General features: G+C 53.1%; 2 protein-coding genes across 2 annotated transcripts in view; one reads left to right on the forward strand and one right to left on the reverse strand.

Annotated features, from left to right (window-relative positions):
* Positions 1–7,394, forward strand: part of Lrsam1 (leucine rich repeat and sterile alpha motif containing 1) — a 36,050-nt gene extending 28,656 nt beyond the window's left edge. Inside the window, exons 19-24 of the mRNA XM_051166259.1 lie at positions 174–269; positions 1,774–1,872; positions 3,484–3,615; positions 4,890–4,971; positions 5,471–5,616; positions 6,766–7,394. Coding sequence (XP_051022216.1) covers positions 174–269; positions 1,774–1,872; positions 3,484–3,615; positions 4,890–4,971; positions 5,471–5,616; positions 6,766–6,891 — 681 coding nt within the window. The 3' untranslated portion in view covers positions 6,892–7,394. The remainder of the gene's footprint in view (positions 1–173; positions 270–1,773; positions 1,873–3,483; positions 3,616–4,889; positions 4,972–5,470; positions 5,617–6,765) is intronic.
* Positions 7,395–9,434: 2,040 nt separating this feature from the next.
* Niban2 (niban apoptosis regulator 2) lies at positions 9,435–59,108 on the reverse strand. The gene is made up of 14 exons (XM_051166260.1): positions 58,868–59,108; positions 28,177–28,307; positions 23,988–24,116; positions 22,234–22,339; positions 20,845–21,012; positions 15,186–15,301; positions 14,133–14,237; positions 13,876–14,038; positions 12,437–12,624; positions 11,501–11,656; positions 11,060–11,176; positions 10,796–10,903; positions 10,601–10,712; positions 9,435–10,317 (listed from the first exon to the last, which is right to left on the reverse strand). The coding sequence occupies exons 1-14, from the start codon at positions 58,920–58,922 to the stop codon at positions 9,725–9,727; spliced, it is 2,247 nt and encodes a 748-aa protein (XP_051022217.1). The 5' UTR covers positions 58,923–59,108; the 3' UTR covers positions 9,435–9,724.
* Positions 59,109–64,630: the final 5,522 nt, after the last annotated feature.

Genomic DNA, 64,630 nt, shown 5'->3' on the forward strand with positions numbered 1-64,630 from the left:
TGGGTAGGTTACCAGAGTAGGGGTACCTCTGGGTTCTGTCCCTCAACTCGGCCTAGAGGCACTAGTCAGAGCCCTGAATTCAGTTAGTGGGGCTCCCAGGCGTGCATTGTAGGGGCGCTGTAGGGATCACTGTGAGCGTTCACTGTGGCCTCGGGTCTGCTCCTGTGTTGCAGGAGATGATTTCAGAGCAGCGCTGGGCACTCAGCAACCTGCTCCAACAGCTACTCAAAGAGAAGCAGCAGCGGGAGCAAGAACTCCGTGGCATCCTGGTATGCTCCTGGGCTCCCGCTCCACATCCCCAGGGCACGCGTGCACCATGCTCGTGTGTCCCCCGGGCATGCCCACTGTTATTCTATAGAAGGTGCTCATCGAAGGGGAACTTAAGGGCCAAGGAAGGTGTCCTCGGCGACTGTTTGAGCTCCCTGTACACACTCACAGTCCATCCCTGTGGGGAAATAACAGTGGCGAGCTTGAGGCAGCTGGTCATAGCACCCCAGAGTCAAGAGTGGAGCGTAGTGGACGCACAGGCCATGTTTTAGCTCTGTATACAGGGCGGCTCTGAGCATTCTCTCTGAGACAGGATGTGCCTCATTGCAAGCAGACCGCTACTTTTATCAGGTGGCCCAGCCCTTCCCTGTGACTAGTTGCCTTTTACTCTGCTGTGTATCAGGTAGACTGAGCCCCACTTACAGACATCCCTGCAGACTGAAGACCAAGGCTAGGCCCATCAGCCAGGGCTGAAAAGATGGGATCACTCATCTCAACATCCCCCCAGCTCCCCTAGGCCAGGGTGGGGACATAGCGAGACCCTATTTCAAAAGAATAGAGTAGAGGGCAGTGAGATGGCTCGGTGGGTTAAGAGCACTGGTTGCCAAGCCTGCTGTCCTGCGTTCTAACTGGGGACACACGTGTCAAAGGAGAGAACAGGCTCCCACAGGTTGTCCTCTGAGCTCCACCTGTGCGTGAACAATGACTTAATGTAGTGCACTTGTATTTAAGTGCTTAATTTAAGTACTTAAATTTAAGGCAGAAAAGTGGAGTTCTTGGCCCTCTCAGGAGGAACCAACAAAGGCAGTGAGACGCAGAACAGCTCGAGATGCATCTGTCCTGAGCATAAGGGCTAGAGCAAGGCAGGCCTGCCCAGCTCCTGCCGTGACCCTGGGCCGGATGCTCCTCCTCAGAGCCCTAACCCCTCACTTTTTCAGAGTTGGGAGAAGAGAGGGCATCTTTTCCATGAACAGTGCAGCATGGACCACATTGCTGTGGTTGCAATAGTGATCACCAATCAGAACCACTAGCTCCCTGCCTCATCCTGGCACCTAGGATAGCACCCACCCAGAAGGACCCTTTTATGAACAGAGTGAAGATCTCACTCCAGCAAAACAGCCCTTCTCAGAAGTCCTGAAGGTCCTACAGCCACCTGTCTGGCATCCAGAAGTAGGCCTGCCCTTGTTGGGGACAGGTATAGCTGTACAAGACTTTGCTGTCCCATAAACAGACCAAAGGGACCCCTCTCAGATGCAGCAGCAGACCTAGTGCAAGATGCCAGGAGAGGCTCCCCTCGCTGCGTGTGTGGCCTTAGGCAGCTGCCCTCCCCATATTTGTTCCCTGCAGCTGTTGAACACAGCTGTGCTTCTGTTTTTGCCCTGTGGCTTAGAGCAAGGACCTGGGGTGGGTGGGAAAGTCTAGTAGGTAACAACATGGTCTGATAGTCATTGTTTCCTGACCAGACGCTAAACTGCAGCTAATGGTGCTGGCTTGTGTTCTCGGCAGGCAGAATTAGAAGCCAAGAGTGAAACGAAGCAGGAAAACTACTGGCTCATCCAGTACCAGCGGCTTTTGAACCAGAAGCCGTTGTCCTTGAAGCTGCAGGTGAGGACCTTGGAACTCATCTGGCCGAGGAGCCAGAGGGGCTAAAGGCACCTCAGCCCAGGCCCACGGGGATCGCTGTACCAGGCACTGCAGTGTGCCAGCTCCCTGCAGGAAGGTGAGCAAGTGTTCACTCTGATGAGAGACGAAGCAAGACATTGGTCATACATTATGCAAGAAGAAACCAGTGAAGCTGTGCAGGTGGGCGGGCCAGATGTGGCTACACTCCCTGTGCGTGAATGCACGAGCGCGCACGCGCACACACACCCACACACCCACATTTTGTTTTTGAGACAAGATCTCCCTATGTAGCTTTGGCTGGCCTGGAACTCACAGACATACCCCTGCCTCTGCCTGCTAAGTGCTGTCTTAGGCCATCACATCTGGCCTAAAACATGCCTACCCCTGCAACTGGCTGTCCTAGAACTTGCCTTGTAGATCAGGATGGACCAGAACTCACAGAGAGCCACATGCCTCTGACTCCCAAGTGCTAGGACTGACGTGTGCACCATGGACAGCCTGGTGTGGGGCTTTATGAGATGGTCTTGCTTATGTAGCCCAGGCTGCCCTTGAACTTACCTCTTGCCTCAGTCTTCGGAGCGTTCAAATTAGATGAGTGTGCCACATGCCTAGCTTACCTTTTCTGTGTTTTCTGTGTGTCCATGGTATGTGCGTGTACGCCTGCTGTGATGGGTGTGTGCATGTGTGCAGGGGTGATGCAGTGACTGGAAGTTGGCATCAAGTGTCTTTCCACAGTCGCCCTCCTTTATTTTACTTTATCATTTTATGTGCATGAGTGTTCTGTCTGCATGTGTGTGTGTGCACAGGTAGTGTGCCTGGTACCCATGGAGATGAGAGGACAGATCAGATCTCTGGGACTAAAGTTAGAGACAGTTAGGAGCCACCATGTGGTCCTCTGGAAGCCAGTGTTCTTAACCCCTGAGCCATCCATTCAGCTCTTCTATGTTTGTTTGTTGTGTGTGTATCTGTTTGTTTGTTTTGAGGCAGGGTCTCTCAGTGAGCCTGAGGCTCATCAATTCAGCTAGACTAGCTGGTCAGTGAACTTCAGGGAGAAGCATTTCCTTGAAGTACAGTCCTGAGGTACAGACACAGACTATTATGTCTGGCTTTGTGGCTTAAATTTATGTACACCATGTGCATGCAGATGCCCCTGGAGGCCAGAGGAGGCCAGAGGGCATCAGGCCCCCTGGACCTGGAGTTACAGAGGGTAGTGAGCTGCCTTGTGGGTGCTGGGAATCGAACCTGGGTCTTCTGCAAGAGGAGTGAGCTCTGTCAACCACTGAGCCTCAGTCATACTGTTCTGGTGACTTGCTTTTCTCTCATAAATATTGACAGACAGCTTCCAGATGGTGCTCATCCCACTTGCCATTGTTCTCAGGGGCCTGACTGTGCCCGGCTCCCTCTGATGGAGGGTTAGGTGGCTTCTACTCATGTAGAACAGCAGTGAACTCCCTCGTGGGTCCACTGTGCACCTGCACACCGCTTCCTCTGGGGACTGTGACACATTGAGTGTCGTGTACTCAGACTGTTTGTCCTGTCTTCTGTTCCTTACCTTCTGACACCCTTGGCCTTGCCCACGGGGCCACCCCACAGGAGGAAGGCATGGAGCAGCCGCTGGTGGCCCTGCTGGTGGAGCTGTCTGCCGAGCACTACCTGCCCATCTTCGCCCACCACCGCATCTCCCTGGACATGCTGAGCCGAATGAGCCCTGAAGACCTGGCCAAGGTAGGCAGGAAGCCATTGTCTTGAGGGAAGTCAGGAAGGCCAACCAGCCTGGACCCGATGTGACGAGGGATTGGTGCCTGTTTGTTCAATTTTTGGTACATCAAGGTCTGTCCAGATCAGATGACTCTGGGCCTCCTCGCATCTCATGGCTAGAACTGCTGCCCCTTTGCTCCACTCACCTGCGTGCTCAGCCTGTCATCCAGCTGCTTGCAGGGTTCTGGCCAACCTCAGCTTGTGCCATGGTGTGGCCTGAGCTCCAGTTACATCTTGACCGTGGTATGAGCTCCCTCCATGGGATTAATCCACTTCTCCTCAAAATAAAACACTGCTGACGGCCACCCACACGTCCCTGGGGCCTGCACATGCCTGGCATCATTCTAAGTGTCTCACACACAAACTCATGGACCCAGAACCGTGACTGAGTGGTCTGGTCCCCAAGCCCCTGCTCTCATCCACTCTGCTGTCCTGCCTCACCCAGGACAGATGCAGGGCCCAGGACAGAAGGACTTGATGGCACTGCAGGGTTCTGGGCCCTGCACCGGCTCTGGGGTATGGGGCTGTAAGACTCAGACATGGCTGCTTCTCAGCAGTGTTAGCTTCAGTGGCTCTCGCTGTCATCCGTTCACCATGTACAGTGACAGTGGCGGTCAAGATCCAGAGGAGTGTCAGTAGAAGTGACACTGTCTAGGCAGTCCCTGTACTCTAAAGCATTTAATAAGTCACATATGTTAAGACTTTCTGCTGGGTGGCTGTGGCACATACCTATAATCCCAGCATTCAGGAGGCAGAGGCATGTGGATCTCTGAGTTCAAGGCCAGCCTGGTCTACAGAGCCCTGTACTCTAAAGCATTTAATAAGTCACATATGTTAAGACTTTCTGCTGGGTGGCTGTGGCACATACCTATAATCCCAGCATTCAGGAGGCAGAGGCATGTGGATCTCTGAGTTCAAGGCCAGCCTGGTCTACAGAGCAAGTACCAGGACTACACAGAGAAATGCTGTCTCAAACAAACAAACAAAAACTTCCTTTGGGGGCTCAACTTTTCCCTCTGCAACAATGATTGTTGCACCCAGGCCCTGTCAGCCACCTTTACACAGCTGTGGTTCTGCCCAGCCTCATGCTGATGCCAAGGCCTAGACTTCCTGTTTCCCCTGAAGGTGCCAGAGGTGGAGGCTGAGGCAGTGCTATGGCCTGGGGCACTGTATGGCAGCTTAGTGCAGGAGAGCTGGCTCCCACCCAGACCTGCCCTCAGCTCTTCCCTGTCCTGCCACAGGTGGGCGTCTCAGAAGCAGGCCTGCAGCATGAGATCCTAAGGAGAGCCCAAGACCTGCTACACGGGGGCAGGGTCCAAGCAGGTACAAAGTCCAGGCTCTTTCTAGAGCTGTTCAGAGGCCCAGGTGTGTGGGGGCTGGGATTGACAGCCTAGGGGCCACTGGCTCCAGGGCAGAGCTCTGGGCACAGAGGGGCCGTTGTGTAGGGGAGGGACTTGGGATGTTCCCATTCCGCCATCCCCTCGTGGTCCCTGTGTCCTTGGGAGCATGGTAGAACCACTGGCCACTAGCCAAGGGCACCTGTCCTACAGCGCCACCACTGGATGGCGCTGTGGCCCCAGGCAAGTGGTGTCCTCTCTCTGAGCTCTGAAGGATCCACAAGCAGTGTGTAGTTGGCTGGGCAAAGCATTCACTCCAGATAGAGACTCGAAGAGAAAGAGCCTGTCCCCCGCTCTTGCACTGGAGGCACCTCCCCCCAACCAGATCACTCACTTTGGGGTGCACACAAGCCAGGAGATCTCCTAGGGATTGGGGTCATGTGGGGATGACTCTCTGGTTTAGCCTGTCTCTCTGATTTCCTCAGAGTTGAAACCAGCCAAGAATGAAGTCCTTGGTGTCCTGGAACCTTCCACAGCCCCTCAGGAGCCTGCTGCATCAGTGAGACCCTCTGCGCCCCCAGCAGAACTGGACACGCCGACCTCAGAGTGCGTTGTGTGCCTAGAACGTGAGGTGAGTCTGGGGAGATGCTACAGACCCCAAAACACAGGACACTGAAGTGACCCGTGACCCATGACCCAGATGCACGCCGTGCTAACATTGTCTAGAGTCTCTTTTTCCCCAAGAGGAAGGATTTTTCCCTCAGCTCATCAGCTGTATTAGGGAAGAGTTCTCCCATCAGTATTCACCAAGAGCAGGGTTCTCCCTCAGGCCTTTTTAAATGGTTGCAGAATTAACACTTACTGCACAAAGTCAACATACCAGTGCACAAAATACAGATCCTCCCTCACATCTACCCAGGAATCAGACTTGGAAAAGTAGTCAAGGGGCCTGGGCATGGTGGTGCATGCCTGTAATGCCAGCCTGTGAGAGGTGAAGAGAGCAGGAGCCCTGAGCCTGAGGGCTATGTAGCAAGACCCTGGCTCAAGAAACCCAAAAAGGGCTGGAGAGATGGCTTAAGCCCCCAAGTTTTGCTCCCTGCACCCATCTTAGGTGCCTCACAACTTGAGGGGATCCACACCCTGAGTAGACACACAGGTCTCACACACACATAAGTGACTAAATGAGGCAGCCACGGTGGCAGCTCAATAGCTCTCGGACATCAGAAGACTCTGGATGCTGCGTGGCAGAGGGCACAGCAGTTAGAACTCTAACCAAGGCCCTGTCCGCAGGCTCAGAAAGTGACTCCCAGTTTCTTGATCTGATAAATGACTCTGAAACAGTTGGAGACTTCTCAGGACATGTTTCTGCCAAGTGGCTGTGTGCTAAGGCAGAGTCGGGGTACATATATGTGTGTGTGTGTGTGTGTGTGTATACACACACACACACACAAGGCTGCTGACCTATAAGGTTGAAGTCATTTTTGGACAAGGCATCACAATTTGGCAAGTGCATACCCACAAAATAACTACAAATAGGTACACACTTGGCATCCCAGCATTTGGGCAGTGGAGGCAGCTCAGCGCAGGGCATTTGGCCTAGCATACACTGCAGGAAAGGGCTGTTGGATTGCAGTGTCTGAATGTTATTGCAATCTATAGAGAAATAGGCACAAAACTGCCGACAGGCCTGACTAGGTTTTCACACTTGCTGGGCCTGGGATGTGGTCACGCTCTCCAGGAGAACAGAGCAGTCAGGCCATTGATGCTGCTTCCTCCACAGGCCCAGATGGTCTTCCTCACCTGTGGCCATGTCTGCTGCTGCCAGCAGTGCTGCCAGCCGCTGCGCACCTGCCCACTGTGCCGCCAGGAGATCTCCCAGCGCCTCCGGATCTACCATAGCAGCTGAGCGCACAGACAGCTACCAGCCCTGGCCCTCGCTTGCCACCATCTCTACCACTGCTGGACTCCACCTCCCCATATTCCCCGGACTAAGGCAAGAGTGCCGTAGGCCACCCCATCCTCACTGCGGTGAACTCTAGGGAGGCAGATGGGGTGTTCCTGGCCTGTGACGTGGCTAGTCTGAACAGTAAGAAAGAGACGGGGCATAGGGACAAGGCCCAGGAGATGGAGGTGGCCCTGCCACCAGCAGGACTCAGGAATCCATGTTACTAGCCAAGCCGCAGCGCTGCCCCGCACTCTGCTGCTTCTGGAGCTGTCCGTATCTGTGGATTGCACCAGCCGTCCTGGCCTGAGGTAGGGCAGTATCCCTGGGAAGGGGTGGGTTGCTCAGGACCACTCCCCAGCCATCTTCTGCTTTCTGAACACCACCCTCCCATACCTGCACCCTCAGCCCACACAGGCAGGTTGATTCAAAACAGGAACACAAACACGGATAAATCCGAGTCACCCCTCGGGGCTTTGGGGGGTGGGCATGGCCCAGATCCAAGGAGAGGGCAGCTCTTGTAGGGGAATGGGCCAGACCTAGGCCAAAGGGAAGGCAGCAGACACACTACCCAGTAGAGAGTTGGGCAGCATCCTTTTCAACAGAGGGCAAGGGGAGCAGAGCCAGGAGCAGGGCCTCGGCATCCATAAGCAGCTGTGCTCAGTGACTATCCTAGGTTAGGGACTGCCGAGGCAACTGAAAGGCATGTTAACTCTGAGGTGGGCAGTCTACCCCCACCAGTTGTAGTGATGGGGGGGTCCATATGACTTGATAGCCTTCTGCCCTCCCCAGGATACTGTATACGGCCTGTAGCATGTACTCAACAAATACCGCCCGATGGGTCTCAGGGAACTAGCTGCTGGCACAGGCCTGGAGCCTACCCTCATAGCAGGCACTTGGATTGGTCAGCCGTTGGGCCAGTCACCTCAAAGCTCCATGGCCTCTCCCTTGTCTCAGAGTACCAGTTCCCCACTCTGAAATAGGGCGTTGCCAGAGTGGGCTAGAGAAAGAGCTCAGGAAAGCGGTTAGCATTTGAAGTCTGGATCCCCAGAACGCACAGAAAGGGTCAGGCAAGTGCATGTAATCACAGTACTGGGCAGATCCCTGGGGCTTAACAGCCCACCAGGCTATCCTAGCTGATGAGTTCCAGGCCAGTGAGAGACTTCATCTCAAAACACAAGGTTGACCGACATCTGAGAGCCTTTGGCTTCCACACACACACACACACACACACACACACACACACACACACACACACACGAACACACACACACACGAACACACACGAACACACACACACACGAACACACACACACACGAACACACACACACACGAACACACACACACACGAACACACACACACACGAACACACACACACACGAACACACACACACACACACACACACGAACACACACACACACGAACACACACACACACACACACACAGGAACACACTCAGATCAGGGACATAGCAGCTCATATGATGAGCCCAAGAAAGCTGAATTGAATAGTGTCCCAAGACACCCAGGTCTCCCGGACCCCAGCAGCACAAGGAAATGAGCTTTAAATAAAGCGTTTATTGATGGGCAGAAGCTTACAGTTTGCATAGATTCTTCATGCCATATCTGGAAGGCTGGTGGGAACCCCCAAGGCACTAGAGAGCGTGGAAGAAGTCGGGCCGCATCCTGTGGGTCTGAGGCCTGTATCTGGAGAGCAGGTCCACTTAACAAAAGACACAGGGCTGGGAGGGGACCACATCCTAGGGGCCTTGAAGAGGCAGTGGTAGTTTCTACTTTACTCCCATAACCCCAGCAGCTGGGGAGGCCCACGGTGACAGTCACCCCGCTGAGTCCTCCTTGGTTTGACCCTCATGACTAAGAGGAGACAAGCCCAAATGGCTTCAAGGGACACTGGAAGAGGGGTCTGGAGTTGTCAGGGTTAGGTGATGTGGGGTGCAGAGGCCAAGGATGTTTAATAGTATCTCAGAGCCATGGCCCTCGGGAGCCCCTACAGGGCTGGGAAATGACAGCCCACATTCAAGCCCTGCCAGGGAGCAACTGTCAGCCCACAGTGGGCTTGGGGAGCCAGGCAGATGGACAGGGGCAGTAGCACCCAAGACACTCCAGCTTCCAGCCACCTTCACTTTGCCATCCTGACCTCAGTCAGACACTACCAACCTTCCTCCCCTCAGGACACGTCCCCTGCACAGACTTAACACATTCTAGGCCTTTCTCATTCCATCACAGGCCCTTTGTACCACTCCCCTGTAAGACTCCCAAGCCCCACCCTCCCACAGCAGTAGCCAGCAAAGTAAGGCCAATGTCTAACCAAAACCTTTCTAGCCTTGGGGCCTCCTGCAGGGAGGGGACAGGACAGACTGGACCTCCATCTCATCCTTGTCATATTGGTGCCAAGGAGCCTTAGAGTGAGATGGCAGCTTATCAGCCTCCTAGACTTGAGTCACAGCACCAATGCCTTCACCCCACCCCACCCCACCCCACCCCGCCATCAAGAACCACCATGAGGGAAACAGGTGACAGTACGAGGGCAGGATGGAGGGGGACCCCCAGCCCCTTGCACAAAGAGGAAACCCTCAAAACCAGACCCAGCACGGGAGACTAGCCCACAGAAAACGGGGCAGTAACAGATACACTGAACCCCATAAAGTGACTTGGCTAGGCCAGACCCCTGGAGGTGCCACAGCACCCCAGCTGCCTCCCCCATAAGGCACAGGCTGGAGCACCCCTCCCCAGAGATGAGGCTGCAGAGTCCAACAGAAGCCTGGAGGCCATGCCTAGAACTCCGTCTGCACTCCAGCGCTGTCCTCAGTGGTGGTGTGGATGGGGGGACGGCCACCAGGGCTGGAGACCTGCTCCCCCGTCTCTTGATCGCTGGGCTTAGGGGGCTCAAGGTCCACAGCTTTTCCAGGTGGGAGATGCCGGAGCGGCGAGGCTGGCGGTGAGGAGGCCTCTGGGAGTGCCGTGGGCTGGGGGCTCTCCTGCACAGGGGCCCCATTGAGAAGAGGGCTGGCTGGTGGGGGGCTCTCAGCCTGCACATCCTGGGCCAACAGGCCTCGGAGCTCCGTGACACTGTCCAGGGATGCAGGTGATGGCGGTTCAGAGCTAGCCTCGAAGGGCAGCTCCGACTCCTCATCCTGGACCACAGACACCACCTGCTTGGCACGCCTGCGCTTTTCTGTGAGGGTGGCTGCTTCAGAAGGGCTGGGGCTGCCACCGCTGTCGCTGCCATCACCGCTGTCACCATACTGTTCACCCCAGTCAATGGGCGCACCCTCAGCCAGCAGGTGTAAGTTGGGGTCACTGTTATGCAGAACCATGCTATCCCGGTAGAGGTTGTGTTTGCGCTGCACTGCGGCCTCCTTCACAGCTGCAAGACCAAAGGAGAGGCAGTGCGCTCAGCACGGACCACCACAGCCAGCCTGCTGTCCTCCCGGGCCCTCTTCTCATCCCTCGCTCCAGGCCTCCCTGCTGCAGAACTAACTCAAGCAGAGGTTACAAGCTGGCAGTCCCTCCCTCTTCACCTCCAGTAAAGCCAGGGACCAGAGAGGAAGCTTAAAGCACAGAGAAGCCAGTGGGCTGGGCGCAGCCCTCTGGAGGCCCAGCCTCTCTGCACCTTAGCTACTGCTGCCTAGGCCGCCCGCCTCACTCACCCTGCAGGATGTCTTTCATGACCGTCTGCAACACCACCTCCTCGTATGTATTCTCCACCAGGATGAACCTGGCGAAGTCCTCAAAGATGAGCTCCTGGAAGCGCGGCAGCTCCTACCAGGGAAGCAGGTAGAAAAGGGAGTCAGAGGTGTCACCCCCAGCCAGTCCCCGAGGGGCTAGGGCAGGTAGGGACTCACCGACTTGCAGGTGGGGGCCAGCTTTTTGAGCAGGAAGGGAATGGTGATCTGCAGCAGTGCCTCCCGGAAGAACCTCTTGCGCACGGAACTGCTGTCGTAGTCGTATTTCTGCATGGAGGGGCGCAGGAGGGACCCTGGGTCAGGAGCTCCCTACCTGGTGGGAGCGTGGGACCCAAGCCCAGAGCGCCCGTGCACCTAAGCACCAGTGCGTCCTGGGGATGGTGTCTGGGCAGTCGGTTCTGGGCTCGGCTGGTCACGCCTCACCTTCAGCACCCGCTCCAGAATCCGCTGGATGGACTTGCACAGCTCCTCCTTGGTGGGTCCCTTCCCCAGCTCTTGGTGCAGGAGGGTTTCAAAGGTGTACACAGCATTGTCCATTTGCTGCAAGGCGCACAGAAGGGCTCCTGAGACCCTGCATCCTCAGCCAGTCCCCCAACCTCCACCCCAGGCCTGTCACAGAGGAATTGGGGGAGGTCTATGGCTTGTATGCTCGCTGCATGCCTAGATGCAGGCATCTGCCTGAGAGCGCAGAAGGGATTGCAAGGTGGTAAGAGGACAACTTCCCGTGGGTAGGATAAGGAGACCTGATAGGCAGCAAGAAGCACCGGTGTTCTGAAAGGTACAGGAAGGGCACAAGGGTTTCCCTCTCTTGGCGATAGATGCCCTGGGAGGCGGCCAGCAGGGTATGGGCTGGTGGGGACACACCTCTCGCATGTGGATCTGGGCTCGCTGCTTGAACACAGAAGTGCTAGACACGTCAAAGCGCTGCTGTAGTCCATCAAGCCGCAGTGGTTCCATCTTCTCGTAGCAGCTCTGCATCTTCAGGGGGTGGTACGCCAGTTGGGACAGCTTCTCCATATACTGCAGGGGGCGAGGCCACATGGGTGACTACACAGCCTCCACATACTCACACCTTACCTGGGCCTGCCACCAGCTACCCAGGGATGGCCTCCTGGAACTATGCCCACTAGGACAAGCCTAGGAGGGCCCAGGAGAGAAGGGAAGGGGACCCTGAAGGCAGAACATCCGTGTTGAGGAGAGAGGCCAGCCCACACATTGGAGGACAGTTCTCATCACCTCTGGGTGCTGGTGACCTTGGGCAAATGGCCACTCTCTCTGAGCATCATTGTCTTCAGGCCCCAAATCAGCAGACATCTTGTTGGGATTTCTAAGGTCCTCCTGGGTTCTCAAATTACGATGATTACTACCTGGGAGTCCCAGACTTGAAGTCTGAAGGAAGAGGCTAAAATTCAGGACAGACTCTAGACAAAGGGTGCCAACTAGGGACCATAGAAAGATACTGTTAACCCTGAGAGCGAGGTCACCAGGACAGGTAGGACTGATTTGCTGCTTGTACTTGAGGGGTGTGACGTGTAAGTGCCTCAGATCACACCTGAAGCGAGCCTACCCTGCCTCCTTCCTTCACTCCCTCACTTTAGCAACCATCTTGCTTCATAATAAAGGCTGATGGTACACAGCAAAACTATCCACTCTTTCCTCTAGCCACCAGGCCCCTATTGGACAGGACAGCTTTGCCCTGTGGCTTTGCCTCTGGTCTCTGTAGATGCTGAAAGAGGGCAGCCCACCCTGAGACACATAGCAGATGCTCTGGGGGCCACCAGACCCATGCCCAGGCCTCACCTCACCCAGCTTGTCAATGCCCCCCTCGTTGATCACATTCAGATTCATGTCGGTGACTTCTTTGAAGAAGACATCCCGCACCTCAGTGAAGCCCTGGCTAGTGGGCACCATCAGGGCCTCTAGGATAGAGGGGATGTAGGGCTGGACGTGGTTCCTCACGCACACCTCCGCCTTGGGGAGGATGAAGGCTGTACGGGGAGGGGGAGAATTTTGCTGGTGGGTGGTGCCTGCGACACAATTCACCCCAGCTCACCAGCCCGGCCCACGCGTGTTCCATCCTGGACGCCCAAGAAGCTGCTAGTGACATGAGCCAGCTCACTGACCTTGGACAGGAAATCAATAAAGACAACAAATTGAAGTGGAAGAAACCCGTCTACCAGCTAGCACTGCAGAGGTGGAGGCAGGAGAACTAGAAGTTTTAACCCCATCCTCTGTTACAAGTTTGAGGCTGGCCTGGGAAATGTCTCATAAGAAAGAAAAGGAGGCCGGGCGTGGTGGCGCACACCTTTAATCCCAGCACTCGGGAGGCAGAGGCAGGCGGATCGCTGTGAGTTCGAGGCCAGCCTGGTCTACAAAGTGAGTCCAGGATGGCCAAGGCTACACAGAGAAACCCTGCCTCGAAAAACCAAAAAAAAAAAAGAGAAAGAAAGAAAGAAAAGGAAGGAAGGGGAGGGAGGAAGGGAGGGAGGAAGGAAAAATGAAAGACGGAAAAAAATTTGCAACAAAGGGGCCTCAGTGGATCCAGTGAGCTCCATGGAAGCGGACCCCTACCCTGGCTCTTTCTGGCCAGCTCTTCAGAACATTCCAACCACAGCATCTTCACCCAGGGGGTGTTCTGTACCCCAACTCTACGAGATACTTATTACACACAATAAATGTCAGCTCTCGGTACCCCGCTAACCTCCCAGCAAATGCAGCTGATCGACAGTCGCCCGCAAGAAGCCACCGCCGGCAGTAGTGTGTGTCAAAGGGACACACAGCGGATGGTGAGAGAGGGATATACAACCTGGAGAGGCTAGGACAGTCCACCAGGGGACATGTCACCAGACCTGAGTTGGCCAAGGATGGACAGAGGTTTGTACCTCAAAGACAAAAATCTCCACTTCCAAAATCTGAGCCTAGTATCAAAATCTTGTCATCCTAGGCTGAGGCAGGAGGACTCCAAATTCAAGTCTAGCCTGGGTAAGATAATACTTTGTCTCAAACAGTAAAAAGAGACTAACGCTGAAGCTCAGTGACGGAGTGCTTGTCAAGTCTGGCTAAAGCCCCAGGTTCGATTCCCAGCACCGCCAGAATCGAATCTAGATTTGCAGGAATAAAACCTACAGAGTTTGCAGGCATCAGGGGGACCTGGATCAGGCAAGTGGAAGATTACGCTACAGAGAAGCTGACCTGGCCCTGTGCGTGATCACGTGCACAGTGGCTTCTGACCCACCTACCTCGGATCTTGCTGGCCAGGTGCTCCTTGGAGGTGATGATCTGGTCCATGTCAGTGCGGATGACAGCCTCCATGGCCGGCCGGGCCAGCTGCAGCTTAGACAGCACCTCCTCAAAGTGCACCTTGGCCTGCTCAAACACCAGGCGGTACACAGCATCCGAGATCTATGGGTACAGTAGAGGTGTCAACGCCAGGGCTGAGGGCAGAGTGCCAGCTGTTCCCCCTCAGCCCCACATCCCTTCCAGGGGGTCCACACACCAGGATCCACTGTCGCTGCCGCTCCTGCGGCTTTCCCTTCAGCCGTGGGCCAAGCTCTGCCTTCAGCGCTGGGACCAGCTCCTCCATCACCAGGTTGCTTAGGATCTAGGACCAAGCGGCAAGACATGGGGCAGGGGTCAGCCCCTCTCTACCTGACTTGTGTCTCTGCTTGTCTCCAGCCACTCAAGGCCTCTCCTCTGGGCCTCCTCCACACCTCAACAGAGCCAGCTCCCAAGCACACCCTATAGGTGTCAGACTTATCTGCCTGGGCACCAACAGCATCCCCGAATTCCAGTGTTAACAGCTCAAGGCCTCTGCAGGTCTCCCACACGCACACAAGTGTGTGTCTGTGGTATCTGTCTCCTTTGTACGGCAGGGCTCCTGAGGAAAGGGGCTGTAGCCGTTTTGTTCACGGCTGCCCTGACCGCGCCCTTCCCTCCCCCACAGCACCCACAGACATGCATGGACAGATTGACGGGTGTAGTCAAGAGTTTTGTAATTTTGGTCTCTTTTAAAAAACACAGACATGGCTGGGCGTGGTGGCGCAAGCCTTTAATCCCAGCACTTGGGAGGTAGAGGCAGGCAGATCGCTGTGAGTTCGAGGCCAGCCTGGTCTACAAAGTGAGTCTAGGACAGTCAAGGCTACACAGAGAAACCCTGTCTTGAAAAACAAAACAAAACAAAAACAAAAAACACAGACATATTATAAGAACATGTTTTTGTTTAGTCTCAGATGTGGAGACATGGGGCTGCTTAGCAGCAGCTGACTATGATCTGCCGCGTGCTCTGGAAGAGGCATGGTTTTGCCACCTGCAGATAGTTTCTGTGATTGTGTAAAGAAACAAAAGCGAAGAAATTGGGATTTTCCTATTTCCTCTCTCCCAAAGGCTGGGAAAAAGAAGAACCCACAAAATAGCAAAGACTAGCTATAAACAGGGGCTCTCACCCAATTCTGCTCTTCCATCTCTTCTCAAACCTGTTGCACCCCAGAACCTGACTCCTGCTGCAGCCTTACACGCTAGGGCTCCCCTCAAGCGGCCCTTCTGACCTCACCTGCACCTCGTTGCCACACAGCATTTCCCAGGTGCCGTACTGCTCCTTCGACTGGCGGTACATGCGGATGGCGTCTGTGAATGCAGGGCCCTCCACCTTTGAGTTCTCAGGGATCCCTGCCCAGGCCAGAAGGAGGAGAGGGAGGAAGGAGACAGGTGGTCAGCAAAGGACCCTCTGCCAAGACCACCCAGCCAGCGCATGCATTCAACCCATCTAAGTCACACACGGCAGGGAAGGCAGCTGTGACTCACGCTGCAGTACCCCAGCAATCCTGTGCTACCCCTCCAAATCACCTACAACCTCTGTACCACCACCAGCCCTGATTCCCCACATATGGCTCCATTAGTGTCCTGTGACGTGTCCGTGGCATGACAGACAGTAAATATTTCCAGCTGTACAGGCCAGACAACCTCTGTCCCAGTGCAGGACCTAGCATCCCAGCTTGCAAACAGCAGAGCTGGTCTTTCTCAATTAGACCTTGCTGCAAAAATAGGCCAGGGGCTGACCTTGATCCATGAGCTGCTTGCTGGGCCTTGCTTTATATCACCAAGAGAGCCTCAGTTTCCTCTTAAGGAAACAATGTCCCTCGCCTGGCCTCTTACATGTACTAGGGGCTACCATGTACCTACAGTGAGCCACAGGAAGTCCAGGTGAGTGGCACCAGGACCTCTTGAATGACACTTTGGGTGGTTTTTGCTTTTTTGAGGTTCTGAAGATGGGGCCCAGGGTCCTAAGTATGTCAGGCAAGCACTCTACCACAGAGCCACATGCCCAGCCACTGAAGGACGCTTTCTATCAGAAGCTAAAAAGAGCCTTTCCTGCCGCACCCTGGGCCCTGGGTCTGTCTTGTCTGTGTGCTGCCTCGGTGCTAAGTACAGGTGCTAAAACTTGGCTGAGGTTGCAGCCCAGTGGTAGAGGCCCCAAGTTCAGTCCCTGGGGTGGGAAAGGAGGAGGAGGAGGGGACGGTCAAATGGGAGTATGACTGCTGCTAAGAAGTAGGAAAGAAATACTATTCTATATTGCTGGTGCTGTTGATGGTGACGGTGGTGATGGGGCCCTGTGCTGCAGGGCAGGTGAGCTTATATGCTGAGGAAACAAGAGGCAGGAAGTGGCCAAATCTGAGTAGGGAGAGAGCATGGCTAACTTACCAAACCTAGCCACATGCCTCTGACCACAGTGTCCCTGGAACCCAAGAAGGGGAAACAGCAGTTTTTGCATCACAAACCCCAGCGCCCACTGCAGTGACAACGGGCTGAGTCACCCCACAGACAAAAGCCCCTCCCTTCGCCACAGCCAGCCTCCCACAGGGATCCACTGCCTGTCGGAGCCAGGGGATGTTCTACCATGGGGCCATGAAGCTCAAGCCAACAATGCCCATCTCTGCTTTCCCGGGACCCAGGGCCAGGCTGGGGGCAGAACAGGGTGTCGGGGGGTGTGGGAGGAGCCCCCAGCCAGGCTCTCAGGACACACTCTTCTAGAGCTCAGATTCTGTCTGGAAAATCCAGCAATATACCAATCACAGCCTCTCGCGGAGCTAGGAATTTCTTTTCTATGTGTGACGAGCAAGCGTACAGGGCAGTGCGAGTCACCCTTCCTGTGAGCCTGGCTGACAGTGACCGCTGTGTTCACCTGGCAAGGCACCTCAGAATAGGGCTGTATTTAGAACTTATTTCTCCTAACAGCAAAGCCTACCATAGTTTTTGGACCATAAGACGCACTAACCCCCCCCCCAAAGTGGGGGGGGTGGATTAGGGTGTGCCTTGTGGTCCAATTGCTGGTTTTACTGTTTTTCTTGTTTTACTGCTCTAAAAACTGGGTGCATCTTATGGTCCAAAAAATACGGTAACTGAAAAGTGAGGTGAGCTCACATCTAGTTGGACTAGCATCTTCATGAGAAGAGGAAATGTCTCTTTCTTTTTATTTAATTTTGGTTTCTTCAGACAGGGTTTCTCTGTGTAGCCTTGGCTGTCCTGAAACTCCCTCTGTAGACCAGGCTGGCCTCAAACTTACAGAGATCTGCCTGCCTCTGCCTCCTGAGTGCTAGGATTACAGGTGTGCGTGATCACTGCCTAGCTGAAAATTTATTTCTGTGTGTGTGTGTGTGTGTGTGTGTATGTGTGTGTGTGTGTATGTGTGTGTATGTATGTGTGTGTGTATGTATGTGTGTGTGTATGTATGTGTGTGTGTATGTGTGTATGTGTGTGTGTGTGTCTGTGTGTGTGTATGTGTGTCTGTGTGTGTGTGTGTGTGTGTGTGTGTGTGTGTGTGTGTTTTCAAGGTCAAAGATCAAGGTGAAGTGTCCTCTATTGCTTTCCATCTTTCTTAATTTTATTCTATTTTATGTGCATGGGCATTTTGCCTGCATGTATGTCTGTGTACCACGTGTCTAAGGAGTCTAAAAGGCAGCTTAGGATCCCCTGAAACTGGATGCGAGCCACTTGTGTGTACTGGGAATTGAACCCAGGTCCTCTGGAAGGCAGCCAGTGCTCTAACCACGGAGCTATCTCAGCACCGCCTTCTTTCTCTTTGAGATATGAGTCCCTCACTGAACTCAGAGTACACTTCAGCTGTACTGGCTGGCCAGCGAGCACCTGGCTTCCAGGTCCCCTCCAGCGCTCGGCAGAGACTTCTACTGCTACACAGACTTTGATGTGGGTCTTAGGGCCCCAAACTCAAGGCCTCAGGATAAGTACTTCATTCACTGAGCCACCTCCCTGTCATGGTTTGTCTGTCTGTCCAGCCCAGAATGGCCTGGAACTCACTCTTTTGCTCAAACCTGAGCCACCATACCTCACCCAGTAAGAAGGGGACTATGTTTGTTGGAAGTAGTCTCACTATGTACTCAGGCCTTAAACTTACAGAAATCTGTGGCAGAATGATCATGTTGAGCCTAGGAGTTTGGGGCCAGTCTGGGCAAGCCTCTGTCTCAAAAATATAATAATAATAATAATAATAATAATAATAATAATAATAATAATAATAATAATAATAATAATAATAATAATAATAAAAAATAAAAATTATTATTATTGTTATTATTATTATTTCAACCCTCAAAGGAGGTGGAGAGGGGGCTGGTCTTAGCTTCAAAGGAATGCAGGTTCCAGCTGTGTTTGGCGCATGTGTCATGTATGCATGGTGATGGACATCCATTACGGTCAAGGCAGGAGGAATACAGCAAGTTCAAGGCCAGCATGGACTATCAAGACTGTCTCAAAAGAAACCAGGGATGGGATGGGCAAAGCCACTGACTTGAGAACTAGGCTAGAGGATGGCTACATCGGGGCTGGAACCCAGGACCTCTTTAGTCTAGTCAAACCCAAGGACTGAGCAGGACACAGCCACCAGGCCTTCAGTGCCCTGACTGCCTTCTGACACCCCCCACTGCTCCAGGAATGCAGGCGGCATGTGAAGGGGGCCCTAGCCAGACTGGCAGCCACCCAGCTTGGCCTCCTTCCCCACCCTTCCACCCCCACTTCCTGGCAGGGCCAGGAGTGAGCAATTCCAGGCTCCACAAATTCCAGGCCCAGCCTCAACAAGGGAGGAAGCAGAGAGCTTTCTCACAGTCCTGGGGTGGAGGGAAGAGCCCTCTCTGGAACCAGCCTCCTCAGCTCCTGCGGGGGGGTGGGGGGGGCCTTCCTGTCGTCCCAGCACACACGACCTTCCAGCTGAATGCTTGCTGTGTGTCAGAGCGAGGCTCGCAGCTCTGTCTGAACCAGCTCATGCCTCCATTTCACAGTCCCTACTGTAATACACACAGGAACCTGACCTGTGACTTACTCCCACTTAGCCTAGGCCTCACTTCTCTCCTCCCTCCCAATCCCAGGGTCCCCTGCTCGGTCACAGCAGATAAGCCAGCAGCCTTCGGAACCTGCAGAGAGCTCACAGGCCAGCAATGAACAAGGAAGGAGGGTGTCTCAGGTTAAGCAGCCAGATCCTGAGCCAGAGCCACAGCCCCAGGGACCTGGGAACAGAAGGCCTTTGTGGGCAGCAGGGCAGGGCCCCGCCCAGGTGTCAGGGCTTGGCCTGCCTGAAGACCTAGTCCCCTCCCATCTCACAGATTCCAGGAGGGGTGGAGGCCTCTCTCAAGAGGTGGGGTGAGCTGGGTTCAGCTCAGGTGCCCTCCCTCACCACCAGGTGGGGCTGCGCCTGAGAAGGTGGGTGAGAGTTGCCTTGGGCCTCCCTCTGCCTCTGGGACCACATCACCAGGTCAGGGCAGAAAGGGGGCAATCCTTTGTAATTCTTCAGAACCCTATAAGGCCCTTGCAGATGTGGCCTGAGACCCCCCTCCAGCCTCACTTCAAGTCTTACTGTCGTGTTCCCCCCCCCGCCGCCACACACACACACACACACACACACACACACACACACACACACACAACTTGTCCCCATTCTGAGCCGCCCTTTATGGGAGCCACAGCCTCTTACAAGGAACACTTCCCCAGCCTGCAGGCCTATCCACAGTGGAGCCTGCCCATCACCTCCTCCCTAGCCACAGGGCAGCACCTCCCCCAACACATGCACAGGCTCCCAGCCAGCACCCAGCACGAAGAACACCACCCTGGTAGCTCATCTGTGCCACATCTGTCTCTCCATCACACAGCTAGCAGCGTGCGGGCTGGGTACACTCCTTGCTCCCCTTTTATAGACTCAGAATAGATGCCATAATGTTAGCGGGCTACATGAGTCAGCCAAAGACTAAGAGGATGAATTTACAAAGGAGGGAGGGAAGGAGGGAGGGAGGGAGGGAGAGAGGAAGGTCTCTTTCTAGATTACCATGTGTAAGGAAGGAAATTATGTCATAGGAAATATTTTGGTGTGTAGTGTGACAGGATCCCACTGTAGCCCAGGCTATCCTAGAATCACTATGTAGCCCAGGCTGGCCTGGAATTCAGAGAGATCCTCTGGAAACCATTATACCTAGCTATGAAAAAAAAAAAAGTCTTGTCTAAGCACAAAGTAGACTCCTGCTAGGAACCCCACAGTACCCCAAAATACACAAGGGATACTTATTGCCATTTTACATAGAACTGAAGGGGGAAGTCGGTCTCTATGAAAATTAATCCTGATTGTCAACCTGACAGGGCTTAGACTCATGGTGGAAACGAACCTCTGGGCATATATGTGAGGGTGATTCTAGATTGAGTTAACTCGGGTGGAAGAGTCACTCTAAACACGGATGGCACTAACCCTGGGCTGAGCTGCCAGACTGAATAAAAAGGAGAAAGGAGCTGGCGGCAGCCTCTTCGCCCTCCCTTGCTGACAGTGTGAGCCGCTGCCTCACAGTCCTGCCCCCACGCCCTCCCTGCCACAGTACCCTTGAAATGGGGGACAAAAATAAACCTCTTTTTACTGTAAGTTGCTTTTGTGACAGCAGCAACACTACTATAAATTTCTGAACATCAGTTCCTAGAAAGTGGCAAAATCAAGATGATTTTGGGACTTGGGGGCCATGGGCTTAACAACCACAGCCTTCTGAGAACAATTTTGTGATGTTTCCCTGGCAACACAGAAGTATTTTCATCAAGGAAGAAGAGTAAGAATGATAATCAAAGGGGGAAGGAGAGCAGATCGTAGAGCAGGGTAGCCATACCACATGCAACCACTGGGTGTCGCCATTGAGCACATGGGTAAGTACTGCCGCCTGCTGGCGTCTCACCGTTGTTGCAGTGCCGGACGCAATCCTGAAGCACCGCCTGCCACTTGTCCTGCTCAGCTTCCGTCATCATGCAGAAGTAATAGTGACGGGCATAAGGATGCCACAGGATGAGCGGGAACTGCGTAGGGCACTTAAGGATGGGGGCGGAGCCTGATTTCGAAGTGGTCCCTGTAGAGACATAGCTGTGAGGTTTAGGCTCAGGTCCAGAGAAGGCTGTCCTGAGCTGGGATGTCCTCGCATCAGCAAGAAAGCAGCTGGCCTTCATTTTGAACCCATGGCCCAGCTACAGTGACTGCAAAACCTGGCATCGGTGCGGACCCTCTTCCTAGGACTGGAAATAGGTCACATCCACCTTGCTCGTGTGTAAGGCACTGTGACAGGGTCAGGTCTCTAGTTCATTACAGTCTTGAGTTTCTCCTCAAATTTCAATGGTGGTTTAAATATCCGGGGAAGGAAAAGGGCATGTGGGCGAACAAAATAAATAAAAAGGTATTTTTCTCTATCTCTTTGGCTCTCGTGGATATTTTAGATCCAACACTGTGGTCAATAATATGACTATAACAGTTGTCTGCTGGCCAGCTCTGGGGGGCTGGGCTAGCACACCCCCAGGCCCATGGCCCCTCTCAGCGCCAGGGTTCAATTTATGCTGAGGACCATAATGTCATAGGGGGAGGGGCTTAAAAGGACTGAGACTCACTCCTGGAATCCGGGAAGATGGACTCCGCCCAACACCTACTGCCAAGCTGGCTTCAGTTGCATGTCCCAGGTGGGGACCATGTAAGACTCTGCAAGCCTCAGCGGGCTGAGTAGAACAGGGAGGGTGCTTTTTTGGTTTTTTTTTTTCGAGACAGGGCTTCTCTGTGTAGCCGTGGCTGTCCTGGACTCGCTTTGTAGACCAGGCTGGCCTCGAACTCACAGATATCCACCTGCCTCTGCCTCCCAAGTGCTGGGATTAAAGGCATGCGCCACCCCACAGCTCCAAATGGGGAGGTTTATAAGATAACGCCTCAGAAACCCTCGGCAGCCATACTGAGGGTCACCATCATCTTTCCCCAGAGACAACCATGGTCCGAGGGAGGTGGGAAGGGCGTCCACCACGTAACACTGCTGCATCTGGCTTTGGCACTTGCAGGGCCTGGCTAAGGGACCACAAGAGTCTAGGTCCAGACTCTATATGGATAGGGACAGCCTGGGCAATCTCGACCTTGCAGGCCTCTGGAGCCTCTCCCCTTTGAGGGCTCTGGTTGTTCACAAGATCTATTGATATTCCAGGCCCCACTGGCTACCCTGCAGAATGGGCCCCAAGCAATGGGCTCAGAGTGACCCCCTTCCCTGGCCATTCCTTAGACCTGTGTAGGGCAGTATGGCTACGAACCACTGGTCCTTTACCTGGGAGGGAATTGCCAACAAGCTCCAGATACTGGTCAACAGAGGTGAGAACTTTGTAGCCGGCACTGTTGATGATGGCTCGGGGTGGTATCTGGCGCTCATAGGCCTGAAGAGAGCAAGAGAAATGCCGCCTCAAGCTTCAGAATGCGGCCCAGCACAAACCCCATCTCCAGCTGGCTCTGGGGAGCACTCAGCTACTTGTCCAAGGTGGGGAAGGGGAGAGCTAGAGGCATCAGAGTGACAGGTGGGGCGGGGATGCAGCCTGTCTCACACACCTCCAGGGACAGGACTTAGTCCCGACGATGGAGACTGACTGGAGACAGAGCGGTGTGATGACGGAGACCCATCGCTGGGACCTCAACCTCAAGACACATCTCACATGAAATGTTTAACGTGATGCCTAGTGTCTAAGGAGCTTGGCTAGGGCATCTGATGCCTCTGCAACCAGTGACACTGTGCTGGGGAGACTGCATGCTTCATCTCACAGGATGCTCACAATACGAGAGGTGTCTCAACTCCAAGTCTCACGGACAGGAAGCAGATGTTGCCTATGAACCAGCGCTGTCCCCAGAACCCAAAGCCTTTGGCCATTACCTTGGACTGTTCACCCCAACCGCCTAGGTTCTAAGCGGTTCACAGTGTCTCACAGGAGAATTAGCTATCCTTACAGAAAAAGGAAGGGAACTCTGCCCACTAGGGGGCAGGCAGACTCACTGCTGGAAAAATGTTTGGCAGATGAAATAAGTCTGTAACATAACCAGGTGGGACTTCCTCTAACGGCCGGAAGCAAAGACAAAACAAAATCCGTGCCCATTCTTCTCAGACCCGCACCAGGGCAAGGAGGACTGGGGAAGGGGAATCAGGACCCCCATATAGACAGGGGCACGCAGGGCCGGCTTGGCAAACGGCTGCTGCGAATGCTGAGGAATAAGCATGGAAGGGAGTCTTGGAGAGGCAGGAAGGCTAGCCAGGAGGGAGGCTGAGGCAAGCAGCGGGCAGGCTCTGCAGTGATGGAGGGATTGGGTGGGACTTGAGAGTGACCAGAGGGTAGGATGACTTCAAGAAGGGCTTATGAAGTGGACACAGGATGAAATGGCATTGAGACGGGGGGGGGGGGGGGGGGAGCCCCAAGACCAAGCAGGTATGAAGAAGCAGAGAAGGCTCAGAAATTTTACTTTGGCCCTGGAAATTCCATGGAGAGATACTAGGTGTTAGCTTATAGGCAGCCCAGGCAGCAGCCTGCCTCTAGGTTGCTTAGCAACCTCTGACAGCATCACCTGCTGCTGCCAGATATGTGCAGATATAAAGAATAGGCCCATCACTTCTCACTTATCTCTCTCTCTCTCTCTCTCTCTCTCTCTCTCTCTCTCTCTCTCTCTCTCTCTCTCTCTCTCTCTCTCTCTGCCCCCTAGGTTTCTCCCTCCCTGTGTGTCTGGGGTGCCCCCCGCCCCCATCTCTCTCTCTCCCACTGTCTCTCTGTCTCTACCCTCATAGCCCACTCAGGCCCTAACCCCTCTTCCCTTTCCTTCCTCCAAATAAATCTCTTCATATCAGATCTGTTGTGTGATACCTTTATGTTTTTAATACAACACTAGCTGTCAGGCATAAAGGGGACAGCACAGGGTCTGCTGCCTCAGATTTTGGAATGGGGGTCAGAGAGCAAGAACTAGGTAAGTGGGGGGGCGGGGGGGCTGGCTGCCAGGAGCACAGAGGAGAGCAGCCTGCTCGCTGGAGCGCGCCCGCCACGCACTCACCACTTTGTTCTCGTACAGCACCAGCCCGTAGTTGTGGGGCACCAGGCTGAAGCGGTTTCTCCACTTCCTATTGTCTTCCTGGTACTGGAACAGGTTCCCGGAGAAGATGATGCGTTCATCCAGGGGCACCTGCAAGCAGCAGGAAGGAAGGCATGAGGCCCCTGCCCGGGAAAGAGCACGGGAGGAGCCGGGCGTGGTGGCGCACGCCTTTAATCCCAGCACTCGGGAGGCAGAGGCAGGCGGATCGCTGTGAGTTCGAGGCCAGCCTGGTCTACAAAGTGAGTCCAGGATGGCCAAGGCTACACAGAGAAACCCTGTCTCGAAAAAAACCAAAAAAAAAAAAAAAAAAGAACACGGGAGGTCCCAACAAGGTGGGATCACAGCCGTCAGTGCCTGCATTATAACTCCTCACTCAGCACACACACACACACTCTCTCTCTCTCTCTCTCTCTCTCTCTCTCTCTCTCTCTCTCTCTCTCACCACCACCATCAAATCCCTGGGGAGGGAACTGGGGAGCAGGCTGTTTCCCCTAGCTTCCTGCCACTGCTACTTGAGAGCGCACCATTCACCCAGCTGGAGGACACATCCACAGGCCAAACTTGGAAGGTCCTGGTGCCTAGGCGAGCCTCTGCCCACCCAACTCTGGGCCTCAGTTTCCCCTCAGCGCAATGAAGACTTGAACTTGTAACCAGAGCTTCCCAGTGTGGCCAGCAGGCCCGGTGGCATCCCTGAGTCTGGGTGGGGAGAGGTGGTGGACAGGCATCCAGGCGGAGAGGTGACCTGCGTGGGCTGCAGACACACTCAGACGTTCCTATAAAACCCCACAAAGGTGTTAGTGCCCTCATCTGTAAAATGGGCACTGTAGCTGACACTAGGCAGGCAGCATATTCAGATCACGCTGGAGATGGTGGCCATGTCAGGAATGTGCCAGAGCACAGGACACACACACACACACACACACACACACACACTCACTCTCTCTCTCTCTCTTTCTCTTGGATTGATTTGAACATTGGAGGTGGGGTGTCTTCACACCGAGGGTGGGAGCCCAAGCTGCAGCTACAGAGATCACAGAAACTTCTGGAAGGGACGCACAGAAGCTGCAATCGACTGTGGGGCCCAGGAGAATCTAGGGATCTCCATTTCCGAGCAAGTTCTGTTTGTTCTATGATAAACATGACACTAGTTACAAAATGAACCAAGCCTAACATGTACCAATGGGAGAAATTCTGACTTTGTGCCCAAACGCTCAGGCATCTGGGGTCTGTGCATCGTGCCCTTCCTTCTGTGGTCTTCCCTGGCTCCTTTCCCCTGCTCCCCACTGCTGCTCCTCAGGGGAAAGCTACTCTCTTAAAAGGAGAGCCCATTGTGCTCAAACAATAGGACCCTAGGCCTATTTCCTCTCTAGAAGAAAATATTTACAGGAAAAAATTGGGTCTGCGCCCCTCCCCCACCATGGGCTTTGCTGGTGTCAGAAGGCTCCCACTTGGTGGTCTATATTTAGACTTCTGAAACCCAGCCCTGCAATCTGTCTTTTCTAGAAAGAACAGCCAGGGTTTTCCTAACACCCTGGGAAGACCCAGTCCCTCTAGGCATCTATTTGGTGACCCTGAAGGCCCTGGGATTAGGAATAGCCCCAGTGGGTGGTTGTGTAGAGCCAGGCTCTGCACCCCACTGCCAAGCATACCCCAGATCCTGGGGGCTGCCTGGATGCTGGGTTAGGTTTTATTTTTAAGATTTTTTTTCCCCAAAGTAAGCTGAACTATTACAAGCAAGGCTGTAATCCCGGATTCAGGAGAGAGGTAAAGGCAGGGGACCAAAAACTCAAGGCCATCCTCGACTACAGATGGAATCTGAGGTTAGCCTGGACTACATAAGACCTATCTTGTTGTTTTGGGTTTTGTTTTTTTTTTTTTGTTTTTTTTTTGGTTTTTTCAAGACAGGGTTTCTCTGTGTAGCTTTGGCTATCCTGGACTCACTTTGTAGACCAGGCTGGCCTCGACCTCGACCTCACAGAGATCCGCCTGCCTCTGCCTCCCGAGTGCTGGGATTAAAGGCATGCGCCACCACGCCTGGCTGTTTTGGGGTTCTTGTTGTTGTTGTTATTGTCCTGTTTTTGGTTGGTTGGTTTGGGTTTTGTTTTCAAGACAGGGTTTCTCTTTGTTAGCCTTGGCTGTCCTGAACTCACTTTGTAGACCAGGCTGGCCTTGAACTCAGAGATCCACCTGCCTCTGCCTCCCTGAATGCTGGGATTACAGGGTGTGTGCCACCATGCACAGCGAGACTCTATCTCAAAAGGGAAAAATTAGGTTTTGGGGGGGGGGGGTTGTTTTGTTTTGTTTTGTTTTTTCCAAATGGCAGAGTCATGGTTTGAGTGGAAGGCCTGCAGGAAGTACAAAATATTTCTGACCTTATGAATCAGGGCCAGCCTTGTCACCCATCACAGAGTTAAAGAAGTGATTCCCCAGACTCTTTGTGCCCGATGACCCTCAGAGCAGGGGTTGGGTGTGAGACTGACAGGAACAAAACCACGACTGATTACTTTGCTTGCTGGGGTGGGAAGTGAGACACTAGTCCTACTTTATGTATATACCCCAAGCTGGCCTTGAACTCCTGCTGTTCCTGCCTTGGCCTGGAGTGCTGGAGTCACAGGCCCGACACCTCACCCAGATTCATTTGTTCTTATTAGGGCTATGACTGTCTCTTTAGAAAACAATTGCGATTGTTCTGGTGACTAATGCTATTTGCCTATGACTGTCATGACTCCACATGGCGGTCAGGGTCACGAGCCATCAGAGAAAGCCCCAGGCTTTCAGAGTCCGTGAGCAACTTCAGGTCGCTCCTCTGGCTACATGTCCTGTGTGCTGGAATGAGCCCAGCCCTGTGAGCACGAGAAGCCAGACACAGAGAAAACACTTACCACAGCACCGGCTCCCACAGCCCTGGGCTCTTGGGAACTGGGTTGCCTGAACCTTTTGTTTTTGTTTCTTTTCTGTTCTTGCTTTGAGACAGGGTCCTAGGATATAGCCCTCCGGGCCCGGTGCTCTCTGTGTAGCCCAGGCTGGCCTATACCTCAGCTTCCCAAACACTCGGATTACAGGCTTGTGTCACCACACTGGACTCGCCTGTGACCTGCCACTCTAGATAGGAAAAGAAGTTCAGGCCCTGCTCATCTGGCCTGATTTCAAGCCTCCCCTTCCTTGTCACAGAGGTGCAGGGACACACCTGCCAGACCTGAGACCAAACAGCCCAACTTTCCTCTCCTCCCAGAGTAGGCTGCAGACAAGGAGAAAGGGTCCCGGGCTAGGAATCTGAGCCGGCTGTCTGCAACTCTGGGCCAAGCCTGGGATTTTGTGCATCCAGATTTCCTCTGTCCCTTCTCACAGCCAATCCCTTCCAACCCTCAGGGCCTCCGTGGAGGAGCCTTCCCCAGACCAGCCGAGACTCTGGTGCCTGCATCCAGCCAGTCATCTTCCCAGATCCCATCCTATTGTGTAGACAGTTGCTCGTGTCATGCTCATGTCAGCTTGCGCATTTGTAGAACTGTGTGGAGGACCGAATAGTCTTAGCACCTGACCCTGCAGCCGGCAGAGTCATCAGCAAAGAGTCCCTTCAGGAAGCACGGGGGCATTCCAGCCACTTACCTAAGCCTCTGCCTCAAGTTGAGTAATTCAGCAGCCATCGTCCCAGCCCTGCCTGTCACCTCCAGGCCTACCACAGGGTCCCCACTCCAGACTACCCTGACTCCCTAGGTTAGACCCTGGCAGCTTCCTCAGCGAACCCTACCCTAATGCTAGTAACAGGGGTATCCGCAAGAGCATCCTGAGGGGAGTCAGCCTAGAGCATGTGACCTGGGACAGTATCCATGGATCTGTAAGGCAGGGACCATGCCACTTCCACTCTGGAGGGGAGGAAGCAGGACCAGATCTTGTCACATCTCTCTTGACAGGTGAGTATCCTGAGACGTCAAGACTGCAGCATGCAGCTCTGATGATTGAGGAATTGCAGTGTGACAGTGGGGGAGGGGTTGCACTGGCAATGAGGGTGGGGTGGGGTGGGGAGCAAGTGAGGGGAGGCCTTTAGAGACCACCAGCCTGGTAACGCACAGAAACGAAGGCCTAGAGAAGCCAAAGGTCCATGGGAGAAGAGGTGGCAGAGCCCAGGCTAGACCCTCTCTGTGCCTCTCACCTTGCGCCAGAGCAGCTGTGCCTGTGGCGGCCCGGTGCCCTCGATCTCATGACGCATGCTGTTGAAGAGGGAGACGCCATATTGGTCCTCATAGAAGTGGAGGAACTCTCTCAGGATCTTCTCGGTTTTCTCTGAAAGGGAAGCATGCGTTGGAGCATGAGGTCGCCAAGGACACCTAGGGAACAGGTCTGCCAAGTCCCCATGAAGAACTGTTCACACAAAGCACAAACGCCCATTCACCCAAATTGGGGCTGGTCACCTTGGGCTCAAGAAGGCTAGGCAAGGGCTTTGGTTGTGAGCTGTCTGCCCACGAGTGGCCACCCACTCCTGACAGGAAGCTGGTTCAGTGGCCACACACACAGAAAAAGTAAAACCACACCCAACAGGCCAGTGAGCGATTTAGCCTTACCAGTGACCGAACCAGCACCAAGTGAGAGAGACTGCTTTTTTTTCCCTGGATGAACAAGTGTGTGGTAAGTGGGGCCAGGCCTGCTAAGGTGGCTGCATGCGCCTTTCGATGCCTCGCTCACGCCTAGAACACCCTGCAGGTGAGCAAGCATCAGCTAACTGTGCAGTAGGCAGACTGGCCTGCACACACCAATCCACCCAGGACAGAAAAAAAGCCAGGCTATGGTAGAAACAACTGGTAGACCCTGTGAAACAGAACAGTAGTCTAGCACGCTGAACACAGTCTCTGAGCAAGACTGGTTTCTATTGGTGAGAAGGAACTGAGGAAAAGGCGGGGAGACCACAGACTCGAGCATCCCAGTAGGGGGGTAGGGGTGGGGTGCAGATAAGCCTCCTCACTTTTAAACATTCGTTTACTTTTTTTTTTTTTTTTTTTTGGTTTTTCGAGACAGGATTTCTCCGTGTAGCCTTGGCTGTCCTAGACTCACTTTGTAGACCAGGCTGGCCTCGAACTCACAGCGATCCGCCTACCTCTGCCTCCTGAGTGCTGGGATTAAAGGCGCGCGCCACCACCTCCCGGCTTGAATAATTTACTTATGATTCAAATACATATCTTGAATTCATCTACCAAGTTAACCTTTTTTTTCTTCTTCTGAGACAAGAGCTCATGTAGCCCAGGTTGGCCCCTAACTCTCTACCTAGAAAAAGATGGCTTTGATCCTCCATGCATGTAACCACCAAACCCTGAGATCCCTGCGCTGGGACACACTTCAGCAGTGGAGCCTCAGCCCCAGCGCTGACAGCCAGCAGCTGGACTCTTCTAACGTTTGCTTCTCTCTGGTGCTGAAGCAGCTTCAGGACAGAAAGGGTGAATCCGTGGCCTTCGGCAGCTTGGATATCCCTATTTACAGATGGGGGAAACTGAGGCACTGGAGGCTTCAGAAGAGGAGCCTACTGGTCCTAAAAAGCTGCAACTAGAATCTCAGCCTGGAGTTTGTAAAGCTCTCGTCCCTAGGCCTCAGGGTCCCCTGCACACCGAGAGGGCTAGAAGCAAGGACAGACCATTCTGCTACCACTGACGATCTTAGATTACAAGTTCTAAAGGCCTGGTCCTTCCTCTGGAGACCCACAGTCCATCTCCAGGTCCCTAGAGCCAGCGGCCTAGGACAATACTTCATTCGATTCTCTCAGTGGGTCTGTGAGGCAGGACCCCACGTCAGGGCCATTTTAGAGAGGAGGAAAATTGAGACCCAGAGAGGCTCTGTCATTGGCGCAAAGTCACACAGAGAGTGGGCAATGGAACCTGAAGAGCCAGCCAGGAGTTGGTGGCAGGGAGAACCCCAGCCTCACCCCACATTAGCGCACTCTTAGCCATGTACCCCTAAGCCTGCCTCAGTGGCAGGAGTCACAGGAGAGGGGGGTCATCTGTTCTGGGGGTTGCTCGACCACCACTCCACAAAGCCAGCCTGCCATGCAGCCCTCCCTTGGATTGAGGGCGTATTTGCAGCAAGGAAAAGGACGACAAGTGAGAGAATATGTCCAGAACACCTGCTTTGTGAAAACTGAAGAGCAACGGCCCCCCAGGGAACAGGGGACTAAGACAGGGGAGGGTGAGGGTAGGGGGATGGCCACAGGACTGTCACCCCCATGGCTACTGCTGACACGGTGTTAACCCCAGAGTGGGGCACAGCTTCACGAGGGCTGAGGACGTGGTACCACCATGCTCCACATGAGGAGAGAGAAGGCTTAGTGGTCCCATGTCCCTGGCCCGGGTTTGGCCTTGACTCTTGGCAAACAATAGTGTCCTGCCACCGTGACAGCTCAGAACTTCAGCCACAGCTGAGGTCCAACCCAGGCCAGGGGGGGGTGACAGGTGACACCCACTTTCAAACAGAGCATTATCACAACAATGGCAAATCTGTGTGCCTGATGCCAGGCCAGGCTCAGGAGGAAGCAGCCCAAGGACAAAGGCTGTTAGCCAGAACCCCTGTTGCCCTTGACTGTCGTTCCAGGCACTCCCCTCTACTTGACTTCAGGCACCATAGAGAACTTGACCCAAACTGACAAACCCCTTGCAAGCTGATCTTCCAGAACCAACCAACAAGTGGGGAGGCAGAACCCTCAAGATACACATCTGCTTTCAGTTCTAGAGCAGGTGGAGTGGGGTGGGATGGCATGGGGCGGGATGGCATGGGGTGGGATTGGGGGGGAAGCTGGCTGCCCTTCATTGGGCCACACACAGCTGGAGCTTAACTGAGGAAAGGAACTTAGGGCGTGCACCAGTGGCCAAATGGCTATTGAGCAAAGACATGAATGGCTCGGGGGTGGGGGGTTGGGGGGGGGGGAATGGGGTGTCAGCAACAGGACCCAAGAGCAGTGCCAGGCAAGTGGCAGGAAACAAGATAATCTATGAGTTAGCACCCCAGGAAGAGCTAACTGGAAGAGGATGACAGTAGTGGACAGAGTCACGCAAGAGCCTTGGCAGCGAGACCACAGTCACACTCTGGAGAGATGTGCCAGTCAGCTGAAAAAAAGAACTACCATGTGATGGGTACTAAGGAGGTGCCCCCAACTCACGAGGGATGAGGATCTAGGATTTTCAGGGAGCAAAGGGGACCCCAAAGGCCAGCAACACTCCATGGGGTTCTACCCGGCACTTAAACCCCCCGGGTTGCGTGGCGGGGAGCCTTGAGTAGGCACCATGCCTCACCTCCCTGCCTACTGGGCTCTGTAACCTCAGCCCAGGTAGCCCCCTTTCCTTGGGTACTCTTCACAGCGCCCACTCTATCAATAGCCCTTAGCACCCCTTTAGAGATAGTGTCTAGCTATACTCCGGGCTGGCCTGGAGCTCATAGCAATCCTCCTGCTTCATCACCCTCCTAAGTATTGGGATCACAAGCAGGAGGCAGTAATAGCTACCGTCTTGACACTCTACTGCATGCAGCTAGCTTGGGGCGGGGGTGGGGGGCTGTCAGGATTCCACGACTCAGCATCCAGGCTGGGCATCTACAGGTGGCACTTAGAGCCCAGGGCACACCTCTCCCCAACACCTATCCACAGCAGCTTCCGATCTCTTCAAGGTCTCTGGAGACACCGGGCTTCCGAGGCCAAGGCTCACCACCCCGAGGATGCCTCTGAACCGGAAAGAGTGAGAGGCTCGCAAGATCGCACAGGAGACAGGCTCTGGCCACTGCCTAGGAAACCTCAGAGGGCAGTGCTGAGACAGGCTGTGGCCCTGATGAGAGAGGGCCAACCTCAGGGACCCTGGGCCCAGAACCTGGAGGCTTATACAATGCTACAGATGCATGGGTGGGGCGGTCTGTGGGTGTGGGCTGGCCTCACCCACCCAGGTTGCATATTTTCATCCACCCTCGTGGACTGACTCAGCCCTAGACACTGCTGCCTGAGGAGCAATGGGGACAGTGCAAATTGATGGGCCCGCCCTCCAGCTTCCTGGTGAGAGTGAGGCGTGGGGCCTGCCCAGTTCCCTTAGATCCTCATGTTCTTTACTGAGAAAGCAGGCATCACAGAGCTTCTTCACAGGGCCAGACAGGGCAGGACATGGGTAGTGAGTGCGGTATACACAGCCCAGGGCACCAAAAAAAAAACAAAAATTGCTAATTAATTATAACAGTGCTTAGCCTGTAACTATGTAGACAAAAGGTGGGGTGAACTATTTATTACCAGGTACAACTTTTAGAGCTTGAAAAAAAAATTCAATAAAGATCTAAAAAAGAAAGAAAGAAAGAAAGAAACCCAAAGATCAGACAAAACAGGAGTTAAGGAAACAGGGCATGTGTGTATGTGTCCTCGTGTGTGCACTGAGGTTCCCCTACCACCACCCCAACCTGGGCTGAGAGTCACATCTCTGCTCCACTCTGCCAGAAATTCCCCTCAGATGTGGGCCCACTTCACCCAGACGCTAGGCTACCTGTCTCTGCCCCCACCACACAGATTTTTCTGCCGGCCCCAGGGGAACATGTTACACACAAAAATCCCACTTCCCCGGGTTATAACGGGAGGAGGCTCAGGGAAAATCACTCCTCTGCGGGTCAACAAAAAGCAAACGGGGCCCCGTGTGCATCATCCTAGGGTTCCTGCCTGGTTCTCTGTTACCCTGAGGACAGCTGGCAAGTCCAGAGCTGGGCTGAGGATCCATCCTATCTGTGTCAACCTTGATGCATCTGGATACATCAAGGGCTGCACCTTCCAAAGGAGGTCAGGGGTGACCCAGAGAGATGCCCCCTAACCAGCCAATTCTAACTCTGAGCCTAGAACTCCCAGTGCTCCCTGCGTGTACCCACTGAGATCTCAGCATTAGGCTCTCAGCCCACGTGGTCCTGAGGTTGCTCAGAGGCACACAGCCTGGAAGGAAAGAGAAGAGGCATTTTGGGAGGAGGAATTCGAGTTGTTTCTTTGAGTGAAGAGGGTTTAACCATGTAGCCCAGGTTAGCCTAGAACTTACTATGTAGCCCAGGCTGACCTCAGACTTGAGACAATTCTACCTCCCAAGTACTGGCGTTATTGAGCTGTGCCAGCATACCTAGTTAGAAGTGGGATTTTGTTGTTTTGCTTTTGCAGTGCTGGGGACTGGACCTAGGGCTCACGCATGCCAGGTGAGCACTCACCCTGCCAGTGAGCTAAATCCCAGGCCAACAGGAAGTCAGCTTTGACCCTTGCTTCCTGCAGAGCCTGTCCAGAGTCTCCCATCCCCAGGGGCCTGTGACACGGTCACATGGTGCCTTTATGAGGTCCTAGCTTTACTTTCTAGGTTCCCACCCAGGCACAGGAGGAAGTAAAGTGGGCTAAACTGTCCCCATTTTACAGCTGAGGTAACCCAGGATCAGAAAAGCAAAGTGGCAAAAAAGAAATAAAAATAAATAAATAATAAAAAAAGAAAAAAGAAAAGAAAAATGGCTTTCCAAGGTCATGCATCTTGATAAAGCCCCCTTCCTGCTCCCATGTAGCCAAGGCAGGCACAACCCCTCCCTTTGATGATCCTTCCTGGGTTAAAATGGGCAGGTAGGTCTCAGATGAGCTGAGGTCTTAACGAAGCTCTCGGCAGGGCTGCCCTGGCCTTGGGAGCAGGCCAAGATGCTGGCCTCAGCACCTCCACTGACCTGCTGCTGGTGAGTCATGCAGATTAGGGGCTGACCACAGCCACCTCAGGCTGGACAAAGGGACTGCAAGGTGGACAGACACAACCCACAACAAGGTCTCCATCACCTCATGGGCTTGCAAGTACAGGCTCTGGGTTTAAGTATTAGTTCTGGCCCCTCCTAGCTGTGTGGCCTTGGCCAAAGCGCTTTCCCTCTCTGAGCCTGTTTCCCTCCCTTCAAGATGGCGCATCAGTACCCACCTGACTAGGCCATGAGAGAACCAATGAACCAGTGAGCGTAGAGCACTTGGCCCAGCCAAGGACAGTGCACGTGACCAATACTAACGGCAGCACAGTGGCCGGAAGAATGCTGATCTCTGATTTTCCAAAGTGACAATTTTAGGGATCACACAGTTTCCTGTGTAGATAGCAGAAGCCACGAAGAACAAGGGCCTCAGGGTGCCCTGAAGTTCCCTGAAGCCCTGAGAAGCTGAGACAGGGGGTAAGGGTGGGGTCCTTGGGGAACATGCTGCAGGTCATGCTAATCCAGTTATCCTGGGACTCTTCTTTAATACAGTTCCTTATGTTGTGGTGACCCCTCCCCAAACATAAAATTATTTTTGTTGCTACCTCACAACCTTAATTATGCTACTGGTAAGGATCGTAATGTAAATATCTGACATGCGACCCCTGTGAAAGAGTCATTTGCCCACCAAAGGGGTCTCGACCCACAGGTTGAGAACCACTACCCTAAAGCCTTGGCCTGCTAGGCTAAGTAGTATCCGTTCTGTGAGTTCCCAGCATGCTGCGCCCTCCATGTTCTCTAACGACAGGTGCGACAGGTGCACGGGCTCCCCTGTCAGACTAAGCCCCTCCCATAGCGTTCATGACCGAGTATGCAAGAGCCCAGGTCCAAGACCCAGGGGCCTGAGCCTGAATCCCCTTCCACAATGATAGCATCGGGACAAAGAAGACAGTCTCCAAACAGGGTAGCAGCTGACCTCCTGAGGATCACGGGGACTTCACACAAGTCCTGCCCTGATCTGGACTCAGATGTGGGCACTGAGCCAAACATCCTGGTCTGGCTGGTCCCTCCAGTGGGCTCGTGGAACAAGCCTCGCTCGCTACCAGGCCCAGCCCAGTTTCAGGGTTTCACTGGGACTGAAACCCAGCAGGTAACAGCACCTGTAGGGTGGAGCAGACTCAGAACCAGCCTGCCTGGTTCTTGGAGCACTGGGGAGGGCTCCAGATAGGGAGGTGAGGGAGGTGGCTAGGCTGGTGACCCACTCACCCACCCCAGAAACTAAGGACTGAGGTGGTGGAGGCAGGGGACTCAGGCTCCGTAGGCCATGAAATCAGATACCAGTAACTACCTCATGTGACTGGCCCATCCAGGAGAAGCAAGGCCCAGAGAGGGAGTCACACATTCCTAGGATCACACAGCACAGCCCAACAGATAAGGACTGAAATACCAGGTCTCAGGGTCTCCCCCTAAAGCCTTTCTCCCAGGTCACTGAATTTTCACTATTGACACGTCCTAGCAGCCATCCACTTAGGTCTCCTTGGCGCCCAGGATAATGCTACAGTCTGACAGCCCAGGCTGGTCCCAAACTTGTGTAACCAAGACTGACTCTGAATTCCTGAGGCCTCTGCCTCCACCTCCCAAGTTCTAGGATTAAAAACATGAGCTGCCACACCCATCTAAAAGCATGAGCTTTTTTTTTTCCCCCTTACAGCACTGAGGATCAAACTCAGGACCTCCCACATGCAAGGAAAAACACTGCCAACTGAGCTATCCACACCCCAGCCCTGCATTGACCACAGCCCTGAGGGGGGTGAGGTGATTTCTCTGACAACACACAGCATATAAACAATATGGGGGAGGGGGTGAGGTCAAAGGGGGAGGACCAAACAGTATAGGGGCCACACTGGAGAGATGGCCCGCCTGGTACAATGCCTGTCACGCAACCATGAATGGCAGTCTGGGTTTGAATACCCAGCGCTCACGTAAAAATCCAGGCATGGCACCCTAGTTCTCTAACGCCAGTGCTAGGAGCAGAGACAAGCAGGTCCAGGGTGGGGGTGCCGATTAGCTGCCCAGCCTAACTGAGCTCCAAGGTGAGGGAGAGACCCTGTCTCAAAAGTAAGGCACAGAGGGACCGAGGAAGCCACCTGTCAACTTCCAGCCTCTGTGTGCACTTACAAATAGCTCTATACCAAACTGACACATGCAGACACACACACATATAGCCGTGCGTACATGAACTCATGTCACAGAATCTGCACAGGCTGAGTCGAACAGGGAACCGAAGTAAGAGCAAATACATTTCACACCCACCACCAAGACTGTCAGCCTCTGGGGAAGACACGGGCAGCCTGTGGGTGGCCCTGGTCAAGAAGGCTGATGCAGGCCTCCTGCTTGGCACCTGTAATCAGGTAGGAGGTGGGAGGGACGAGTAATGACAGGCTGCATCACCCAGCATGTGGAGCGGGGAGTCGGCAGTGAGCAGAGTTGGGACCGGCAGGCCAGGACCTCAGAGAGCCAGAGGCGGGAAGAAAGAATGTAATAGCTGACAGGATACCAGTCAGGCTTGTCCAGAGAGCAGGCCCTTTGGCAAGATGTCCCAAAAGGGGGAATGTCCTCAGCAATGGCAGGTGCCTGGGGCGCTGCTTCTGACCCTCAGAGAATCAGAGCTGTGAGCTGACGCAGGTCGCAAGTCGGTCAACAGGCCAGCTCACCTGAGCTCAGCCTGCACAGCCTGCCATTAACCCCAGCCAGGTCGCTACCCTCTGCTGCCTGACTCCCTCCCGGTCCCTCCCATCCCAGGAGCAGGAGAGAGCTGCCTGGTCCTCCGTGCTCACAAACCTTCTAAGGCTTCCTCTGCCCTTGGGATAAAGGCGAGGCTCCTGTTACAACCACAGCCCCCCTCCTCCCCTTGGCTCATGCTTCAGCTCTTACCTCCCCCAAACTGTCTTTTTCTTTGGGGATCCCCAGGATGAGTGGGTGCTCCCCCACTTATCCATGCTTGTGAGCAGTCTCTCACAGGCTCTAACCCGACCCCAGACTCCTCACGCTGACAGAGGCTTGCGCAGAAGCTGGGGCCCCACAGGCCCTGGAGGATGAAAGAAATATATCCAGCACAGTCCTTCTTTGTTGGGAAAGCGGATGTCATATGAGCTTTCCCTCCCTTCTCGCAGCAGGTGTCCTGAAGAGACCTTCTGCCCCCCCTAGTTCTCTTTCCCGAAGACCAGGATTAACAAAGAAAAACCCTTCCCCATGAACACAGCTCCTGTGCCTGTGTATGTACTTGCTATGGGCTGGGGACGCCAGGTGACTCAGGGACCATAGTTCACTCTTTTTACTTTCTTTCTTCTTCTTCTTCTTCTTTTTTTTTTTTTTTTTTTTGAGACAGGGTTTCTCTGTGTAGCCTTGGCTGTCCTGGACTCGCATTGTAGACCAGGCTGGCCTCGAACTCACAGTGATCCACCTGCTTCTGCCTCCCCAGTGCTGGGACTAAAGGCGTGCACCACCGCCGCCACGCCCTCATAGTTCACTCTTAAATGACAAAAGATGGATGGAAAGAGACTCTGCCATCTCTCACTGAGGACAGACTGCCATCTCACTGAGGATAGACTGCAAGCTGTTATACACAAAACAGAAAGCTAGGGACACAGTATAGCGGTAGAATGCCTGCCTATCCCGCACAAGGCCTAGGGCCAATTCCCAGCACTATTTAAAAAAAAAAAAAAAAAGGCAATGGTGGCACATGCCTTTAATCTCAGCAGCACTCAGGGAGGCAGAGACAGGCAGATCACTGTAAGTGATCACTGTGAGTCCCAGGCCAGCCAGCGCTACACAGAGAAACCTTGTCTCGGAAAACCAAAAAAGAAAAAAAGTTGTTTTGCTCTTTGTTTTTGTTTTTAAATTAAGACACAGGTAGAGAGGCACCAGGCTGGCTGGGGACCTATCATTTCTCATGTAGGTCACCAAGTGTCATACCAAATACTGATCTGCAAGAACTCAGAAGCGTCTTGGCGCACTGCTCCCACTGAGGAAACAGAAGCTGAGTGATTGAGACAGGCTTGCCTGGCCAGTAGGCCCTCGACTCTGAGGACCATGGAAATGTCCAAAGGTCAGGTGACTGGCTTTGTTAAGGACGAGCTGGCCTCCGACCGACTCAGGATTCCTCATCTGCACGGATGCCGCACACACCCCTTGCCCTGACATGCTGCACCCCATGAGCCCGTAACAACAAATGGAATCTGAAGTAGAGGTGTCCCAGCCCCTGGCCTGGCTGTGTCCCACTGACACCAGTGTGTCCCCACTCTGCACTCGCCTTCGATAAGCAGAACCTTCCCTGACTCCAAGGGTCAGTCTCAGTCAGACTTTCTTGCCCTGCTCCCCACATTACATCACAAGGCTCTTTGGTTCCCCATTTGTATATAATTATAATCATCACAGAGTGAGCTAAGGCACACACGCACGCCACGGTTGCCCAGAGCTGGCACTGAGACAGTGTTCGGAAGCGCATTAGCAAAACTCATCACCATGCCTTCATTTAACCCTCAACAGGACAAACTGACAGTCCCATTCTCTGAATGAGGGACCCAAGGCTCAGAAGTTCCATGACCTGCCCAGCATTACACAAGAGAATAAAACCAGGTATGACGTCACAGGCTGCTGCCACTCACACGGCAGTGGAGAACCCGGTGATAGTACAGGTTGTTTGTTACCCATGAGCAAGCGGGCTGCACTGACTGAATCCAGCTCTGCCACTTGTTAACGGGCCACGGGGGCTTCAGGAAGGACTCTCCGGGACTTAGGAAAGCTGCCCCTTGGACGATGGGGACTGAGGCTAGGTTAGAAAGCAGACCTCCACGCTCCCTCCACTCTTGCTCCCCTCCCAGGCCTGGTCCCTGCCCTCTCTCCCAGATCAGTTAACCAGGCCTATAAACAATGACCCCCAGGAGGAAAGGTTATCTAGTTCCAGATGCCAAGAAGGCCACCTGCAAAGGGCTCCTGAAGGCCCAGGAGGGCTGGGTCTCCTTATCCAAAGCCAGATTTGGGAGTAGTCAGCCAGGACTTCGCACAAAGCCGCCTTGCAGGCTTCTCAGCAAATATTTAACCAGAACTCAGCACCAACACGTCTGGTGGAGGATAAATGCTGAGATGGAGGGCCTGAGGGGTGGAGGGGGCAGCCAGGGCAGAGGCCCTGGGAAGTGTCTGGGGGCAGAGGGAGCACCTGGGACTGCCCTCCACTTCAGTTTGGGAAGGCAGTTCCCGTCTGGACACAAACAGGAGAAACAAAGGCCTTCTCATCCCTTCCCAGCCCCGCCCACTTGCCTGGCATCAGCTCTGCGCCCACAGCCTCCAGCTGGCAGCCTGTTCTAAGAGGCCAGGACACAGACACCCCTACACTTGGGGGGAAAGGAAGAGCAGGACAAGCCTTTCTACACCTACCCCAGGCTCTGCCACAGGACTGGCATCATGCCCACTCTCCAAGACGCTCTGTCTGTGTGTCCCCAGGGTTAGGGCTCTAGGAGGCTAATGGAGGAGAAGAACTGTCAGTGCAGAACCACACTGGGGCTGGAGAGATGGCTCAACGGTTAAGAGCACCTGCTGGTTTTTGCAGAGGACATGGGTTCCGTTCCCAGAAACCGGCATGGTGGCTCACAGCTGGCTGGAGCTCTAGTTCCAGGACTCCAGAGGCATCAGGCACACACCTGGTATACATACAGGCAAACATTCGTGCACATAGAATAAATATAAATTAAACTGTAAACAAAACAAAGCCCCTACAGTGATGGCTGGCTCAACGGGTAAAGGCACCCACAGCCAAGCCTTCTGACCTTAGTTCAATACCGGGACCCCACAGGGCAGAAGAAGAATTATCCTCTGACACATACAGTCTGTAAAAGTGACACCACAATGTGGAGCCCCTGACTCAGAACTCAGAGGGCAAGTGGTACAGTCGGCAGAGCCCAGGGCATCTAGCACCTGGCAGGGAGCTGAGCATCACAGGTGTGTCCGGCAGACAATGCAGGTAATGGAAGCAAGAGTCAGTTTGGTCCACCCCTGTGTACGTCAAGGGCTTTCCGTGCAGCAGCAAGGTGCCCATGCTCCACACTCAGATGGCATTTTCTTTTTTTTGTTGTGTTTTTTTTTGTTTTTCGAGATAGAGTTTCTCTGTGTAGCCCTGGCTGTCCTGGAACTCACTTTGTAGACCAGGCTGGCCTCGAACTCAGAGAGATTCACCTGCCTCTGCCTCCCGAGTGCTGGGATTAAAGGCATGTGCCTCCACGCCTGACTAGATGGCATTTTCAAATAAGCCCAGTCCTCGGGGGCCCCAGGAGACTGGGCACAGGGTTTCACTCTGTCTGAACCTCAGTTTCCCCTGCTGTACATTTGAGGAAGCAGGCCCCACCTTGTCAGGTGTCGAAAGGTTAAATGAAATGAGTAGCTCCACAGAGCCTGTGCAGACAGTTGACATTGCCAGTGGCAGCAACTTAAGTGAGGCCCTTTGCATTCGCCCCAGCACTAATTGCTTAGGGCGCCTGTCAGCTAGCAGCAGCTACCCAGTCCTGCAGAGCCAACAAGAAACGGGAAACACAGCCGGGTGTGGTGGCGCACGCCTTTAACCCCTACACTCACGAGACAGAGGCAGGTGGATCTCTGAGAGTTTGAGGCCAGGCTGGTCTGCAGAGTGTGAATTCCAGGACAGCCAGGGCTACACAGAGAAACTCTGTCAGAAAGAAAAAAAAAAAAGAGAGAAAGAAAGAAGAAAAGGAAAGGAAAGGAAAGGAAAACAAGAAAGAAAGAGGAAATGTGTCAGGCATAGTGGCACACATCTTTAATCGCAGCACTCTGGAGGCAGAGGCAGGCAGATCTCTATGCGTTAACGGCCAGACTGGTCTACATTGTTGAGTTCTAGGACAGACAGCCAAAGCTACAGAGGAAAGGGTACGCCTTGTCTCAAAAAGAGGGAGAAAGACAGAGACAGAGACAGACAGACAGACAGACAGACACATACACACACAGAGATTGGGGGAGGAATAGAAAGTTTGGGGTCTCCTTTTTTCTAAGCCCTTGTCACTCAAAGGTTAATTAATCAGAAAGGGGAAGTGGACCCAACACAGGACAACCAGCAGACCTCACCAGACCACAGTCCTGGTCCCACAGCACTATGGGTGGGCGGGCCGCCACCTAACACACACACACACACACACACACACACACACACACACACACACACACACACACACACACACAATCAACAGGAATGCCGGGGCACTATCCCCAGAGACAGCACCATCTGGGAACCCAAGAGCCTCAGCAACTTGACCATCTGTCACCCATCCACCCGTACCCCAGGCTAGCTTGTCTACCTGCCTGCGTCTAAGCTCCTTCAGCGGGTGCTCTCCTTGGGGGTAATCTCAAGGCACATGCTAGAGGGAAGTACTTGGATGCCCTGAGAAATCACAGAGGCTGGAAAAAAATCCCTGGAAAAACGGATGCTGGCCTGACCAAACGGAAGGTGGATGGCAGGCGAACATAAACAGTACCAGGGCCTCCGTGAGAGTGCTACCTGCATCTGATGCCCAGAACAGGGCTAGTGAGCTGCAGAGAGGGAGTTCGCCAGAGACGCCCAAGCGGACGCTGAAAAAGGTTCTGCCCCAGCAGGGTAAGCAGGGACAGGACAAGCTTTGGGACCACACAGGCTCAGCTCCGCCGTCGGCTTCTAAACTCTCAATTTCTTTCCATAAAACCAGCATTGGAAATAGTTCAGCCTGGGCTGGAGAGATGGCTCAGAGGTTAAGAGCACTGACTGTTCTAGAGGTCCTGAGTTCAATTCCCAGCAACCACATGGTGGCTCACAACCATCTATGATGAGATCTGGTGCCCTCTTCTGGCCGGCAAGTGTAATGCAGATAAAATACTGTATACATAATAAATCTAAAAAAAAAGGAACAAAGAAAAAAGAAAATAGTCCAGCCAGCTTGGAGTGGTAGCGTATGCCTTTAACCCAGCACTCTGGAACCAGAGGCAGGCGGATCTCTGTGAAATTGAGAGTAGCCTGCTTTATGTGGTGAGTTCCAGGACAGCTGGAGCTATGTAGAGAGCCCATGTCTCAAATAAAAAACTTCCCTCCCTTAAAAATATAATTTAGCAGCTGGAGAGATGGCTCAGCAGTTCAGAGCACTTGTTGCTCTTCCAGAGGACCAGAGTTCAATTCCCAGCACCCCCAGTTACGCATAGACGTGATGCACTTACATACATGCAGGCAGAACACCACACATAAACTAGATACATCTAAAGCAAACAAACAAAACAAAAAATCCAGCCAGGTATGGTGGCACACACCTTTAATCCCAGCCCTGGAGAGGCAGATGCAGGCAGATCTCTGTGAGTTTAGTATCAACCTGGTCTACATAGTGGGTTGCAGGACAGCCAGAGTTAAAAAATAGAGAACCTTGTCTTTAAAAAAAAAAAAAAAAAATTGTGGCATTCCTCTGTGGGAAAGAAACTGTTACAATATGTAATGCCTCTTTCTTAGCCAAACAGAAAGAGGGGAATGTACGTGACAGACACATGGGGGGGAAAAAAAACTGGGCGTGGTGGCACATACCTGTAATCCCAGCACTCGAGAGGCAGAGGCAGGCAGATCTCTATGAGTTCCACCCCAGCCTGGTCTACAAAGTGAGTCCAGGACAGCCAGAGCTACACAGAGAGAGCCTGTCTCAAAAAACCAAAATAACAATAATAATGATAATAATAATGCCCTACCAGGGGGCTGGAGAGATGGCTCAGAGGTTAGAAGCCCTGACTGCTCTTCCAAAGGTCATGAGTTCAAATCCCAGCAACCACATGTCGGCTCACAACCATCTATAGTGAGATTTATATACATAATAAATAAATCTTTAAAAAAAAAATAATAATGCCCTACCAAAGCCAAGTGCAGTGATGGCATGCTTGTAATCCCAACACTAGAAAGGCTGAGGCAGGAAAATTATAACTCCAACATCAGCCTGGGCTACATGACAAACCCCTGTCTCAACAGCAGCAAAACTTGTAAGGACCCAATAAGATGTGTCGGGAGAAACTGGCACCCTCTCTGTCTGATAGGAAGAGCCCATAAGTGCCAGTGACATGCTAACAGTAACTAATAAACAGAAAGTTCCGGGTACCTCAGCCCCAACAGGAAAGGGCTGAACAGGACCACAGCCGCTACCATGTGTCTCCTGGATGCCAACAGTACCACTGTCCTTTTACCAAGTCCAAGTCCAAAAGTTTCTTCCCAAAGCAGCCTCAATTGCCATACCCCTCCCTGCCCGCCCACCCAAACACCAAACACACATACACACACACACACACACACACACACACACACACACACACACACACAAACTTCCAGATCCCAAGGTCCGGACAGCAGTTAAGAGGACAAGAGGGTGATGCTGATTTCTCCAAGCCAGGGAGGAGGAAGACACGAGAGAACCAGGAAGACAGGAAGATGAGCCAGCGCAAAGCCATTCCTGTGCTTGTAGCTGAGCTGACAGAAACCCAACCCCGGGCTGCAGTGTCACACAAAGACATCCAAATAGCTGGAAGGCCATGTATGGTGGCTCACAGCTGTAGTACCATCTACTCGGGAGGCTGAGGTAGATGGATCACTAGTGCAAGGCCAGCCTGAGCTACCCAGTAAGACCCTGTCTCAAAACAAAATGAATAACAAAATAAGCCAAGCTGCATTCATGATTGGCCGGGGCTCTGTGCTGAATAGGGGCCTGGTAACAGTTGAGGATGAGGCCTTCTCTGCACCCTAGGTGGATGGATGGAACTTGGGATCAGTTTGGTTAAGACTAAGTGGTCCCCTGGGCTGGCCACTGTCGTGGAACGGGACATTCACTGTCTTCAGTACTTGGGAGGGTCTGGGGCCCTCCCAACAGGGTTTCTCTGGGTAACAGCCTTGGCTGTCCTGGAACTCGCTCTGTAGACCACCAGGCTGGCCTCTGCCTCCCAAGGGCTGCGATTAAAGGCGTGTCACCACGCTGGATGCTCCCTCCATGTTTGTGTAGTCTTCAGGGATCAAACTCAGGTCACCAGGCTTGCAGAGCAAACACCCTTTAACTGCTAAGCCATCTCGAAGCAACTATTTACTTGTCATCTGACTGCATGAGGTCACACCAGAGTGCCGCAATTCACTCTTCCAGAAACCCTAAGGTACAGAAAGACAATTGGATTTTCCCAGAAAGCTTAACTCTGGGTCCTGGACAGCCCCTGCCCCGCCTCTGGGGCTAGATTAACTCAGGACTTGACAGTCTCAGTACTGCCTACAAGGTAGGGCCCTGCCTGCACGGGGCCAGGTATGGAGCTTGATAGGCCAGCCCTAGGTCACACATCAATGGTAGAAAAGGTCACCACCCTGGCATTCCAACTAAAGCTGTCACTTAAGCTCAATCCTTTGCTGCTTCTTCATGATCCAATGCTGTCAAGGGCTCCTGTGCCTGGCCAGCCTGGGAAACTGCAGCAGGCCAGATCTGCAAGCAGAGCTCCCCAAGTCTGTGAAGGGGAGGGGGAGAAGGGTGGGTTCCACAGACACTCACCTGAGCAGGCACATCACCCGGCTTGCCCAGCCCCTCCCAGGGACATGTGACAGTGCTCTGCAAAACAACTATCAAGTGTCCTGTACACAGAGTTGTTGCTGTGACTGTGGCCAGGAAGAACACAGAACCTACTGCAAGATTTTCCTTTCCCAGGACTGGGACCCATCTCCTCCTCCACCCAGCTTCTAGGTCCTACCTCAGAGGCGTCTCCTCCAAGGGGCCTCAGGGACTCCTGCAGTGGAGACCAGGACACTTATTTTCCAGAGTGTTCACAGTGTTTGGCCAAGCATGAAGCTCGCAGTATTAAAAGAGCGGTTCACCACCGTGCCCACTTCACAGACAGATAACCAGCCTCTTTCCAGAATCTTCCTTGCTCTTCCTCCCTCGACCCTGCCCTGTGCTTGCAACTTCCCTTTGGCTCTTGTCAGACTGGGTGACTCTAAATTCCAGATAGAGAACTGGAATTGTCCTCCCAGAAATACAACAAACAGGATCATAGCATTCTTATTAATTTGACATGTTTACTGCTTAAAAAGGGGTGGGGGTAGGCAGGAGAGATGGCTCAGAGGTTAAGAGCACGGGCTGTTCTTCCAAAGGTCCTGAGTTCAATTCCCAGCAACCACATGGTGGTTCATAACCATTTGTAATGAGATCTGGTGCCTTCTGAATACTGTATAAAAAACTCAGGAAAGGGACGGGGAGATGGTTCTGTGAGTGGAATGCTTGCTGTGCAAACGTGAGGACCTGACTTTGGATCTCTGCACCCAGATAAAAACTGGGGGTGACTGGGGCGGTGGTGGCAGACACCTTTAGTCCCAGTATTTAGAGGCAGAGGCAGGCAGATCTTCCAGTTCAAGGCCAGCCTGACCTACAGAGCTGAGTTCCAGGGCAGCCAGGGCTACACAGAGAAACCCTGCTCCCCCCTCCCATGGGGAAAGGTGATTATTCTTTACCGTCTCAGTGGCTACATGTTACACCTTTGAATGATACTTATTGAAACACTGTTTCTCTCTCTCTCTCTCTCTCTCTCTCTCTCTCTCTCTCTCTCTCTCTCTCTCTCTCTCTCTCTCTCTCCTTCCCTCCCCACCCCCCCATCAGTATCCTGTGATTCCGATAGCGGCTGCACGGGTCTAACGCAGGGTTCTCAGTGTCCTTCCTCTAAGCAATGTGTGAGTGTGTGGACCACCAATCTCCTCAGGCCCCCATTTCCTGCCTGGCCTTTAAAAGTTACAAGGTTTCAGCCACAGCAACTTCAGCATTCCTCTTTTTTGCCAGGAACACAAACTCATAGCGCCCCACCTCAGCACTGCATGACACCAGCAGCAGGTAGGACCCCTGTCACCACAGCTCTCTAAGACAGGTAACAAGGAATGAAGTCACCAAGAGGGTAAAAATGCTTGCCTCGGGCTTGAACCCACTCAGGGGACCCCAGGCTACCAGGGAGCTTGTCTGTCTGTGACAGGAGAGCAAATGACAATATCCCACAGGACAGAAACAAAGCTCTCAAACTCCACAGCAGTCAGCTGGACACGTCTCTGCATGGAAAGGAGGCTGGGCTTGGCGGCCATTGGAGTGATGCTCCCTCAGGAGTCTCGTACACCTCTGAGCCTGTTCCATTCCAGGAATGGAGCCAAGAGTCTGCCTGGCCCTTCTGCCTAGCCCACTAGTGATTCAGCCAAGACCAGAGACAGTGGCCAGGACGACCAGGCTGCTAAGAACAAATCCCTGGCCTTACCCTCCGGAACAAGAACAAAGATCTTAAAAAGCCCGTGAGTCACGGTAAGGGGAAAACGCAGAGAGGAAGGAAGCCCTGTGTGGACGCACGCACCTTGTGCCTCTGGCCTCAGACACGGCAGGCCGGGACTGCTCCTTCCAAGAGGAAAGCCTGGGCTCTCGTGCCTCTGAAAGCACCCAAGTCCACACTCCCACACCTCAAGTCCACACTCTGACACTCCAAGTCCACACTCCCACACCTCAAGTCCACACTCTGACACCCCAAGTCCATACCCCCATACTCCAAGTCCACACCCCGACACCCTTGTGTGCCACACTCCCAGGCCCTCGTGCAGAGGGTTCCAAGGTCCCCATGCACCAAAGTAGGAGAACTGGCGTCTCCTTCTCTTTTTTAACTTATCTATTTATATATGTGTTTATTTTGTCTGTATGAATGTTTTGCCTGTGTGTACATGTGTACAACAGGTACACAACCATAGAAGTCAGGAAAGAGCATTAGCTTCCTTGGACCTGGAGGTATGCATGATTGTGAGCCACTACATGGGTCCTGGGAATTGAACCTGGAACCTATGCAAGAGCAACAAGTACACTTAACTACTGAATCATCGTTCCGCCCCAAGTGGCATCTTTTCATCCAAAAATATCTAGGGGGACTAGAGAGATGGCTCAGGGGTTAAGAGCCACTGGCTGTTCTTCCAGAGGACCTGGGTTCAATTGCCAGCAACCACATGGCGGCTCACAACTGTCTGTAACTCTAGTTCGAAGAGATCCGACACCCTCACACAGACATACATAAAGGCAGAACATCAATGTACATAAAATAAAAAGTTAATTATTAATAAAAAAGAGCATATCTAGGTATTAAGCCCTATGGTGTTTACTATCCCAGAGCAGTGGCAGCTGCCAGCCACACACAAATCCACAACCTTTGCAACCATTAATGATTAGTTATATGCCGGGCGTGGTGGCGCACGCCTTTAATCCCAGCACTGGGGAGGCAGAGGCAGGCGGATCGCTGTGAGTTCGAGGCCAGCCTGGTCTACAAAGTGAGTCCAGGATGGCCAAGGCTACAAGAGAAACCCTGTCTCGAAAAAAAAAAAGATTAGTTATAGAAAATGACACAGGTTCCTGGCCTAAGGGCACTTGGCCAGTAGGAGCAGGCCGTCACCACCAAAGCCACTGTCCACCCAGGGAAGCCCAGGCAGCCAGCCCTCAGATGCTACAAATATTTTATTAAAGAATGGCCACCAGGGTCTTCTCCGAGCACAGGGCTGTAGTGTCTTTCAATATGTATAACATGACCCAAGGTACAGAAGGGTCTGGAAGGGTCTGGAGGAGGTGGGACTTTGCACTATGAGGGCGAGAAGGTTCAGAGTGGAGGCAGGTGTCATCCAAGGCTAAACTCGGTTCTGAGTTCGTCTATTGCTCACTAGCCTCCTAATACACAGAGCTAGCCTCTTAAAAGCTCTCCATGTGACTGGGGGAGGGGACAGCCCCTAATTGCACAGGAAGTGTGCTGGGCCCCATGTGGGTGGAGGGGCCCAGGCCGGCAGGGCAGGACCCCAAGCAGCTAGTCTGGGATTCCACTACAGTCTCCAAAGGAAAACAGGAAAGTGGAGCAGTGCAGCCTGCAGCAGCCCTGTCTGAAGGGAGGTTAGGCCTCCTAGGGCCAGAGGGGTCGGGTCACTAAGAAAATAACCCCTGTGCTCAGTACAGAAGCCCCTGCCTCAGGCCAAGACTAAAGGAGCCCTTTTGAGGCCCCAGCCAGAGCCAGATCAGGGAAGCACAAAGGGCCTGCTATGTTCATCCAGTTGACTCACACCACCTCCCCATCTTGTCACCATGAAATGGGACCTACACCACTTTAAAGAAGGGGAAACTGAGGCCCAGGGACACGAAGAGCCTTGGCCAAAGTCACCCGAGTTACTGTCCTGAGCACAGTAATGTCCTATGGTCATTCCCAGGGAGACCAACTCCACACAAGGAAGGGCAGTCTGTCCCCCCTCATCTTTTCCTGGCAGTAGGGCTGGGAGCAGAGTGGCACTTTGGCTATTTTTAACCAAATACAGTTTTCTGCCTGTGAGTGGACAAGCCTAGGCTGTCCTCAGACACAGGCCCGTCTGTGATGCCCACACAGGGCCTGCCTTGCTGGCTGAGGACTTGTTTGTTTACTCAATTTTTAAAATTATAACCTCTGCAGTCTGGCCCAACCCAGTCATCCATCCCTGGGCTGCATCTGGGCCGCTCAGTCAGGCGCCCTGGGCCCAGCTCTGCGGCCTCTGAGACTGTGGGCTCCGCTCTGCCTTTCCACTCTCACGGCCTCAGTTTACTCAGTGATGACATGATGGACAAGACTGGTAAAACATTTCCCTTTCTCCTTCTCCTTCTCCTTCTCCTTCTCCTTCTTCTTCTTCCCTCCCTCCCTCCCTCCCCACCCCTCTCATTCTGAGACAAGGTCTCCTATGTTCCCCAGGCTGGCCTTAACCTTGTGATCCTCCTGGCCTCCTGACAGTTAGATCATTTCAACTGTCCCACCTGAGAGGCGGAAGTCCAGACTGCAGGAGAAGAAAATCCTCCACCACCCATCAGCAACTTGCAAGTCAAGGCAGGGGGGCTTCGGGTGCCGGGTGCCGGTCAACTGTGAGAAAACTTTCCCTGTGATTCCTGGAGCTTAAGCTCACTTCACTCCGCTCCCATTCTTCCCACACCCTTCACATTCCAAAGAGCTCTGTGCTTAAAAAAACAAAAACACAAAAGACACAACAAAACACGGCAGGGCGTGGTGGCTCTTGCCTTTCATGCCAACACTCAGAAGGCAAAGGAGGAGGAACTCGGTGAGTTCAAAGATAGCCTGGTCTACACAGTGAGTTCTGGAATAGCTTGCTACACAGAGAGAATGAACACACACACACACACACACACACACACACACACACACAAACACACACACAGAGGCGGGGGAGGGGGTGGCTAGGTATGGTGGCGGTAAATTTCAGGATTTGGAAAATTGAGTCAGGCTGAGGCAGGAAGAATGCTGCAAATTCAAATTCAAGGATTACGCAGTGAGCCTCAAGCCAGCCCGGATTACACGGTGAGCCTCTGTCTCAAAATGAACCCTCAGGCCGGGCGTGGTGGCACACTCAGGAGGCAGAGGCAGGAGGATCGCTGTGAATTCAAGGCCAGCCTGGCCTACAAGGTGAGTCTAAGATAGCCAAGACTACACAGAGAAACCCTGTCTCAAAAACAAAATAAAACAAAACCCGAACCCTCAGTGCTAAGGACGTGTCTCCGTTGGTAGAACGCTTGCAGAGCACGCACACCGTGCGGAATGCAATCCCCTGCACCACAAGAAACTGGATGTGTGGCTCATGCCTGTAATCCCAGGATGGGGGAGGGGAAAGTTCAAGAATCAGAAGTTCAGGGTCATCTGGTTAGGATGTCATCACCATATACCTGGCATAAGCCAAGAATTCTATAGGGCATCTCTCAGAAACTTTACATAGTTCAGAGGCAAGAAATGGGGTCACTGTTCACACCTTACTGTCACTGCAGCTCCAAGAAGAGTACCATGACTGGGCTGGAGAGATGGCTCAGTGGTTAAGAGCACTGCCTGCTCTTCCAAAGGACCCAGGTTCAATTCCCAGCACCCACATGGTCACAACTGTCTGTAACTCCAAGATCTGACACCCTCACACCAACGCACATAAAAGTTAAATATAATATTAAAAAAAGAAAAGAAAATCTGAAAGAGTACCATGACCAAAGCCACACAACTTTGTCCCCAGTATTAGTCTACTACCACGCCATCATAACCAGATACATGACATCCGGAACAGGGCCGAGGGAGTGTTCCATGCCATGTACTTAGAAAGACAGAAACATCTGCTATCTGTCATTAGACCACAGTGCTTGCTGGAACTTTCTTGGTCTGCACAAGAGTTCCACAAAATCAAGGCTATGTCACAGCTTTGTCTCCAGCCTGTGCCTTCCACTAGGTCCAAGACAGCTTCCTGAACAAGCTCTACCACCCTTGGCAAGATCATTGTGCAGTAAACATCCCACCATGGTTATTCTGTATTTTGATACAGCTGAGCTCGCCACACGGGTCATCATGTGATCACTGTGCAGATAGGCAAAGAGAGGAAGGGACACAGATGGGGCACAGACAAGAAGAGTCTCTGTCTATCTGTCTCTCTCTCTCTCTCTCTCTCTCTGTCTCTCTCTGTGTGTCTGTGTGTGTGTGTGTGTCTGTCTCTCTCTCTCTCTCTCTCTCTCTCTCTCTCTCTCTCTCTCTCTCTCCCCCCTGGTTGTCCTGGAACTTACTCTGTAGACCAGGCTGGCCTCGAACTCAGAGCTCCACCTGCCTCTGCCTCCTGAGAGCTGGAATTAAAGGCGTCACCGCCACTGCCTGGCAGCGTTGTTTCTTTTTATATCTTATTTTGTGTGTTTGGGGAGGGGACACACACACACACACACACACACACACACTACTACACATATGTAGTGGTTCTTTCCTTCCAGTGCGTGGGCTTCAGGGATCAAAGTCAGGTCATCAGGCTTGGCGACAGGCTCCTTTACCTGCGGAGCCATCTCACTGGCCCCCTGCCCTGCACTTCCTCCTGAGAGGAGGGCCTTCCTGAATCAGAGACCTTCCAGGAACTCTACAGAGCAGCTGTAGCTGAGATACCAGGAAACCCTGTGCGTGTGGGAAAGAACTCAGAAGTTAGGCTTGTACGGTGAATGCTTCACCTGCTGGACCACTCACAGGTCCTCACAACTACTGGCATCTAACTGGATATGTAACCTAGGATGACTTTGAATCCCTGACCCTCCTGCTTGAGTCTCCTCCTGAGTGATAGGATTACAGGCATGCGCCATGAAGCCCAGATGAAATTCCATAACTCTTGACAGTGAATGAAAGAAAGAATGACCAAGTATGTCTGAGGCCAGAGCACATCACCTTTAGGTCGTCTCAGAGGCACGTACCCACTGTTTCCACATAGTAACCCACGTGGTCTCGCCTTCAAAGGGCACCGTGAGACCCCTGGAAAAGGTTTTCAAAGATAGACCCTTCCCAAAAGAAGATATTAGTCTTGAGATCACAAATCGGGACAGTCAGAGAGGCGCGGCCTCAGCCCAGGGTCCCAGAGCAAATTCTCACCAGTGCCAGGCTCAGACTCACAAATCTGCTTCTGGACGCACGGTGCCTTGATGCTCCGTGTCCCACCTCATGGCAGACACTGAGTGGACGATGCTGGGGAGCCTTGGTCCCACGCCACAGCTCTGCACATACAGGCTGAATGCCTCAGGCATCCTGAACCAAAGGCTGGTGGCCCGGCTCGGGCTGGCACATGTATGCTGACCATACATGAGGAGGCAGACAAATCAGCCATGGCTCCTGAGGTGTCAAGCAAGTTCAGTGGAGTAACAGCCCCGCCCCCCAAAATGGTCACTTGAGAAGGAAAAGACCAGACTTTTTTTTTTTTTTTGGTTTTTTCAAGACAGGGTTTCTCTGTGTAGCCTTGGCCATCCTGGACTCACTTTGTAGACCAGGCTGGCCTCGAACTCACAGCAATCCGCCTGCCTCTGCCCCCCGAGTGCTGGGACTGAAGGCGTGCGCCACCATGCCCGGCTTAGACCAGACATTTTTAAAGCCCTTGCTGTGTAAACATGACAGAGAATTCGACTCCTCAGAAGCCACGTAAAGGTGGAAGGAGAGAACCAACCTCGCAGTGCTGTCCTCTGGCCTCCAGATGTGCACACACGGCACACGTGAGCCCACACACATCCATAACACATACAAAGCCAATTAAAAATAATTTAAAGCTGGGTGTGATGGGGTACACCTTTGATCCCAGCACTTGGGAGGCAGAGGCAGGTAGATCTCGAAGTTTGAGGCCAGCCTGGCCTACAGATGAGTTCCAGGACATCATGTTGATGTTGAAAAACATCAACAAAAGCTGGAATGGTGGTACACGCCTTTAATCCCAGCACTCAGGAGGCAGAGGCAGGCGGATCGCTGTGAGTGCGAGGCCAGCCTGGTCTACAAAGTGAGTCCAGATGGCCAAGGCTACACAGAGAAACCCTGTCTCGAAAAACCAAAAAAGAAAAACATCAACAAGCCGGGCGTGGTGGCACACGCCTTCAGTCCCAGCACTCAGGAGGCAGAGGCAGGCGGATCGCTGTGGCCAGCCTCGTCTACAAAGCAAGTCCAGGACAGTCAAGGTTATACAGAGAAACCCTGTCTTGAAAAAAACAAAAACAAAAACAAAAGCATCAATAAATAAAAAGGTAAGCTATCGCCAAGTGGTGGTGGTGCAAGCCTTTAATCCCAGCACTCAGGAGGCAGAGGTAGGAGGATCACTGTAAGTTCGAGGCCAATCTGGTCTACAAAGTTAGTCCAGGACAGCCAAGGCTACACAGAGAAACTCTGTCTCAAAAAAACCTCCCTTTCACCGCTGTAGCGGCAGACCCACGGTCCCTTTACCATCCTGGGCTGGAGTCAGCACATTTCCAAATGGGGCCGGGTCCCAGGTGGCCGGGGCACCACCCAGGCAGCACTTCCGGTTCGCCCAGTTTCACCATCAAGCCTCCTCAGTGACTCAGGCCTTGAAACTCCACTGTGAGAGAGGAGTGTGGCTTAGCTCCCGACTCAGGCTTCAGAAAGCCTTGCTTCCCCAGGCAGGGAAGTGGGTGGGGGTGGGGCCCGGGAAGGAAAAGGCTCCGAAGGAATCTGTAACCGCAGGATGACGCTGCTTCTGCGACAGTGTGTGAAGTGAGTCAAGAGTTCTGCCTGGGAGGGGGCGGGAGGGTGAGGGGGCAGAGGGATGGTTGCTGAAAGAGAGACTGTGAGCCTCTGAGTAATGACTACGGGGTGGGATACATCTGTGCGGAAGCCTCTGACAGAAGCTGAGTAGTCCCCACCCCCACAGGCCCCTGCCCCCTGTCTGTGTCTCTTTGGGGCCTTTCCCATACTGTCACTTGCCCATCAGAGCTATGCATGTCACAGTGGGGTTTGGACTTAGTCGCTAAAGGCCTTGCTCTCCCGTTTCCTGGGCTGTTGTAGTTCAGCTGGTAGAGCTCTTGCCTAGAGCACACGCGAGGCCCTGGGTTAGATCCCTGCCTAAAATCTTAGCACTCAAGAGATACAAGGTCCTCCTCAGCTACACAGTGAGTTTGATGCCAGACTGGATTATGTGAGGCCATGTCTAAATAAACTAAAAACAAAAACCCCTAAAACCTATTTTAGCACTCACAGCCTGAGAAGTGCCCCTCCTTTCTCTATCACCCGCCATTCTCAGACAGGAAATGGACCAGTCCCTGTGGGCAGCAGGCCAGGGGAGCAGTTACCCGTGTGACCACATATCCCGAGGCCACAGACTTCAGTCCACGCTAACAACTCACAGCAGTCCCTTCAAGTGCACCGGCATCTGACATATGCTCAAGGGCCCCCTGGACTCCCAAGAGGGAACCTTCCTGGGCATGTCCAGATGACTGAAAAGTAGGCAGGGTAGTGGGAAGAGTATGGCTCTGCAATGAGTCTGTCTTCATGAGAACAGCAAACCCAGCCAGGGAGGCATCATACATAGCCGACTCCGTGTGCTCCAAACCAAAAAAACCAAACACGGCGGGAGCAACCCGAAAGCCAACATTTGGGGAACGACTAAGAAATGACTGTGTGTCCTGGCCTGGAAGGACATGCACCCTTGGAAGAGATGTTTGTTGCAAATGGCTTAGGAAAAAAAGCAAGACACAGTGTTGAGTCCCAGTCCCAGCAACCTATGACAATAAACAGGGCCAGGCGAGGAAACACGACAAAAGGGCAAAGTGGTGGGGGGAAGTGGGGGGTGGGCGTGTGTGTGTGTGTGTGTGTGTGTGTGTGTGTGTGTGTGTGTGTGTCCCTTCTTGTCTTTCAGCTTCATTCCTTAGGCGGCAGGAGGCAGGGAGGGCGGGCTGTGGCCCAGTTTGGGATTAGAAAAGGTCTCTTTTGGCAGCCTGTGTGGGAAGGCCCAGAGGGTGAGGTAGGAGGCCCCCAGGAGGCCAGAGCACAGGCTAAAGGGTGGGAGAGGACCAAATAGGAGACTAGAGGAGTCTGGGTGGGGGAGGGGAGTGCAGGGTCAAAGCCAACAAAAGCACATTATGTAAGACTCAACACACAAGATAGCCGAGTCCCCAGGCAGCTTCACCCCCAGAGGCTGACCCAAGGCTGGTTACCCACCCGCCCTGCCTAGTCCCCTGGCAAAGCCGTGGACAAATAGGAGACACAGCAGGCAGAGAGTAGCACACCGCCTCCACCGTTTTACTCCTGCACCTGCAACCACTTTTAAAAGGGAGGGGTAGAGAGGGCTGGGGAGGGTTAAGATCAATTTGCAAACAGGTATTATTTGCTTTTCTCGACAAATAAACATGATCCCTTTTTCATACCCGGCTCTCAGAAGGGTGATAACCTCAATAATAAAGCAGGTCTTGGCAGGGGGTGTGAAATGTTTGCCGCCCTCCCACTGCGAAGTATGGATAGATCAGTTAGACCCCACCCCCACCCCCAGAAAGTCTCCTGGAAGCCTCTGATATCAGCTCTGAGCACAAGACCCACACTGGGAGGTTGAAGTAGCGCATAGTAGCAAGATGCCAGTAAAAACCCAAAGCTGCCACCAACCAGGGCTCTGGACAAATAACACTGCCCCAGGCACAGAAGAGCATCTTTAGCAGAAGGGAAAGGCCGGCTCATTTGGAAGAGGTGACCAGACAAACGACTTCTGGAGAGCGAAGGCCAAGAGAGAACAATGGGAAGATAACGTTTTTTGTTTTTTGGTTTTTTTTTAATATACTGTCCCCTCCCGGAGTGTCCAGGCACACACGGCTTTGGCAGTTTAGCCAGCACGGTCTAGAGATGAGAAGACTGGAAAGGATGGGTAGGAGTGGCTCCTGATGGGTCCCCGGGGCTTATTTCAGGCAGGCTGAAAATGTTCTCTCAGATTAAGTATGTAGCTGGTTGCACACCTCAGCCAATACACTGAAAACTATTTTCTGTGAGTGGATGGCACAGGGTGGGGATTTGGGACCCAGTAAAGCTGTTGTTGCTGTCATTTGTTGTTGTTTATAAAAAATAATTAGCCAGGAGAAGGGAGGGGAGGGCAGGTGGGTGGAGCACACAATATAGGTGCTGGGACATTCTGCCCCTCTGTGGGACACTCTTGCACTCTTACTGAGGTAAACCACAATGTGGAACATCCTTAGGATGTCCTGGAGAAAGGTGATTTCCCCCATCACAGCCACCGCCAGCCCTCCCACTGGCAGCTCGGGCTCCAGTCCCTGCCTGCCCATCACCTGTAGCATTTTAGTTTTGGGGGCTCCATCCATTTGCATAAAATCCCTCAAAGGGCTCAGAACTCATATGACGAGTCCTGTCCTCTGTTTCATGGAAAAGATGGTTCGGCATAGCTCAGTCCCTTGTCTTCCTTCTGGTTCCTTCTCCACACCCTACAGTCACTGTCCCTGTCACTAATTACTCAACCCACACAGGCAGGCCACGTCCATTACACATGTAAACTCCCACAGCTGAAGGGAGCCAGGAAGGAAATCAAAGCTTCTGACAACCCTGGTTTATCCTCAGATCTGGAGGAACTGACCACCCTTGACTCCAGAGTCAGAACAAACCCCAGGAGAAGGCACGGCTGCCACTGTCCCCCAGCCTTCTGAACTCCAACCCTAGAGGGACCCCAATTGCAGAGAGCCAGGAACAAGCTCAGTAATAAGCTATATGCTCAGCACCTCACCCAGGTGCTAGGCAGGGCCAAACTTTCTCTGCTTTAAGCCTCTAGACCCGCTACCTAGCTACCACTGCCACTCCCACCCTGCTGACAAGGAGGCTGAGACCCAATCCCTGTTAATGCATGGCGGGTGGAAGGGCCTGGTAGCGCAGTTCTGGAATCCCAGCTAGTCAGGAACTGAGAGACAGAAGGAGCTCAGAGCCAAGGCCCAGCTGGCTTACAAATTGAGTTCAAGGCAACCTGGGCCACTTGGTAAAACTATCCCAAAATAAATAATATGAAAAAGACTTGAGATCTAGCCCAGTGGTGTAGGGATTACAAAGAAAAGGAGGCCTAGAGAGATGGCTCAATGGTTAAGAGCGGTTGTTTCCCGCCGAGGACATGGGTTCAATTCCCAACACCCTCAGCTAACCATCATCTGTAATGGTGCGTCTCCAGGGCATTTGATGCCCATCCTGGTCTAACCAGGAACACATTCCATGCACAGATATATACGGGAGCAAAACACTCACATATAATAAATAAAATGAATAGATCTAAAAACATTAAAAACAAAAAAACGGGCTGGAGATACTGGTCCAAGGTCAGCAGCTAACACTTTACCCTAGTCAAGCTTTGTAGAGAATTTTGTGTTGTTAGGCCCTCGTGGCTAGAAGGGACTTCAGCCACCAGGTGCCACACCCCTTTCTGTTCATAGCTCGGGAAACTGAGACCTAGGGAAAACAAGCAGCCCAGAGGTGACACAAGCTCCCTAGCTCTCAGGCCCATTCCCTACCCTGCTACCAGCATCACCAGCGCCGAGCTGGAACAAGCCCCTGCCTGCCAGAGGCTTTGAAATTTCAGCATGAAAGATACCGGGGCAGCAAAACAGCACCCTGGGTAAGAGCACGCCTGACCTTTGCCAGGACTTGCAGGCTGGCATTCACCTGCTCACCTGCTAGGGGAGGGTGCAAGCCAAGCCAACAGCACCCTAACAGGCCTGGGAGCTTAGGGCCCTGTGGGAGGGGTGTTCCCACAGCTGTCACTTGCACGGGTAGGGAGCTCTCTGGAATTTTACTCCTGAGAGTAAACGGGTGGCTGGAGGTGGCCAAGATGCAACCCCATTTCCCCCCAACAGATTCCTAAGGAAGTTCTCTCTGTTGGGCTACCTTCTTGCAGCACCCTCCTGAACCCCACCACCACACGAGCGTGCGCGCGTGCACACACACACACACACACACACAGGTGAGCCTGCCATGGAATCTAAAGCACCTGAAGGGGGTTATTAATAGCACTGAAGTGTTAGGAGGAGCAGCAAGCAGGTTCTGAGTGGGCCCCCACCCACCCACTTCCCCCAGTCTATAGCCATGAAACAAACTCAGCCCTTCCCAGAAGGGGCCACTTCACCGTCCTAAGCTCCGGCTCCACCCTGGGAATTGGCCAATAGGGCAAGAGTGGGTTCTGAGCTCAGGACTTGGGAAGGTGGGAGAGCTGGGTGTTGGGAAAAGGAAAAAACCCACTCAAGTAGGGCACACCCCACCCATGCCTGCTGAGAGGCAGGTCCTGAATGGAGAGACTGTTACAGAACCCCAGGAGGTGGCCACCAACAGGGAAGGGACAGGAAGACTCCACCCTGCCCTTCCTGAGCCTGGGCCTTGTCCTACAAGGAGGCCTTGCAGGACTTAACCCCTAGCTGTTCAGAGGTGAGAAATGATCTAAATCGCCCCCTCCTGTGCCCAACTCCAGGCCTGGCCCAGTGACCGGGCAGCACTTCCCTCGTATCTTCCTTGAGCCCTGCTAGAGTAGAGCCGTGGAGGAAAACAAGGAACACCTGCCTGGCTCTTGAAGGGTCTCTGCCATCACAGGAACACGGCTAAGCACGCAACAGGACATCAAGACAATGTAGGGACACCACACTCAATGGACAGGGAGACAGGTAAGGGCCAGGGGGAACTGACTCTTCTTCATGTGCCTCTTCGTATGCCCTGGACTCAGCAAGCCTCACTGAGAACTCTCAGCAACTGCCTAGGACCAATCCCTCTCAAAGATAACAGTAAGAGACTGGTCCAAGCTGGGCGGTGGTGGCCCACACCTTTAATCCCAGCACTAGGGAGGCAAAGGCAGGCAGATATCAGGCCAGCCTGGTCTTACAGAGGCAGTACCAGGGCAGCCAGAGCTATATAATGAAACCCTGGCTGGGAAAAAAAAAAAAAAAGATGACTGATTCAAGATCACACACCTGGGCAAAAATGCTGAAATTACAGTCAGTACTGCCTGGCCTGGCTTGCCTGCGTGGTCAGCCCAAGCTGAATTTCAGGACAGCTGCAGATTCTCACCCTCATTTCACACCCTCCACAGTGAACCCAGGATCTGGGCTCCTCTACAGACTCGGGAGCAACTCCCTCTTGTTAAGTGTCCACCATGCCATGAGAGGCTGAGAGCAAGGCTGGCAGAAGGAAGATCCTGGGAGACTGAGGGAGCCAGCTCAGACCATGAACAGCCCCCCTAGGGTGTAGCGCCAGCACTCTGCTGATTGGAGCCGAAGGCCAGGGACCCGCCCCCTCAAGAGCACCCCATCTCTCCGAAGCTCCACTCTCCACGTTCGGTTCCAGCTCCTCTAAGGGCCCATTCCTCTGTAAGCCTCAGCCACGTGTACCGGGACTGAGGCCAGGGCGAGGTGGGACAAGGCAGCTGAGGGGACAAGTCAGGAAGCTCTGACTGCGCGGAGCAGAGTCCGGAGTAGAGATTAGGCTTGGAACGTTGCTGGGAAGAATGGGGGTGCGACCCCTCCGCCACGCGACTTAGGGTATAGCTGCAGGGTTCTGGCCAGACTGGGCTCCAATGGGAGCAAGTTCCAGTAGAGAAATGGGTCCTAGGCTCCTCAAAGGGGGAAAGGAGCACAGAGAAGGGCCTGGAAAGGCCGTCCAGACCGAGAGAGAGCAAGTTCGGAGGAAGAGTAAGGGTCTGGCCGGCTCCCGCCCCGCCCCAGGCCTTGACTCTCGGGATCCCCCCCCCGCCCCCGCCCCCGCGAGAACGGAGGCGTGGCCCGGGGTGCCTCGCGGAGCCCCAGACCGGCTAGGCGCTGAGCGGTCCTCACCTGCGATGTGCTGGCGCCGCGCGTCATCCAGGTGTGTGGACAGCACGTCTCCCATGGCGAAGAGAAGCCGCGGCCCGATCCGCCCGCCGCTACTCAGACAGACGCGGCTGGCGCCATGGAGTCCGCAGGCCCCGCTCCCTGCTCCCGCCGCCCCGCAGCCCGGCTGCCGCCTGCTTTCCTTTCTGCTCCCACCACGATCCCCGCCGCGTCCCTCCCGCCGGCCGCAACAGCCTCTCCAGCCCGCGCCCAGGACCTGTGGCCCAACCCCGCCCCGCCCCGCCAGGCTAGGCCACGCCCACGTCAGAGCCACGCCTTCCTCTCCGGTCTAGAGCGGGCGGGGACCTCCAGACAGTGGGGAGACTTAGACAAAGAGAAGATCCCTGGAAGGGAGACCCGAGACCGACGCGCCGGGTGTGCGCCAAATTCAGATAGCAGTCAAGAAAAGGCTGATGAGAGCATCGCAGAAAACGGGGCGCCCTAGGGACTGCGGCCAGAGCGTTTCCCCTTCCCCTCCTCACGCCCAGGAGAATGTAGGGACTGCAAGGGGACACCTGGACGGACGTGCGGGAATTCAGCAGTCGTCCAGCCCCTTTCCTCTTGCCCCCTGCCCCCAATTCCGCCCGCAGCTGCCCGCACTGGGGAAGTCCCCTGGCCTTGATCGGACCTGTCCCAGAAGGTGTGCCAGCCCATCTTGCACAACAGCTAGGGAGTAGATGGGGAGGGGAAATGGACAAGAGTAGGGTGGAGGACGGAGGGACTTATGGGAGGGGGCGAAGGGAATGTAGTTGGAGTTCAAAAGTATCAGGGCCCAGCGCCAGGAAGTCAGAACTCAGGCCCGGCCTGTGGGCATTTCACAAGCCGAACAGAGCAAAACAGAACAGGACAGGGTCTTTACAGTATGCAAAAGACTATCTGAAACAAGAAGCCGAAGCCGGGACCTCGGACTTTGGGTACTTGGACTGTAGGGCTGGGCATAGGTGGGTCACTAACACCAGGAGAAAGTGTTTCGGTTTCTGACCTCCCAAGCTGGTAGAGGAGGCAGACTAATGACTAGTCAGCCTTGGTTCAGATATGTCTGTGTGTGTGTGTGTGTGTGTGTGTGTGTTGTGTGTTGTGTGTGACCAGGCATAGCTAGTTGCTGCTTGCTTCCACCTCTTGGCTCAACACTTTCGTCCACTCTCCTTTATTAGCTGCTCTCTCTGTAGCCCTGACACCTGGCAGCCAACAAGGATCATAACAGTCACCTATGACTAAGTACTTCTCTCTCTCAAAGCTGTCACCACCACAGGAGGGATGCAGGCCCCCAGTCATGTTTCCAAGTCACTCACCAATCATTCAGACAGGAGGTAAACATTCACTTGCTAAGCCTTCTGCAAGATGCTGAGTATGGTGCCTCACGCCCAGCACTAGGGAGAAAGGGAGGAAGGTCAGACCGTCAAGAATTTAAAGCTACCGGGGGGCTGGAGAGATGGCTCAGGGGGGCTGGAGAGATGGCTCAGTGGTTAAAAGCGCTGCCTGTTCTTCCAGAGGTCCTGAGTTCAATTCCCAGCAACCACATGGTGGCTCACAAACATCTATAATGTGATCTGGTGCCCTCTTCTGCAGATAAAGCACTCATATGCAATAAATAAAATAAATAAATCTTAAAAAAAAAAAAAAGAATTTAAAGCTATGGGGCTGGTGAGATGGCTCAGAGGTAGGAATGCTCACTGCTCTTGCAGAGGGCTCACAGGGTTGGCTTACAACTACAGTTTGTGGTTATCTCTCTATCTCTTCCGGCCTCCACAGGCTCCTATACTCACATGGGGCAAATATATTCATCCAGGAAAACACACACGCACATAAATAAAAATCATAAGACATTGAGGTCAGCCTAAGCAAGCGGCAAAGCAAGTTTGAGGTCAGCCTAAGACACACAGAAAGACCCTCTTTCAAAACTAATACCAGTGGCTAAATTGGTTGGTGGTGGCACAGGCCTTTAATCCCTACACTCAGGGGGCAGAGGCAGGAGGGGCTCTGAGTTCGAGGCCAGCCTGGTCTACAGAGTGAGTGCCAGGACAGCCAGGGCCACATAGAGAATCGCTGTCTGGAAAACACATACACACATGCAAACACAGATATTCAGGGTAAAAAGATGAGAAAGTCCAAGCTATCTACCCCTCTGTGACCCTGAACAAGTGGCATTCCTTATTGAGTCTGTTTTCTCACCTGTCACGTGAGAATAATGACACTTTGTGGGGAGGGTCAAAAGAGTCAGAGAGTGCCTGGCATAGTCAGTCACCTCTCAATAGACAGAAATGTCAGTCTGGTCCCTGCCCTCCAGAAGTCTGAGGGAGGGAACGGAACATTGTGTTATAAGGATGGTCATTTAAGCATAGCACCAGAGCTGAAAGTTGAAAAACAAGAATTGTGACAGCAGGTACTAAGGAAAGGACATTGGGGAGTGGGGCCCCACACAGGCAAAGGCCAAGCCTCTAAAAAACAGGATGCATTCATTCAGAGTCATCAGGAGGAGTTGAAGTGTGGCTAACAGGGACTTCCAGCTTCCTTGTGCAGAAGTAGCTCAGAGAAGGAAAGTGACTTTTGTCCAAGTCTCCCAGTAGGGCCAAGGCCATCACAGCTGACACTGGCCGTCATGGTCTCTGAGCTGCCAGGAGCAAATGATGCAGATGAGCTCATTCTATCTTTCCCTCGGCCTCAACTACAGAGCCTTGAAAGGCCTGTTCTGGAGCCGGGCGTGTTGGCGCACGCCTTTGATCCCAGCACTAGGGAGGCAGAGGCAGGCAGATCGCTGAGAGGTCAAGGCCAGCCTGGTCTACAAAGCGAGTCTAAGATAGCCAAGGATACACAGTGAAACCCTATCTCAAAAAAACAGGAAGAAGGAGGAGGAGGAGGAGGAAAGAAAGGAGAAGAAAGGCATTTTCTGCCTGGGGAAAGGACAGCTAGAGCCAGCTGGTCCCTGTCACTCCCCAGCCATCCCTTTAGCCACGCTGCCTGGGCTAGGTGGAGGAAAAGGCTGACTGGAAGCCTGTCCCTAGCCTTCATGGTACACCCAGGCCCAAAGCCTGGAGCATACAAACTTCCCAGACCACATGTCAGGTCCCTGGCACAAGAACCCCTTTCCTCTTGGCTTAGACCTCTGCCGTCTGTCACTCAACTGCCCTGAACTTCCATGGCCTCAAAAGTGAAAGATTCTGTAAACTGTAGGATGCTGCGTATGTGAACAGTCACCTCCGATCTTAAGACCAGTCCCTAACAACTTTAGATTGAGTGCACATAGAAGAAGAAGAAAATGTAAGCTGGGCGGTGGTGGCACACATGCTTAATCCCAGCACTCAGAAGGCAGAGGCAGGCGCGGATCTCTGAGAGTCTGAGGCCAGCATGGTCTGCACAGTGAGTTCTAGGACAGCCAGGCCTGCATAACAGAGAGACTCTGTTATGCAAAAAGAAGAAAAGAGGAGGAGGAGGAGGAGGAGGAGGAGGAGGAGGAGGAGGAGAGAAGAGAGAAGAAGAAGAGAAGAAGAAGAAGACGAAAAAAAGAGAGAAGAAGAAAGACGAAAAGAAGAAGAAGAAGAAGAAGAAGAAGAAGAAGAAGAAGAAGAAGAAGAAGAAGAAGAAGAAGAAGAAGAAGAAGAAGAAATAAGGAATGAGCTACAGGAGCGACAGAGGATAGATGTTTCTTCCTGGTGGCTGAGGGGTACAATCACAACACATGCTTGCCCAAATTTAGTGAAATCTGCATTCAAAGAGATATGTTTCATTGCCACACCACCCGTCACCCCCCACCAGATGCTAGAGAGCAAATCCAGGGCTTTGCACTTGCTAGACAAGCACTCTACCACTAAGCTAAGTCGCAACTCCCCAAATGGAGCGGACATTATTGTATAAGTCACTTGTGCTAGGTTTGTATGTGCATGGCACTGGGGATGGAACCAAGAGCCTCTACGCTAAGCAAACATGACCCTCTGCTGTTGTGTTCCCAGCCCCTCCCTCCCCCCAAGGTTTATATGTTTATCTCAAATTGGCCTTGAACTTGTGGTGTAACCCAGGCTTGCCTGAAACTCTGGGGGAGTGGGGGTAGGGGTGGGGTTCCGGCTTGTCTCGCCTTTGCCCAGATTGGCTTCGAATTTACTACGACAGGCTACAAACCTGGAGCAGTCTTCTTCCGCCTCAGCCTCCTAAGTGCTGGGGTTACAGATGCCTTCTGAAATAAGGTCTATTGAGATCTGAGAAAGGTGTAGAAGAAGGTGAGGGTGTCAGTGAGAAAGGGAAAAGACAGGCAAAATGAGTCCATTTAGGCCCTCAGGCCACATGGCTGTATTGAGACTTCCTGTAGGAGAGGAAGGGAGGGAGGCCGTTGTCATGGACGAGTGGGGGTGGGACCAGATGAGAAGGCAGCTGCAACAGGAAGAATGGGGCTTGTTCTGAAAAGATTGTAAAGTTCTCTAAGAAGCTTTTAGCTGTCTTCTGTAACTGTGAATCAGGGCAGTTAGGGCCCTTTATGGCCTTTGGGTCAGGAAGGAATGAAGGGATTTGCCTCTTGATTTTTTTTTTTTTTCAAGACAGGGTTTCTCTGTGTAGCCTTGGCTGTCCTAGACTCACTTTGTAGACCAGGCTGGTCTGGAAACTCACAGCGATCCTCCTGCCTCTGCCTCCTGAGTGCTGGCATTAAAGGTGTGCACCACCATGCCCCGATGCCTCTTGATTTTTTTTTTTTTTTTTCTTTTCTGTTTTCTTTTGGCTAGGGAGGAAACCTGAGACCTTGCTTATGCTTAGTAAGCATTCCACTATGGAGCTATCCTCTAGCCCTTCCCTTTTTTATTAAAAAAAAAAGAAGAAGAAGGAAAAAAAGAAAGAATAAAAGAGTATGCTCATCAGCGTGGGGGATTCCAGGAAGCCAGGCAGCAGAGGACTTACAACCCAGTGGACAGGGTCATTTTCATGGTCACCTTTTTATTTGCTTTTCATTAACTTTTGTACTAAGTGTTCAAAATAATGGGTGTGATGACATTGCACATACTTTATATCTTTGTCCTTTGCCTTCACACCCACCCCCCCTTCCTTGTGCCTCTCCCGAATGACATTTTTTTTTTCAGTGCTGAGCTTGTACACGATGGACAAGAACTGTACTGCGGACTCCCAGCCCTTTGCCTTCCAGATTTGAGCAGATTGCAATGTGTTTTCATTTTCTGTCTCTTTGGTTGTTTGTTTTTGTCTTTTGAGACAGGGTTCCTCTGTGAGCCCTGGCTGTTCTGAGACACCTCCTGAAGACCAGGCTGACCTCGAACTCACACAGAACCACTTGCCTTTGCCCCCCGAGCACCGGAATTGAAGGCACATGACACCACGGCCCTGGCTATAATATGTTATCATACACGTGCAGGGTGCGTGTCATTTGTGTTTTCTCTTGTCATGCATGGGCTCCGACATGACACATGGTAAGCAACTTAGTCCTCTACTTACCTGCATCCTTGGTCCATTCCTATGTTCTGCTTGCTTCCCATTGGAATGTTGAGTGTGTGTGTGTGTGTGTGTGTGTGTGTGTGTGTGTGTGTGTGTGTGTGATTTGTACAAGCCCCTGTGTGTATATGCATATATGAATAAAAAAATAAGATAAATAGGAAAGGACTTGACTGCTCCTAGGTATGATGGAGAAGAAAATTTAGTGTGGATAAAAGGGAGAACATAGGTAGAACAAAGACATGTTTGGGAGCCTAGAGTGGACATGACCCTGAGCCTTGCAAGGAGAGGCAGAGGGGAAGA

The sequence above is a fragment of the Acomys russatus genome, chromosome 24, assembly GCF_903995435.1.
Source record: "Acomys russatus chromosome 24, mAcoRus1.1, whole genome shotgun sequence".
Taxonomy (NCBI): Eukaryota; Metazoa; Chordata; class Mammalia; order Rodentia; family Muridae; genus Acomys; species Acomys russatus.

Coding starts and splice junctions, on each gene's coding strand:
- Niban2 (XM_051166260.1), bottom strand. CDS start 58,922: ATGGGAGACGTGCTGTCCACACACCTGGATGACGCGCGGCGCCAGCAC. Junction 12,625..13,875: donor CCTGGCCAGCAAGATCCGAG/GTAGGTGGGTCA, acceptor CTCCCCGTACAG/CCTTCATCCTCCCCAAGGCG. Junction 10,318..10,600: donor CATGAAAGACATCCTGCAGG/GTGAGTGAGGCG, acceptor TTGGTCTTGCAG/CTGTGAAGGAGGCCGCAGTG.